Here is a 72,089-nt window from a genome sequence, read left to right as displayed (position 1 = left end):
CCGCCATGTTTTGTGGTCAACAGAAGTCAGAAATAGCATTATAAATATTAACTTGCCTTTGATGATCATCAGAATGCACTTCCACGAATCCCAGTTCCACAATAAATGTTTGTTTTGTTCGATAATGCCCATCATTTATGTCCAAATACCTCCTTTTGTTAGCGCGTTTGGTAAACAAATCCAAACGCGTGTGCAAGTCCAGCCGAAAGGTCGGACGAAAAGTCCAAAAAGTTATTTGACATGTTTCTACGACCTGTAATTAAGTATAGAATCAATCTTTAGGATGTTTTTATCATAAATGTTCAATAATGTTCCAACCAGAGAATTCCTTTGTCTGTAGAAAAGCAATGGCACGCGAGCTAACTTTCACATGAACGCGCGTCACGAGCTCTTGGCACTCTGCCAGACACCTGGCTCATTCCCCTCTCATTCCCCCCTCATTCACAGTAGAAGCCTCAAGGTTCTAAAGACAGTTGACATCTAGTGGAAGCCGTAGGAAGTGCAATAAGACCCCACAGACACTGTATATTAGAATGGCAATGAGTTGAAAAACTACAAACCTCAGATTTCCCACTTCCTGGTTGGATTTTCCTCAGGTTTTTGCCTGAAATATGTGTTTTGTTATACTCACAGACATCAATCAAACAGTTTTAGAAACTTCAGAGTGTTTTCTATCCAATACTACTAACAATATGCATATATTAGCATCTGCGACAGAGTAGCAGGCCGTTTACTCTGGGCACGCTTTTCATCCAAAAGTGAAAATGCTGCCCCAAAGGGTTAACACTTGAGCCCTCATAAAGAATAACCACAAGGGACCCACAAAGTTTTGTCCTAAATAACCACGTTGGACCCACATGTGTTTGCCATGTTGGGCTTCATAAGTTGTCCTAGCGGGCGAATTGAGGACTTACTTGCATGGGTCCCAGGTGTTTACCCAAATGGGTTACCCAGGTGTAACCCATTTGGTTAAACACCTGGGACCCAAGTCCCCAATTTTCCCACTAGGGCAATAAGTAGGCTGTAAATGTTGGTTTCAAATGGGCTGTCCACCTGGGACCAAACTGGTTTTATTCTCAGTCTCCCCAGATGTTGCTGCCCAAGCTGCTTTCCTAAGAGATGACAAAATCATAGTTTTCTTTAAAATAAAAAGTGTATTTATATCACATCAAATGCATTGTAGGAACTTCAATTAGAGGGATAGTTCAACATAATTACACATTTACAAATTTGTTTCCTTACCCTGTAAGCATCCTTTTGACAAGGTATGACAACAATCCAGGCTTTGCTTTATTTACCTGGTTACTATTTCCAAATGCTAACTTTTTACAATTTGTAGTACAAATCCAATGCAAATAAATGATACAAACTTTAGCATTTTTCGCACTTCATGTCTAAATCATCTTAAATCAATAATACAGTATGTACAATGTGTATTTTCAAAAGGTCTAAAGTGTAACTGCCTGTTTCTTTTACCTAGTCTGATATATACCACATATACAGCTCAATCCCCGACACACCAGCAACCTCAGCCCAGCAGGACAGCCTACTGATGTAGTTTTGAAACCACAACTATGACTTTCTCTACAGTGCCGTGAAAAAGTATTTGACCCCTTTCTGATTTTCTCTATTTTTGTATATTGTCGATACTGAATGTTATCAGATCTTCAACCAAAACCTAATATTAGATGAAGGGAACCTGAGTTTACAAATAACAAAAAAAGAAATACTTATTTTATTTATTTAAGGAACAAAGATATGAAACACCCAATTCCCTGTGTGAAAAATGAATTTCCCCTTATACTCAATAACTGGTTGAGCCACCTTAAACTGCAATGCCTGCAACCAAACGCTTCCTTGGTTTTCGTCAGACATAATGGGACACATCTCGTCCAAAAAGTTGACTCAAGTTTGCCAAAAAAGCACCTGGAAGTACCTGGATGATCATCAAGCCTCTTGGAAGAATGTTCTACGGACAGATGAGTTTAAGTATAACTTTTTGGACGACATGGGTCCCGTTATGCCTGGCGAAATCCAAACACTGCATTCCACAGTAAGAACCTTATACCAACGGTCAAGCGTGATGGTGGAAGTGTGATGGCTTGGGAATGCTTTGCTGCCTCAGGACCTGGGTGACTTGCCTTAATAGAAGGAACCATGAATTGTGCTCTGTAGCAGAGAAATCTACAGGAAAATGTCAGGCCATCTGTCTGTGAGCTGAAGCTAAAGCACAGCTGGGTCATGCAGCAAGACAATGATCTAAAACACACAAACAAGTGAAAATGGCTAAAAAGCAACAAATGGGAAGTTTTGGAATGGCCTAGTCAAAGTCCAGACCTAATTCCAATTGAGATGTGTCAGGACTTGAAACGAGCAGTTCATGCTTGAAAACCTACAAATGTCACAGTGTTAAAGCAGTTCTGCAAAGAAGAGTGGGACAAAATTCCTCCACGGCGACGTGAGAGACTGATCTACAACTACAGGAAGCGTTTGGTTGGAGTCATTGCAGCTAAAGGTGACACAACCAGTTATTGAGTGATAGGGGGCAATTACTTTTTCCCCACAGAGGCATTGGGTGCTCCATAACTTTGTTTCTGAAATTAATTAAATAAGTATGTAAATGTTGTGTTATTTGTTCACTCAGGTCCCCTTTATCTACTATGAGGTTTTTGTTGAAGATCCGATAACATTCAGTATCAAAAATATGCAAAAGTAGAGAAAATTTGAAAGGGGAAAATACTTTTTCACAGCACTAGCAAAATGGCAAAATGTCCTATGTCTGCACCACACCCTTTGAGCCTCTTACAAGATGGTGTATGTAGAGAATGGCTACAGTATTATCACTGCTCTCTATTATCACCTTGCTCAATGATTGTATTTACACTTATTTCATGTTTTTGTGTAAGATCATTATGATAAACCGTAAGGGCTAAATACAGTAGCTTTTTTATTCATTTGTTTAGCTAATTCCATTAGGGTAACTGTAAATCAACACTCACATAAATGCAACTGTTGAAGTTAAGTAAAGAATTGGAGCTGAAAGACAGATGATAGAAAATATTGATTTGTGTTTATTTAGATAGTAGCAGCGTCCTCAAACGAGGGGGTTTGGGATCGGGGTAAGCATTATAGGTTACAATAAACATTTAAAACATGCAAATGTTCATATTTTCAGTTTACAGCCAGAGCTCTGAACTTTGTTCCTTTCACGTAACTTAAATGTATTTTTTTTATCCTTCACATGCATATTTTTAATCTGTTTAAGATGTTCTCCGCTGTAAAATTTAAAGCAGGCAGAATAAATTGACTTCAACCATCCGCTCGTCTCTAAAATCGTACAATCGCGTCTCTATACCATCTTTTTTTTACAGTTTATTTTCAATTGTATAGTACTCTTTTTTTTTTTAAAGGTGGAATTTGTTTTGTTCTTTTAATTCATATAACTACCTTGACGTAACTCTTGTTATTTTCTACAGTACATGTACAGTACACAGGGATATTGGTTTCTTTGCTCTGGCTTCCACAGAGGGGTCTGTAATGTGCTCAGGATCTCATCATTGCTGTCACAGTGCTTTCTCATCCTTTTTGTGATCCAGAGCCAAGCTGTGAAACCTTTTGTTATTCTTCATTTTTTCCCCCTTGACATGGTCAAATAACTCAAGCATAGATTGATAATTTATTTCTAAATTTTTCACATGGAAACTAGAGTAACTTTGTCAAAAAGAATGGCACTGATTGGCCTATAGGTGGCACTGTTACAAGCAGTCTAACTTAAACCTTCATGTCTGCTGCCCCGTTTCACCTAGTGACAAGAAACATTGTATGTAGGTGTATTTCCTCATGGTGCACACATTTTCCTCAAGGACTCATAAGGGCTGTTTGGATAGATTTTCCTCCATCTTGGACAATCTTTGAAAAAGGTATTCTCATGAACCATAGGTCCAAATAAAACAAAATTCAGTGTGTAGGCCTATGGAACATCGTTAAATTTAGGGTTATTGATAAATCTTGAAATCAGATTGTACTTGTCCATTTAAATCCTTTGTAAATCCACTTCACAATGGCCTATCAACATCAAACATTTTAGGGTCATCAAAGACATTACGTGATGAGCCATGTTAAGTTCCTGTCGCACATTGTCAAGACAACCATGAGAGCAGACATAACCCTGGTGTCAGAGTCCACAAACACCATCATTATTGTTGAGCTGACAGTCCCTTGGAAAGATAGTCTTCAGGAGGCGTACGAGAGGAAGAGGGCAAAGTACGAGGGACTTGTCAACGACTGTCAGAACCAGGGTTGCAAGGCTAGGTCCATGCCTATCGAGGTAGGCTCCAAGGGTTTTGCTGGACAATCCCTCTACAGATCCTGCAGCGCACTTGGCATCAAGGGAGTGAAGAGAAGAGCCATCAGCAGCACAATGTCTCTGGATCAAGAGAGGAGATGCATTGGGAGCAGCGTAATGCTACCTGGAGACAAGTCAGGATCTGATCAACCTTGGTTGGGTCGCCTGCGCGAGGGTGTGTGATGTTGACCCGAAACACCCTATGACTCCAGGTTACATCACTGATTATGTGTCCAGGAGCATCAAAATATGTATTCATTTTATTTAAAAAAAACAAGGAAATTATTAACAATTCCCTGTTACTTATCTGTCGTGATTGGTTTTGAGGCTTCTTTGGTGCGTGACGTCACTCTGAGCCCTTACCAAAACACCAAAACATGGCGGAGAGTTTTACTCGTCATCTGAAACCAGTAGTGACCACCAACTTCAATGACAGTTAATAACATTGCTGCTGAGGAGGCCTAGCTAGCTAGCTACAGTGTTTGTGGAATCTCAGCCGTTTTCTTGTTAAACAGAATTAGCATTTCGCTAGCTAGCTAATGCGTTAGCTAAACTGCTTCTAGGTTTGGGATCTCATGGGGGTTTCAGGTGCCAGCGGGTTTGAATTTAAAACTAGATCCGTGTTTAGCTATTCCTTGCTAGTTAGTGAGTTATTTGCCCAGTTATAGCAGATTGTTGGTCAGCAAACAGGGTTCGTTTGGTCATGAAAGTCGAGGGGGCTGTTGCTCAAGGAGAGAGAGAGACAATGCAGCAGCAGGTAGGCTAGCCTATAGAATAAAATAAAAAAAATAGATAGCCAATTCAAAACATATCATGTAGCCTAGTCTGGCTACTTGCATCAGTGTTTAACTACACTGAACAAAAACATAAAGACAACATGTAAAGTGCTGGTCCCATGTTTCATGAGCTGAAAAAAAAGAAACTTTCCATACACACAAAAAGCTTATTTCTCTCAAATTTTGTGCACAAATTACATCCCTGTTAATGAGCATTTCTCATTTGCCAATATAATCCATCCACCTGACAGGTGAGGCGTATCAAGAAGTTGATTAAACAGTATGATCATTACACAGCTGCACCTTGTGCTGGGACAATAAAAGGCAACTCTAAAATGTGCAGTTGTCACAACACAATGACACAGATGTCTAATGTTGAGGAGTGTGCAATTGTTATGCTGACTTCAAGATGGTCTGTCCACACGAGCTGTTTACGGAGAATTTAACATTCAGGTCCAACTGACCTTTAACAACGCAGACCACATGTATTGCATTGTGTGGTTGAGCGGTCTGCTAATGTCAGAATTGTGAACAGAGTCCCCCATGGTGGCGCTGGGGTTACGGTATGGGTCGGCATAAGCTACGGACAACGAACACAATTGCATTTTTATCGATGGCAATTTGAATGCACAGAGATACCATGACGAGATCCTGAGGCCCATTGTTCGGCCATTCATCCACCTCCTTCCTGTTTCAGCATCAAAATGCACAGCCTCTTGTCGCAAGGATCTCTACGCAATTCCTGGAAGCTGAAAATGTCCCAATGGCATGCATGCTTACCAGACATGTCACCCACTGAGCACGTTTGGGATGCTCTGGATCAACTCGTACGACAGGGTGTTCCAGTTCCGGCCAATATCCAGCAACTTCGCACAGCCATTGAAGAGGAGTGGGTCAACATTCCACAGGCCACAATCAACAGCCTGATCAACTCTATGTGAAGGAGATGTGTCGCGCTGCACGAGGGAAATGGTGGTTGCACCACATAGTGACAGGTTTTCTGATCCATGCCCCTACCTTTTTTTAAGGTGTCTGTGACCAACATATGCATAGCTGTATTCCCAGTCATGTAAAATCCATTTCATGCACTCTGCCTTATGTGTTGTTAATAAAGATAATTGTTTTCAATATCTGTGTTGAGTTTGTGTCCTAACCTCGCTGGACCATACCAGTCAAACAAAGATGGTGGCTGCATCACACTACTTTGCTCAATCCAGTAAATGCCCCACCTATCGTGTGGTCTTGTGAGCATTATTACACTGGTGGAATATATATTTATATGTCAGACCATGAGGACAAACTTAGGCACAGGTGCGGCCCAGATGGTAGCCCCCATCCCACATAATGGTCAGCCACTTCCCCCCCCAACATGCAGCATAAAATATATCTTTGTTACTATCAGGGTGGGCTCGGGACATTAATAGCGGTCTCTCCATTGATGATAGTAGTGACTACACAGTTGAAAAATGGTATTGGGAAATGTTTAGACCCTTGTGACAGTCACAATGGGAACTGTGCTAACTTCCTGGCTAGGAGGAGGCTGCATAACGAAACAGCCCGTGAATTTGGCAATGCTCTACGTCGGTTAATGGAGAAAGCGTACCCAACTGCAGATGCCACTACTCTGGATATGTTTACACGTGATCATTTTATTGATTATGTATGTAGTGGGGACTGGCGAGTCAGTCTTCGTTCTGCTCGGCCCGCTACTTTGGAACAAAGCGGGTTTGCTTATGACCGAGGGAACAGAGGCTGAAGCAAATTCTGCTAGGAATGTGGATGTAACCGTCATACACAAATTGCTGCTACCTGCCGGAAAACTTGAGCGGGTGTGCACGGCAGGCCAAATGCTCACCCCCCCCCCCCTCCTCCTCCTTCTAGAATGGCCTCTCCATGTGACAAGAACACTTCTGGGGTGTACCTCAATGTTAAACTAAGTGGGTGGGACTACCGTCTACCAGTTGATACCTGGGCTCAAGCTTCAATTGTTTCCATTGCTAAAAAATACTAATGGAGACACTGAGTTGATGGGTTACCAGAGCTAAGTTGCTGTAGCTAATGAGGGGGAAATTGAGATCCTGGGCTGTTGGCAGACCATTTGTCAATTTGAATCTTTAGCTGTAGTTACTGAATTCTTATGGTGGATATCCTTCCCTAAGACATTTTGCTTGGCACTGACTTTGTAGCTACATTTGGTGATGTGATTGATATGGGGGAAGATGAAACTGACTAATGGGAAAGAAGCTACCTCTTGTTGTATGATGCTAACCAACCCAAACTTGTTACTGTTCACTATGAGACAGTACTCTCACCCTGTTGCGAAGTAATTATCCCGTGGGCAGTTGAAGGTCTTCCCAAGAAGTACACCAAAGGAATGCTGGAACCCTCTTCGCTCAACCATTGTGATGTCAAGGTGGCTCACGTCGTGTACAGTTGACCAGGGGGTTATGCAAGTACGTGTAATTAATATGACTGATGAGAACCAGATTCTAAAACGCGGCATGGAAATTGCCACTCTGTTCACTGAGGTGGAGGTAGATAGTGAGACAGTGGACTTCGAAAAGCGGAGTAAGAGGACATCACCACTTCCTGGTCTGTAAACACCATTGTGGCGCAATTTGGTTTGGAAACGAGAGGTTTTGAACGCACTTCATTCCATTCGTGAACAGGAGATACGGATCTAGGGCAAACTCACCTTACGATGCATCAGATAGATACCGGTAACGCAAAACCCGTTAAAATGGCCCCGCGCAGGATCCCCCTCCAACTGCAACAGGAAGCCTTAGACCACGTTTAGCAGATGCTAAAGCATGGCATCATCCGCCCCTCATGTAGCCCCTGGACAGCTCCTCATGTAGCCCCTGGACAGCCCCTGTAGTTCTGGTAAAAGAAAGAGACTCAATGATGTCACTGAAAGATGCTTACCTGCTCCGGAGAATTGAAGATGCTCTTGACAGTTTAACAAGGCTCGCTGGTTCTCCACCCTCGAGACAGTCGGGTTGGATCCCAAAGACAGATCAAAAACGGTGTTTCCTACCAGACAGGGCTTGATTGAATTCAACATTTTACATTTTGGTTTATGCAATGCACCAAGTACCTTCCAGAGATTGATGGATGTAGTCCTAGCAGATTCACAGTAGACCACCCGTTTAGTTGATTTGGATGACATTATTGTGTCCGGTCGTACCGTTCAAGAACATCTCCTACATTTGGATGAAGTTCTTTCCAAGCTGCGCCAGTTCAATCTTGCCCCTCTCTGCATCAGCTTAGGAAGACAGTTTCAAATGGCGGGAAAACTGCCTGCGGGCATTCACGCAGTTGAAAGTTAGCCTCACTACTGCATCAGTCGTGTCCTACCCAGATCCTAACAAGACCTTTATCATAGGTACCGATTATAACAATGAAGGAATTGGAGCTGTACCATACCAAAGAAGGAAGGATTGGAGTGTATGGTAGCATATGCTAGTCGAGCTCTGACAAAGCAACAATACAAGTATGCTACAACGAAGGAGGAGCTGTTGGGCATGGTTACTTTCAGAAGATACTATAAACATTACCTCTTAGGAAAAGAGTCCATTCTGCGAACAGACCACATCCTCCTACGATGGTTGCACAACTTTAAAGGTTTAGAAGGGCAGCTAGCTCGGTGGGTGGAACAGTTGGCCCATTTTCAATATAAGATTGTGCACCGCCCCCGGAAAGCAGCATGCGAATGCAGACACCCTGTCGAGGCTACCAGCATTCTCTGCCGCGCCCTGTGTTGTGTCAAGCCCTCCCTCTGATCAGTGCCCTGTGGTTTGCGCATTGATGCATGTCAACCAGCTGGCATGGCTAGAACAGGAAGCAGGGGTGGGGGATGACTTTGCAGACGCCAGACAAGAAGACGCAGAAAAACGCCTTCTCTTCTAGCTTAAAAGAAGTAGAGTATAGGGAACAAGCGCAGGAAGGTAGCGTAATCAAGCCTTAATATGTGCCAGCATGGGATCAGCTTCAGGTGCAAGGGCTGAGTTTAGTGCATGTCCCCTTGCCTAATGCTGATGCTATTTGTAAGACACAAGTGGTCCTTCGCAAAGCTGTGGCGCCTACAGTTTTGGACATGCTACATAGCACAACAACAGGGGGTCATTTAGGAGTGCTACAGGGGAAAGCCAAAGATCGTTTCGACTGGCCGGGGAGTTTGACAATGTCGCAAAATTGTGTAAGAGTGTGTGGACTGCACGTCTCGTAAAGCCCAAGGGCGGCCGCCCTGTGCACCCCTAAACCGGTCTGTCACCTCTTGGCCGTGTGAACGTATAGCTGTGGATATCTTGGCTCCCCTCACTAAAACCGCCAATGGGAAAAGTACATCCTGGTAGAGTGAGATTATATCTCAAAATGGACAGAGGAGTTTGTGGATGTGTTGAACATCCACAAATCTCGAACCTCTGCTTATCATCCCCGGTCAGATGGGTTGCTCGCCCACATCTAGCACACAAGAGAGGTCATCTGACCTCCAGCATCCACGAGAGGGGTCTTCTTCAGCAATGGGAGCACCAGCAGCGTCTCCTTCAATGGGAGGGAGGTCAACGGGAGACCAACTTTCTCTGGGAGCACGAGCTGTGCGAGACAGGAAGCCACTAGCCTGGTCCAAAGTTACCAAATGGCTTCGGAGTGACTCAGGGACGGTCTTTTCCATCCAGGATGGGGGACAGTGGGTTGAACTGGGATGTTCTTGTACCATATGTCATGATGGTCTATCGTAGTAGAGTTCATGCAAGTACCGGTTTCAACCCATTCAAAGTGCTGTTTGGTTAAAACATTGTGACTAGGGGGCAGTATTTTAATTTTTGCTAGAATATGCATATAATTGACAGCTTAGGATAGAAAACTCTAAAGTTTCCAAAACTGTAAAAAATAACAGAACTGATATTGCAGGCGAAAGCCTGAGAAAAATCCAATCCGGAAGTGCCTCATGTTTTGAAAGCGCTGCGTTCCAATGCATCCCTATTGAGCAGTGAATGGGCTATCAACCAGATTACTTTTTCTCCGTATTTCCCAAGGTGTCTACAGCATTGTGACATAGTTTTACGCATTTATGTTGAAGAATACCCGTAAGCAGCTACATTGCGCAACTGGTCACCTGATGGCTCACAGTGATTCTCGCGTAAAATACAGAGGTTGCCATTATTCCAATCGGTCCTACTGAAAAACCAATTGTCCCGGTGGATATATTATCGAATAGATATTTGAAAAACACCTTGAGGATTGATTGTAAACAACGTTTGCCATGTTTCTGTCGATATTATGGAGCTAATTTGGAATATTTTTCGGCGTTTTCGTGACTGCAATTTCCGGGCGATTTCTCAGCCAAACGTGAAGAACAAACGGAGCTAATCCGCCTACAAAAATAATATTTTTGGAAAAAAGGAACATTGGCTATCTAACTGGGAGTCTCGTGAGTGAAAACATCTGAAGCTCAAAGGTAAACGATTTAATTTGATTGCTTTTCTGATTTCCGTGACCAAGTTACCTGCTGCTAGCTGGACAAAATGCTATGCTAGGCTATCGATAAACTTACACAAATGCTTGTCTAGCTTGGCTGTAAAACATATTTTGAAAATCTGAGATGACAGGGTGATTAACAAAAGGCTAGCTTTGATTTTCGGGCCAATTATCTATATTAATCTGTGGGTGAATTGGTTTGGGTTCGAAATAAGGCTAAGAAGCGGGGGGGATGTCCTAAGTTTCAGAGGTGCTACTGTAGCCGATATGAAATGGCCAGCAAGTTAGCTGTGGTGCGTGCTAGTGGCGTTTCAATCGGTGACGTCACTTGCTGAGACCTTGAAGTAGTGGTTCCCCCTGTGCAAGGGCCGTGGCTTTTGTGGAGCGATGGGTAACGATGCTTCGAGCGTGACTGTTGATGTGTGCAGTGTCCCTGGTTCGCGCCCAGGTTAGGGCAGGGGGACGGATGTAAAGTCTATACTGTTACACTACAAACACCCTTTCCAAGTGGTAGAGCAGGTTTTAGATGTCCTGTGCCGTATAGAATTGGTGGAGAGAGGTCCTGAAACTATCGTGCATTTCAAACTCAAACCCTTTGTTCCTTGTTCATTTGCAGACACTCCGGTATGACCCGGCAGGCCATCCCGCCGACTGGAGGTCAACCCATGACCTAATTGGGTTATCACAGGCCGGGGTTCCATTCTGCTGTGTATTTTCCCGGAGAGAGGCTGTTCTGCATCCAGGACTGCTGTTGCAGCTGTATCTAGCACACGATAGGGGTCATCTGACCTCCAGCATCTACGCAACGGTACTTCCAGCATTCTTCAGCAACGGGAAGCACCAGCAGCATCTCTTTCAGTGGGAGGAAGGTCGACGGGAGCCCAACAATCTCAGGGAGCATGACCAGTGCAAGACTGGCAGCCACCAGCGTAGTCCAAAGTTACCACATGGCTTTGGAACAACTCAGGGATGGTCTTTTCCACCCAGGATGGGGATAGTGTGATGAAGCTGTAGGACAGCTTGTAAGGGAAGATATCACTAAATCATGAACTATTTGCTCACACCTGTGCCTGCTTACAAGACTCTGACCAGAACTCTGAGACACTGACATAATGCAGAGCCAAGAGTGCAGGCAGGTCTTGGCAGGGGAGCTGCGCTTTGATGAACGCTGGACTTGTAGCCTTTGCAAGTATCTGCATTGCACTCACCTTAACAGAGGGAGGTTTTGGCCAGTTCTCCTTAACCGTTCGGACAAGGAAAAAAAAGTATTTGTCTGAAGGACAAGTTTCAGAAAAAGTTCATGTCAAGCCCTGCAGATCAGTTACCCATGGTGGAATTGCTATAAGAACTGAGCAGATGGACAAGGGGCAATGAAATGTGGTATGTAAACCTTATGTCCTTAGTAGCTGTGTGAATATAAAGTCACTGCAACCTTAGACGGCTGCACCAGACCAAATGGTGGCACTATAGATCTCCTCGTCACCAGTGCCACAATATTACTGATCAAGTGGACTTTGTCTCATGCAATAAATAATGTCAAATATTGTGTTTAGTATATCTGTACAATCACATATCGTTTCCCGTGTTATGTTGTCTGAACGTAGGGAAAAGTGGATCTTTTATTCTGTAAAATCCTGTCTTGCCGCTTGCACAGTCAGCGTATTACAGCTGTGAGAGTGTAGAAGTATTTTGGAACGCTAATGTGGAGTGAACCAACTGAGATTTAAATCAACATGGTAATGCTTTCACTGACTGCACATAAAGGAAGATAGTTCCTACATCACAGAGGGCTGGCTTTGTTATCCAACTGATCTTGTGTCCTTTCTGTCATCCTGTGAAACCCGTTCATTGCTGCTTTCAGGTATATTTTTTTCTGTCTAATGTCCATATTGTTTCCCCCTTTGAATATTGTTCGGTTTCTCTTGAACAATGTCTAATTTGTTATTTCTCTGCTGGTCAGGGAGATTGATTTACAATTGGTCCATCTCTCTGTTGGTAATAAGTAACTCAGTTGTGAGCAAGTTCTTCTTGTTGGCGAGGCTCCCTGTGCGTTGTCAGCATTTAATGGTGCGCCAGTCTATCAATCTCTCCAGTGTTAGGTCCAGTGTTGGGTCCAGGAAGGTGGGCCTTGAGGGCGGTGTGGTCACCTGCTAATGAAAGTGGCCAGTAGGGGGAGCAGTGCTGCTGTAAGGGGGGCAGAGAGGCTTGCTGTTCCTCCACACTCCATGGCATTCTCCTGCATCAGACAGGGGGCATCACAGGAGTTTCAGACCATAGAAATGAATTAATACATACAATAATTGGTTCAGACAATATACAGATGGTCACATATGCTTAATTTCATGTTATTAAACACTCGTTCATGTACTTTCCGTGTAATCACAGAATTGTGACGCAGACACATATCTACACACTGCGTACCTCGGGGTGAAAAGGATGACACGTTTCTGGCCGCTTTCTGTCTTTCTGAAACTTCAGCCTATCACATTTCAGAGACTCATTGTGTGCAGAGTGGTTAAGGATAGAAATACTGATGATGAACCACACCTCAGATACCTCCGATACATTTAACTGATAGCGTGGTGACTGTTTCTGCAACATCTTTCTAGCATGATGAGAAAACCAAACCGTAATGCACGCTTTAAATAGCTACATGTATGAGAAATGTATTAATACCTCTGACAATGTAGCTATTCACATTTTCAGAAAACTAAAGTCTAAGTTCAGAGTTCACTTACAAAACATTTATATTAAAAAAACACTCAAAAGCTTTGTACTAACAATACACTCCAACACCTCAAACTTATTGAGGGTTAGTAAAGGATATACATAATCTCGATGGGATCCATGGAAACCAGGGGGGCAGAGCTGCAGTCACACTTGTTGTCCACGACGACCATGAAGAGATTACTGCTGGGAATCTGCTGAATTACAAAAGATCTGAGGAGTGAGATAGAGAAAGAGAGAGTTGAGTTGAGTGGATGCTTTTAACATAAGGCTAGGTCCCTATTTTCTCCACTTCCTGTCTGACTGACGTGCCCATGTTAAACTGCCTGTTGTTCAGGCCCTGAAACCAGAATACGCATATAATTGTACCATTGGTAAGAAGACACTTTGAAGTTTGTAGAAATGGGGGAGCCCATGCTCTTACAATGGAACGTATAGGGAAATAATTAAATCTAGCTCCCAGTATGCAACTCCTATGGCTTCCACTGGGTGTCAGTAGTCTTTGTTCAAGGTTTCAGGCTTGTTTCTTCTAAAACGAGTAAGAAAAAATAGTTTTACTACAGGGACACAGACTTGGAAATTTGTGTATGCGCACGATGACACGCACATGCTAATATCGTTTTCGTATTGTACATAATTATTTCCGTATGAAATATTAGAGCTTAATTACATTTTATGGTATCTTTGAATCGAAACATTTTGACTTGTTGAAACAAAGTTTAGGGGTAGATTTTCGGATTCCTATCTTGGCATGTTGAACGAGTGGATTACTCAAATCGATGGCGCCAACAAAATACTTTTTGGGATATAAAGAAGGATTTTAATCTAACAAAACAACACTACATTTTACAGCTGGGACCTTTTGGATGACAAATCAGAGTAAGATTTTCAAAAAGTATGTGAATATTTAATTTGTGAATTTATGAAACGTGCCGGTGGAGAAATATTTTGATGTGGGGCGCAGTCCTCAAACAATCATATGACATGCTTTTGCTGTAAAGCCTACTGTAAATCAGACACTGCAGTTAGATTAACAAGTATTTAAGCTTTCAACCGATATAAGACGCTTGTATGTACCTAAATGTTTAATATCCATAATTGTTATGATTATTTATTTGAATTGCGCGTCCTCCAGTTTCACCGGAAGTTGCGCTAGCGGGACACCTATCCCAGAACTAACGCATGAAATTACCCTGTATTGTGTATACATTTTCAACACACAGGCTATGTGAGTTTATCGGTGCCTAATACACAGGTAAGGTAACTGTTACAAGTACCTGGCACACCCCTCACAGTCGATGTTTCCCGTGGTCTCTTTGATGGTACGCTCAGAGACGAATGCAGGGTACTCCGTGTCACATGGCACCATCATGGTCTTCCCCCTCGACCTTTGGGCTGGAAATGGGACATGTAAATCTTAACATTATAAAAACACGAAAGACACACGTGTGCAAGCACCCACACACCTCAAGGTATATTCTTGCACACACTGACCTTTGACTGAGAGATCAACATGCCACCAGCTGTAAAGGTTGAACTCCAGCAGGAAACTGAGGAAAACAAACATACATTGATATAATAATACAATAATATGTATTGTGGTTGATAATCAGTGCATCTCATTATTTTATCGTATCAAGGTGATTATTTTATTGTTCTCACATGACAAGTTTGGTCAGGAGCCATTTCACGATGGAGAAGGGCTGGGAGAGAAGAAATTAAATAAATAGCATTGACTGGATGTATATGTAAGTCTGATGAGTAGTTTAGGGACAGTATGTACATGTGATATTTAGGGAGAGTCCTTACATGTGACAATATTTAGGGACAGTACTTACATGTGATAGAGAGCGTGCGCTGTCACTGCTGCCAGCATACACTCTACAGAGAGCCTGGTAGTCATACAGAGTGATCCTAGAGAGAGGAGAAAATAGACCATTCATTGTGTGTGTGTGTGTGTGTGTGTTCATGGTATGACTGTAACATGATTTATCCTCTAACCTTTTGAAGGAGCCCATGAGAAGCAGCTTGTTCATAACAGCACTCTCCACCTCTCCAAAGAACAGCCCCGTCTGAGGAAGATGTTTATTCAAAGGCAAATACTAAGAACCAGGGGAGCTACAGGACACACACGTCTAGTATATCATTTATGGTACCTGAGAGTAGTCCTCTGTGACCAGAATAAATCCGTTGTTGTCAATAAGGTAACACTTGATGTCCTGTTAGAAATAAAGAAAGGAACATTAATTCAGATCTTTAAGGCATGACGTCATTTAATAATTAACTACTGAGAGGAAACAGAAAGGTCAGAGTATAAACAGTAAGTAGAAAATCTGAGACATGGACCACAGGCTAAGAAACAGGAAGTAGCATGAGCCAGTGACAGACAGCTACTGTCTGGTCTTACCTCATTATCACAGCTAATGGTGCACTTCCCATCCAGAGCAGCACACTGGATCAAATCAATAAGATGAATAAATGATTAGAATAATCCATAAAGCATGTCTCACAGCACTGGATATTGTGTGTGTGTGTGTGTGTGTCTACCTGTCTACTAGCGGTCCAGAACTTCCTCTGAAAGAAATCCAGCTTCATCTGAATCCCAACGGCTATAGTGGGTTTTAACAAAAACAAACAGAACAGTCAGCACACTGTACATCTAGAAGAGGATTTAAAAATGTATTAAATCGTTTCTTCACATGTCTTCAAAGGGGTTTTTATATTGTTTAAAACATTACAGTTACAAGCCTATAACAGGTACAGTAGCCCTCTATGTCAGGGAGAAGTTAGGGTCTTTTTCAGGGAGCTTACAGGCAACAATAGGCGACTTCCTGTCATCCAGCAGTTGTATGGCAGTGCTGGCCAAAACCACACTCTTATTCTCATTTCCTGGAGTAAAACAGGAACACAGAAGCACAGATATTAGCCTCAATCAACAAATGTTGTGTAAATGGAAAATAACAATTCCTACTATTTCAAAAGATCTTATAAAATACACTATATATTCCATTCCACCCTCAGCACCTCAGCATAATCACAGCTGGAAAACCAAGTCAGAAACAAAAGGGAATACTCCTTTTCTAGCCAAAGGATGGCGCCATACTCACAGCTTTCAGCAGGCAATAGCAAACCACAGTACTCCACTCATTGATGGAATCCCATCAGTAGCCTACAACCAGGATGTTTGAAGTGATTCTGACAGAGAGATGTGTTCTTATGAAAAATAAACAGTTCTGGTACTAGCACTACAGAACCTCTGGGGACAGGGATTGTTGGATGAGGTTATAGTATTAAACAGGGAGGTGATAGTAAAGGAGGGATATTTTACAGACTAAGGGATGAGAGCAGTTAGAGGAAGGTAGAGGCTGGTAGATAACAGGGAACAGTGTGATCCTGATCCTCTCTTTCCCTCAGTAGGAAGAAAGTGGGGCACATTAATTACAGACAGCAGTGAGAGATGAGCTGTACAACACAACCCAGCTTCTCTAATATACAGTAGCTCACTCTCCCTAACTTGTAATCGAGTGTCATCTGTAGCCTTTTTCCCCACACCCCACTCAATAGATCTCTTTAGTTAACCATGTGTACTGCATCTCTGATAGGTTACCATGACGATTCGCTGTATCTGTGTCTCTGATAAAGGGTGTAGTTAGCCTCTTCGCTCAGTGAGACTTGTACACAATCTAGTCTCCTGTCACTGCAGGCCACATCCTGTACCCCGATAACATATTTATCAGCCCCTCTGATTGACCTATTTCCGTGAACCTTTTCCCATCACAAGGAAAAACTATAATACGGAATGCCTTACCGATCGGTACGGGCTATAAAGTGTGTGAACTATGGTAAAAAGACACGTTTAAATACACATTTTCCAAAAGTCACTCCCTAGTCCCATACTCCGTAGTTGTCGCCATGCAAGATTACCGCGTGATCTCAGCTGGCAACGACCCTTTGGCTTTAGGGTGTGTGAGGGCTCAGACGGGTCAAGTGGTCCGACTGCGCCCTCTGATGGAGGTGGGCTGCAGCACAGCCACTACTGATGTGCTCACCTGGGGACAATTGACTGAGTATTGTTTGTGCTCTCTAAAGACCAGACTGAAGGGGCAGAGGGGGGAGAGTGATGATGAGCCAGAGACTATGGTGAATTCCAGGACAGTAGGATGTCCTGTTAATGGTTTGGCTCAAGCTGTTGGATTGGCGTTTGGTACCAACTGTCAGTTTGTACGGCCCCGGGGAGAGTTGAAAGAACACCGAATACAGTTTCCTTTTTTTGTTGAAGTCACGTCTCTGCGTCTCATTTCGTGCTGTCCCGCCTAGGATTTGGTCAGTGAAAATGTACGGCCTTTCACAGGTGACATGGTGTGAATTCGGTAAACTCTGGAAAAGTTAGATTTAAACGTTTATTTTCACAGAGTGGATAGTCCGTAAAAACTGGTAGGGCATTCCAGGTTATAGATTTGCCTTCGGTGACAGGAAAAGTTGATCGGAAATAGATAATCAGAAGGCTGGTAAATGTTTTTCGGGGTTCACGATGTCGCCTTCAGCTACGGGAGACCAGATTAATGTGTGCATGTCTCCGAGTGACGAGGCTAACTACACCCTATATCAGTGACACAAATACACTAAATCTTTATGGTAAAACCTATCAGAGACACACCGAATCTCTACGGTAACCCACAGAGATACAGTAGACAGGGTTAACTAAAGAGATCTATTGAGTGGGGTGAGGAGGAAAATAGGCTACAGATGACACTCAATTACAAATAAGGGAGAGTGAGCTAATGTATATTAGAGAAACTGTTTAAAGTAAAATTAAGTTGTATTTCAAAGACAACATAATTGAAATACAGTGCAAGTAAATGATGGTGTACCGCCTTGTGTTAAGTGCGGGTGTGTTTAAGGTGAGGGGATTCTGGACATAGAGTAAAGGTACGTTTTGTGTAAGTGTCTCCATACCTCCAAAGGGGATCGAGTAGACGAAGGTGCCGGGAACCTGCTCTGCTGCTCTCTTGTACCACAGAGGGAAGTGGTCAGCGTTGAACACCCCCTCCTTATCCTCTGCCGTCAGGAAGTCTCTGATGAGACACAGGAGGACATGAAGGAGTCAGGAGAGACAACAAGTCACTGGTACATTGCTTTGTCTCAGTTGTTGCACTGATTGGCCAGATGCTCAGTATCGTACTCACTGATTGGATAGGTGCTCTGGGACAACAAACAGGCTGGTTCTAGAGAGGCCAGTGCGTGTGCCTAGGTAAGCAATCTCCACTCCTTTGTCTGAGTTCCTGTTGGGGTGATGCAAACAAACAATGAAAACAAAGAGCAATACATTCAGCACATTAATCCCGATACCACAGAGTAGAGAGGATTGTGGGAAGAGGCGGGAACCACAAGGGTGATCAAAGCAGAGAGCCCTAGTGACGCGCTGATGTCGTTGATGTTTTGAACTGTTTAACGACGACCACCAACCCTGCAAAGAGCTGTGAGAGCAACAGAGGGAGGCGTGTGGCATAAAGGAGTTGATGAGTTAGTTCATTTTCAGGAGTTAGTAGACTAGACTCACTCAGACTTGTTGAGGGCCAGGCCGGTCCAGTAGGCCTCCAGTGGGGCTGTGACCACAGCATCAAACAACACCTCCTGGATCAGCTCCCTGTCACCTACAGCAGAGAGGGAGTGGTTCAGTCCTGGAAACACACTACCAAGTCCTCTACAGACAGGACATAGGATATAGGGTTAGGGTTAAGGCTAGGGTTGGAGCGAGGGTTAGGGTTACAGCTAGGATATATGACTTCCCAGGATGTATAATGAAACCCCAGTAGCCTATAGATCCCAGTGTGGTGTAACTTACATTTGATGTGTGGCTTGCGTCCGGTCAGGTAGAGTTTAATGGCCTGGATCTGGGAGAGGGAGCGGTGCTCATCTGTGTTGCAATACGTCCTGACAAATGAATAGGTAGACACACCCAAAACACTTGAGGAGCTGACCAACAGAAACTAAACTAAATTATAGAAAGAAAAATATAGAAAGTGGCACACTCTTTCAGGCAAATAACCCATGTTGCTGTGTTTCAGCTGAACAGAACATAGACATGCTGTTATATCACATGGCACAACATAACATGCCTACTAAGACAAACAGGGTGCGCTCATGTAATTTCACTCCATCTACTCAGGTTTCAGAGCACTCTTGACTGCGTGTACCAGAGCGCAGAATAACTGATGAATTTACAAACACTCGTTGAATATGACAGGTCTCAGTAAGTGACGGCAAATAAACAATTAAATTATGGCCAGCAGCACAGCTACAGTCACCAACGCTCTAGATAACATGAAAGCAGCCTAACCAGCTCTGCTTGGGCGAGTAAAATGGTCAGAGTGATGTGTTCTCTCATTTGTGTCTGAAAGTAGCTAGCTAGCAAGATTTAGCCAGTTAGCGTGGGTGCTTGACAGCCTTTGAGGTCAGAACGCTGGGATCAACCCTACTCCTCGGCCAGAGCGTCCAATGTGCACTGAGCAAAACTCTGAATTTACCAAAAGACAATCTTACTATGCTCTTAATTTACAAAAGTCCAAAGCGCACACTGAGCGCACTCTGGCATTCCAGAGTGAATTTACAAACACACCCACAGAAAGCAATAACCTATATAATGCTTGACTGACCAATCCCAAGCTCATAACCCCCCACATTACCCAAAACCCCCTGCATTACCATTCATCTGCAAGCGCAACATCTGGCTGTTCCAGGTCAAGGAGCCCTGCAAAACACATGAACATCAGATAAGTGACGCTTCAACAGGGCCAGGCTGAGTACCCTGATATATGGCCTTAAGAACAGGCAGACCACAGGTACAGAATATCCATAAACGTCTATAAAACTGATGAAGCTCTCAGTTTGTTGAGTGAGTGAGTGACTCTTACCTGCTTCCACTGAGACGTTTCCTCTGAAGAAGAATTTGCCATGGCCTCTAGACAAAGCCACTCCGACACTGAACACAGAAACACACGGCAGGTTGAGCAGCAGAGAGAAGTCAACAGTTACACTCTTAGGGCTGGTTTCCCAAACACAGAATAAAGCCTAGTCCTGGACTAAAAATTATGTTCAGTGGGGATTCCCCACTGTGGCGCAGCGGTCTAAGGCACTGCATCTCTGTGCTAGAGGCATCACTACAGACCCTGGTTTGATTCCAGGCTGTATAACAACCAGTTGGGATTGGGAGTCCCATTGGGTGGCGCACAATTGGCCCAGCATCGTCCAGGTTAGGGTTTGGCAAATAAGAATTCTTTCTAGGCTGACTTTCCTAGGTAAATAAAAATAAAACTGCTTTTCAGTCTAGGACTAGGCCACATGAGGTTGGTGGGAGAATTGGCTTGTGGTAATGGCTAGAGCGGAATAGGTGGAATGGTATCAAATACATAAAACACAAGGTTTCCATGTGTTTGATGCCATTCGTGCCGTTCCAGCCATTATGAGCCTTCCTCCCCTCAGCAGCCTCCACTGGACTAGGCGTTATCTGTGTCTGGGAAATGGGCCCACAGAGACACATGGCACTTACACACTCACTGAATCAGCCATCGTGTCAACTCTCAGGACATCAGAGTATTAATCAAGATTTATGGATGAATCAATGAATGTGCTGAAAAACTAAAGACGCTCAAAGCATCTCCCCTTACCTGAAGGGAGTTCCCTTGACTTCAGTGTAGAAATAGTCATTGTGCATCTTCAGGAGTCTTTTCTGAAAGCACATAGAAAAGCATGGAGAATGAGGAGTCATCCAGTGGCTCTCATTAAAATATGAAGTCCGTGCCCCTGCGGAAATCGAATTAGCATAATCAAAGAATCTCCATTAAAAATATGTCTGTTTACGATAGAGACTTCTGTTTTGAATGGGCTACGCCGGTGTCGGCCTTCCGAATCTGCGGTGGAAGGTGGCAGAGCTACAGCGGTGGACCAGGAAACATCCCGCAAATCGGTCTTCTCATGAAAACGTCTGTAGCGTCCGAAGATGAGATTCTCACAAACACGATGACGTTCTCCGTTTTGCTCTACGACCCCCACAAGCGTCAGTCGGCACCACCGATCTGCCAACTTCTTGTCGGTAGCGTGTGAAAGGTTTAGCCTACACACTAATACAGGGTTTGCCAAACTCTGTCCTTGGGACCCAAAGGGGTGCACTTTTTTTTTTTTGCCCTAGAACTACACAGCTGATTCAAATAATTATCTAATCATCATAATTTGAATCAGCTGTGTAGTGTTAGGGGGGAAACGAGAACAGAGTTTGGGAAACTTTGCACTAATATGACCCCACCATCAACAGGTGAGACTGTCACGAACACGTACATTCTGGTTGTTTTGCTCAATGAAGCCCACCCCATAAGCCTCGTCTGAAGATAGCCCGGTACCCGTTTAAAAAAGAAATGGAAGCATATATGGAAGTAGTTTAGAACATAAAAAAGTGTTTAAATTTGGTTAAAACATTATTTTTTAAAGATATCCTGATCTTTCGTAGATCTCTCAGATATAGGACTTACACTGCAAAACATAGTTCCTTTTTATTTATTTTTGGGGATATCTGTTTTGCAATGTATTCAATGTTTTCCTATGGGCTAATACCATTAAGGCCACATTTGATGAAATAACTTTTATTGCAACTTTTTTTTTAGGGGTCCTAAAATTCTAAATCAAAAAGCTAAATGATCCTTGGTTTGACTTTCTTAAAACAATTAAATATGTTAACCCATTCCCGGGCCCATAGACCTTAAGGGGTTCAAAAAGGAGAGTGTAATCTTTTCTTTAATTGTCAGAGTCAGAATTTAATCTTCAGTCTCACCCCTTTGTCCACCGTCTTCTTCACCTCCATGGAGAATGTCCCAGTCTTCCTGTTGACCATGGCATTACGCAGCTGTAACATAAGAACAGGATATTTATCAAGATGCAAAGAGTCCATGCTGTCTTAGAGTATACAGCGGCAGGGTAGCCTAGTGGTTAGAGCGTTGGACTAGTTGCAAGTTCAAGTCCCCGAGCTGACAAGGTACAAATCTGTTGTTCTGCCCCTGAACAGGCAGTTAACCCACTGTTCCTAGGCCGTCATTGAAAATAAGAATTTGTTCTTAACTGACTTGCCTAGTTAAATAAAGATTTAAAAAAATAAAACAGTGGCAATTCTTACTGAGTGGACGTTCCAGGTTAAATAAATAGGGATACCTCAGGATTTGAATGAAGCCCTTTATCTACTTTCCTAAGAGTCAGATGAACTTGTGGATAACATTTCTATGTCTCTGCGTGCTGATTGAAGAATGTTGCTAACTAGCAATTGCTAACCAGAGTTAGCACAATGACTGGAAGTCTAAGGTGACTGATAGCATGCTAGTAGATGCCATAGACCTTCAGTCCTTGCACTAACGCTACAGTAGTTAGCATTGGCTCACGAAACTACCTTCATACTGGATGCAGAAACATAAAAATGGTATCCATGAGCTCATCTGACTCTGGGGAAGTTATCCCGAAGTATCCCTTTAAGTATAGTAAAGGCAGTAGTAGGAGTGTGTGTCAAATGTTTTGTTACGTCATGATTTAGACGTACAAAGTCATCCTTGTCCTCCCACTCCACTTCTGACAGGTCCACACTGCTGTAGTTGGGTTTCCTCCTCTTCTGGCCCTCCTGGTACTGAGGCACAGAGGAACACACATTTGATGGGAACAGTTGAGGAAGTCTAGATTTCGTTGTGGATGGTTTGGGTGCACAGCTAAGTTAAGAGTGAACCTATACAAGGCTTCGTTCACACAGTCTTGCTCAAAACCAGAACAATCCTAGCCAGGTTAAGCAGTCTGACCGCTGTGCTCAAACCAAATGTGAGCTATCGTGAGATCAGGCTGGTTCCACCAGGCTAGAACTCCCCAAAATTCAATCCCAAATTGATCAGTTCAATCAACAACCAATAACATAAACATGGCAGTCCCACACACAAAGTCCAGTAGGGTCTAGTACAGCCTCAAAAGAGACAACCACAGTCACAGCACAGAGAAACACACACTTACAGTACATAGAAAACCAACACATTCTAAAACACATATACACACACAAACACACACAGCGTCACAGAGAGGTACTAACATCACATAGACACTGTTACACACAGATCCACTAGCACCAGTTTCCAGTGGAACCCATGCAGGGTCCCAGAGAGAGAGTGAGTGTCTGTGGTCTAGTCTCTGTATGGTACAGTTACAGGACAGGAGGGTTACCTCTGGGTTAGTGTTAGCTCAGTTAGCCAGGGCCAGCCAGCCCTACAGTAGTAGCAATGGCCTGTATCCCTCCCTGCATGCATACATCAAAGGAAAAGGTGGGCATTACAGATTGAGTCTCCCAAACTTCCTCGGTAATACACACTCACACTGTTTACGTGTATGTGGTCAACATAGTCTGTCATGTAACAGAAAAGGACACTTTCTGTTTTTCAAAACACAGGCATTCAGTGTCTGTATTTAAACTATTTATTTAAAGAGATTCTCCGGTACTTTTTCTATACTTTACTTTTTAGCCAGTAGTTCTGAAAGTAAATGCTCACGAGCAAAATGTTGTCTGAGAAAATGGTGTACTATGTCACATACAGTGCATTCGGAAAGTATTCAGACCCTTTGACTTTTCCAAATTTTGTTAGGTTACAGCCTAATTCTAAAATAAGTAAATAAAAATCCTGATTAATTTACACGCAATACCTCATAATGACAAAGTGAAAACAGTTTTGGGGGAATTTTTTGCTAATTTATAAAAATGTAATAAACAGAAATATCTTATTTACATAAGTATTTAGTCCCTTTGCTATGAGACTTGAAATTGAGCTCAGGTGCATCCCGTTTCCATTGATCATGTCATGCCCTGGCCATGGAGAGGGTTTTATTCTCTATTTTGGTTTGGCCCGGGTGTGACTCGGCTGGGAATTCTAGTTTCTTTAGTTCTATGTTTTCTATTTCTTTGTGTTTGGCCGGGTGTGGTTCTCAATCAGAGGCAGCTGTCTATCATTGTCTCTGATTGGGAATCATACTTAGGCAGCTTTTTCCCATCTGTGTTTTGTGGGTAGTTGTTTTCTGTTTCTGCACCTGACAGAACTGTTCGTTTTTTCTCTTTGTTATTTTGTTCTAGTGTTCAGATTTTAATAAACATCATGAACACGTACCGTACCACGCTGCGCTTTGGTCCACTCCCTCTTCTTCAGACGAGCGTTACAGAACTACCCACCACCACGGACCAAGCAGCATGGTAAGGAGGAGCAGCGTGTAATGGACTCCTGGACACGGGAGGAAATCCTGGACGGGAAAGGACCCTGGAGGCAGGCTGGGGAGTATCGCCGAACTGGGAGCAGCTAAAGCTGAGAGGCAGCGTTATGAGGGAACATGGCTGGCAAGGAAGCCCGAGAGGCACCCCAAAAAATGTTTTGGTCAGGCACCGTGTTATGTGGTGGAGCGCACAGTGTCTCCAGTACGCGTTCTTAGCCTGGTGCGCTACATCCCAGCTCCCCGCATCTGCCCGGATAGGGTTAGCATCCAGCCAGGAAGGATTGTGCCAGCCCTGCTCTCCAGACCTCCAGTACGTCTCTACGGCCCAGGACATCCTGCGTCGGCTCTGCACACTGTGTCTCCAGTGCGTCTGCACAGCCCAGTGCGTCCTGTGCCTGCGCCCCGCACGTGCCGGGCCAAAGTCACCATCCAGCCAGGACGGGTTGTGCAGGGTCTTAGCTCAAGATCTCCAGTGCGCCTCCACGGCCCAGTGTATCCAGTGCCTCTGCATAGGACAGGGCCTCCTGTATGTCTCTCCAGCCTGGTGAGTCCTGTGCCTGCGCCCAGAACTAATCCTCTTGCATGTCTCCCCAGCCAGGTGAGCCCTGTGGCAGCTCCACATACCAGACTTCCCATACGTCTCCTCCATCCAGTGATGGTCCATGGCAAGAAGCCTCCAGTGATGATCCATGGCAAGAAGCCTCCAGTGATGATCCATGGCACGAAGCCTCCAGTGAATATCCATGGCACGAAGCCTCCAGTGATGATCCATGGCACGAAGCCTCCAGTGATGATCCATGGCACGAAGCCTCCAGTGATGATCCATGGCACGAAGCCTCCAGTGATGATCCATGGCATGAAGCCTCCAGTGATGATCCATGGCACGAAGCCTCCAGTGATGATCCATGGCACGAAGCCTCCAGTGATGATCCATGGCACGAAGACTCCAGTGATGATCCATGGCACGAAGCCTCCAGTGATGATCCATGGCAAGAAGCCTCCAGTGATGATCCATGGCAAGAAGCCTCCAGTGGTGAGACATGGCACGAAGCTTCCAACGAGGGCCTCCAGACCGGAGCCTCCAGCTCCGCCCTCCAGACTGGAGCCTCCAGCGCCGCCCTCCAGTCCGGAGCCTCCAGCACCGCCCTCCAGTCCGGAGCCTCCCGCGACGCCCTCCAGTCCAGAGCCACCAGCGACAGCCTCCAATCCGGAGCCCTGGCCATAGAGAGGTTTTTATTCTCTATTTTGGTTAGGCCAGGGTGTGACTAGGGTGGGCATTCTAGTTTCTTTAGTTCTATGTTTTCTATTTCTTTGTGTTTGGTTCTCAGAGGCAGCTGTCTATCGTTGTCTCTGATTGAGAATCATACTTAGGCAGCTTTTCCCCACCTGTGTTTTGTGAGTAGTTGTTTTCTGTTTTGTTTTTCTGCACCTGACAGAACTGTTCATGATCATTTTTGCTCTTTGTTATTTTGTTCTAGTGTTCAGATTTTAATGAACACGTACCACGCTGCGCTTTGGTCTACTCCCTCTTCTTCAGACGAGCGTTACAGATCATCCTTGAGATGTTTCTACAACTTGATAGGAGTCCACCTGAGGTAAATTAGATTAATTGGACATGATTTGGAAAGGCACACACCTGTCTATATAAGGTCCCACGGTTGACAGTGCATGTCAGAGCAAAAACCAAGCCATGAGGTCGAAATAATTGTCTGTAGAGCTCCGAGACAGGATTGTGTCGAGGCACAGATCTGGGGAAGGGTACCAAAAACTTTCTGCAGCATTGAAGGTCCCCAAGAACACAGCGGCCTCCATTGTTTTTAATTGGAAGAAGTTTGGAAACACCAATACTCTTCCTATAGCTGGCCGCCGGACAAACTGAGCAATCAGGGGAGAAGGGCCTTAGTCAGGGAGCTGACGAAGAACCCGATGGTCAGAGAGCTCAAGAGTTCCTCTGTGAAGATGGGAGAACCTTCCAGAAGGACAACCATCTCTGCAGCACTCCACCAATCAAGCTTTTATGGTAGAGTGGCCAGACGGAAGCCACACCTCAGTAAAAGGCACGACAGTCTGCTTGGAGTTTGCCAAAAAGGCCCCTAAAGGACTCTCAGACCATGATAAACATTCTCTGGTTGGATGAAAACAAGATTGAACTCTTTGGCCTGAATGCCAAGCGTTACGTCTGGAGGAAACCTGGCACCATCCTTATGGTGAAGCATGGTGGTGGCAGCATCATGCAGTGGGGATGTCTTTCAGCAGCAGGGCCTTGGAGACTTGCCAGGATCGAGGGAAAGATGAATGGAGCAAAGTACAGAGAGATCCTTGATGAAAACCTGCTCTGGAGCGCTCAGGACCTCAGACTGGGGCGAAGGTCTACCTTCCAACAGGACAACGACCCTAAGAACACAGCCAAGACAACGCAGGAGTGGATTCGGGACAAGTCTCTGAATGTCCTTGAGTTGCCTAGCCAGATCCTGGACTTGAACCTCATCTCTGGAGAGACCTGAAAATAGCTGTGCAGTGACACTCCCCATCCAAGCTGACAGAGCTTTGGAGGATCTGCAGAGAAGAATGGGAGAAACTCCACAAATACAGGTGTGCCAAGCTTGTAGCGTCATACCCAAGAAGACTAAAGGTGCTTCAACAAAGTATTGAGTAAAGGGTCTGAATACCTATGTAAATGTGATATTTCTGTTTAGTTTTTTTAGAGATGTGCAAAGATTTCTACAAATGTGTTTTTTGCTTTGTCGTTATGGGCTATTGTGGATAGATTGAGAACTTAAAAAAAAAAAAATTTTAGAATAAGGTTGTAACGTAACAAAATGTGGAAAAAGTCAAGGGGTCTGAATACTTTCCTAAAGCACCGTATGTACACATACTATACATGCAACATGTCATTGTGCTCTCTTGCTCTGCTGTGTGTGCATCTTGCTTGTGTTCCCTCAAATGGTGAGGGGCTGAAGCTCATTGGCAAGAACTCGAATTGCTAGGAGGCTGACCCACTTGGGGGATAATGTAGGGAAAATAGTGCAGCACAGCTTCCAGAAAAACAAACTCGGGATTTCGTGGTTAATTGAGGTAAGACATTAATTCTGCTCATAGATTATGCATGTATGAACTACACACTGACACATCCGGCCCAAAGCAGGAAATAGTCGTTCAGTAGTCGCCAAAGTTCCGGAGAATGTCTTTAAAGGTCCAATGCAGCCATTTGTATCTCAATATCAAATGTCTGGGTAACAATGAAGTACCTTATTGTGATCGTTTTCAATTAAAATGTTTTAAAAAATGTTTAAAAAATAATTTTGCTAGGACTCTCTGGGAGGAGTTTGAGTGGGGAGGGGAAAACTGCAATGTACTGTAGCTGTTTAACCACTCCAAAGATTAGTATGTGTAAAGGCTTTTTGGGTTAGGGTTAGTGCATTGTGGCAAGGCTTGGGTTAGGGACAGGGGTTAGGGACAGGGGTAGGGGTAGGGTCGCAAAATTCAGGCAACTTTCCCAGAATTCCCAGGTTTTCCAGAAATCCTGCTTCGACGAGGGGATAAGCAGGAAATCCTGAATCCTCTAACCATTATTTCTGAGGAAACCTTTGATTTTACAACCCTAGGCAGGGGACATAATGTATGAGTGTGTTTAAAAGACAGTGTGTTACCAGTGGCCTCAGGTCCGGATGGGTCAGGATGTAGCCGTTGTTTGTGATGGCAAAGGCGTAACCGTGGATACCCAGCTGAAGGCATAAAAACAATATATAGAGTAGAAGTCGACCGATAATTAGGGCCGATTTCAAGTTTTCATAATAATCGGTAATCTGCATTTTTGGCATTTTTATAAAAAACAATCAATCTTAACATAATCACGAGTTAACTACATATGGTTGATGATATTACTAGTTTAACTAGCTTGTCCAGTTTTGCAAATAATCAATGTGGTGCCTGTTAATTTATCATCGAATCACAGCCTACTTCGCTAAAAGTGTATTTACAAAAAAGCGCTGTCATTGCACCAATGTACCTAACCATAAACATCAATGCCTTTCTTAAAATCAATACACAAGTATATATTTTTAAACCTGCATATTTAGTTCAAAGAAATCATGTTAGCAGGCAATATTAACTAGGGAAATTGTGTGACTTCTCTTGCGTTCTGTGCAAGCAGAGTCCGGGTATATGCAGCAGTTTGGGCCGCCTGGCTCGTTGCGAACTGTGTGAAGACCATTTCTTCCTAACAAAGACCGTAATTAATTTGCCAGAATTGTACATAATTATGACATAACATTGGAGGTTGTGCAATGTAACAGAAATATTTAGACTTATGAATGCCACCCGTTCGATAAAATATGGAACGGTTCCGTATTTCACTGAAAGAATAAACGTTTTGTTTTTGAAAATGCTAGTTTCTGGATTTGACCATATTAATGACCTAAGGCTCATATTTCTGTGTGTTTATTATATTATAATTAAGTCTTTGATTTGATATTTGATAGAGCAGTCTGATTGAGCGGGGGTAGGCAGCAGCAAGCTCTTAAGCATTAATTCAAACAGCACTTTCCTGCGTTTGCCAGCAGCTCTTCACAATGCTTGAAGCACAGTGCTGTTTATGATTTCAAGCCTATCAACTTCCGAGATTAGGCAGGCAATACTATGGTGCCTATGGTGCCTATAAGAACATCCAACATCAAAGGTATATGAAATACAAATGGTATTGAGCGAAATTGTCCTATAATTTCTATAATAACAACCTAAAACTTCTTAACTGGGAATATTGAAGACTCCTGTTAAAAGGAACCACCAGCTTTTATATGTTCTCATGTTCTGAGCAAGGAACTTAAACGTTATATTTTTTACATGGCACATATTGCACTTTTACTTTCTTCTCCAACACTGTGTTTTTGCATTATTTAAACCGAATTGAACATGTTTCATAATTTTTTTTAGACTAAATTGATTTTTATTTATGTATTATATTAAGTTAAAATAAAAATGTTCACAATTATTGTTGTAATTGTCATTATTACAAATATTTTTATATATATATAAAAAAATTGGCTGATTAATCAGTATCGGCTTTTTTTGGTCCTCCAATAATCCGTATCGGCATTGATAAATCATAATCGGTCGACCTCTAATATAGAGATACTTGATTACATAAAGTAGAGTACAGTACAACAGTAAATGACAAGGCATCTAATGGGTCATAAACATGGGTTAGTAAACCCAGTACCAGGTGTTTAGGGATGATCTTCATGAGTTCCTGAAGAGGAATGTCTGTGCCCACTACCCCTAGGAGTATACCCTGGTTCTTCTGTAGAGGAGAGAGGAGAGAAAGAGTGAGTATAACACACACAGACAGACGCACACACACACACAGACACACACACTTACGGTCTCGTTCTTGGTGCTGAACACAGGCATGGCCACAGTGGTCATCAGGCTTGGGCCCTTCTTGTTTCTGGACTGAGATGGAACACAGTGACAGGAAGTGGCAAAGACCGATCTCGATTGCATTACTCCTCGCGCCCACTTTCATTGTCTCCTTCTCAAAACCCATTGGATAAGAAAGCCAGAGGTCCCTCCCCTCTGACCTTCTCCTCCAATGGGTTTTGAGAGGGAGACGAGGAGAGAGGACACGAGGAGGTTGCAATCGAGATTTTCCAATTACTTTAACCATCAGAGGCTATTGCTACAGTATTCCATGTCTGACTGATGCTAAATGCTATCCTATTCGGTGTCAATAGAGGAATACATGCACCAATGTCCATCCCTACCAAGTAGGCTTCATCACAACACATCTACAGTCCAGTAATTTCACCAAAATAAACTTCAAACACTGTGTCGCCAAATGCTTTAAAAAAAAATAGAAGTGAGTCTGCAGTGTAAATATATGGTAAATGTTGCTTGCGGTTTGTGGTTTTACAGTAAATGCACAGCGAAGCTCCAGTTTAGAGCAATCCCCAGTGTGTGTGTTTGTGTGTGTGTGTGTGTGTGTCTTCATTTTGAGAGCGGGGCTGTGTTCAGCAGGATGAGAACTGACATGATTAAACACATGAGCTCACTGAAACTAGGTCTGCTATTCCCTCACCTCAGAGGCTCACGGCCACAGCTGTGAGTGCACTGTGTGTGAGGGTCATAGCCGCTGGAAGTAGAGGTTCTAAGGGTGCTCCAGTACACACTTATAAATCACAATTAAACAATAATGAATATAACAATTATAAATAAATAGTTTTAAAAATGTCATCCACCAAATTAGTGCACTCCCACCCCTAAAGATCTTCCCGCAGCCATGGTGAGTGTGTGGCTATTTGTGTATGTGTGTGTGTGCTTGTGTGTGTGTGTGCTTACGTGTTTGGCTGTTGTGCGTGTTCATGTACGTGCGTACGAGAGAGGCAATGAACGGTTACTAGGGTGGGATCGTCTTGGCTGCTCGACAAAATGACTGATGGAGGGTCTCACCATCGACCAACCCGCTTCCCCCCAGAGCGACAGCCTCCAAAGCCTAGTCTCACCTGTACAGGTAGACCCTGGTAGAATCCCCCAGTCCATCAGAGGAGCTTAGTAAAGACTCACTGGGTATACGCAGCAGTAGATACGAGAACTTTCTGGGAAACGACCTTGTGCTAGCCCCGCCCCCGCCGCCCCCCCGTCCCCCCCCCCCGTCCCCTCTCCTTCTCTCTCTTCCTCTCTCCGCTCCAATGTCAGTTTTATTACGAGCTTGAGGAGATAAAAGGCAATGATCCACAGAATGATGAATGGCGATTCTCTGTGGCTGAGATACAAGAGCACACACGCCAGAGGACAATCCCCCCACCCCCAGCCCTTACCTCTGTGGCCGTGTGTGTGTGTGTGTGTGTGTGTGTGTGTGTGTGTGTGTGTGTGTGTGTGTGTGTGTGTGTGTGTGTGTGTGTGTGTGTGTGTGTGTGTGTGTGTGTACTGTGCACAATACACATACAGTAGTGGACAATCCACATACTGAGTAGAAGCAGAGCTTTACACATTACAGCAGTCTCAACTGCGCTGCATTGCCTTAACTTCACAGCAGGGGAGAAACTCACTACTCAAGGACCCTCAGCAACCAGATTACAGACAAAGATCCATGGCAACCATATAACACCTCAAATAAGCTATCCATGTTATACACCATAATGGAAAATAGTCCAAATGTGCACAGTAAATACTCTCTAAATGACAAGGAAATGAGAGAGAGTGAGGAAGAAAGAGCGATAGAGAGAGAGGCTTTACCTTGTGTGCCTGGGAGAGCTGCAGAAGGAGACAGCAAAAATGACAAATGAGGATTGGGCTCTCCTCCTGTACAACAGACATACAGACAGACTGCTCCTCCTGCATTTTAACATTCTAGACACAGAAGTGCAGAACATTCCAGTCAGAATTAATGAAGCTCATAATGAGGAATCAATCCTGTAGCATGAAGGGGACTGATCAGAGAGGACACGGACGCACACACACACACACACACACACACACACACACACACACACACACACACACACACACACACACACACACACACACACACACACACAGATGCAGGAACACACGCGCACATTCACATACACGCACGCACGCACCCTCGCACACACTCACCGATACGCAAGCATGTTCGGGCATGTATACATACAGTATGAACTCATATAGAGGGTGGAAACCAGTGTTGGGATTAGTTACTTGAAACAGCAATATATTACATATTACTTGTTACATCTTTTTTTTTTTTTTTTAAGTTCCGCGTTACATTGCATTGCGACTCAAAATCTTTCAGTTTGTTTGACTGTCGGAGGGAGCAAGGCGAGCGGCGCGCTCTACCAAGGATGTGCTACTTACTAACTCAGCTTTGATCGCTTGTTTCTCCTTTCATCTGTGGCGCTGCTTTCCTGTGCTCGTCTACAAGTGCTGCGCTCTATAGGGGCTGCTTAATTAGCCGTATATACTGTTAGCCAAACATCTGTACCGATTCCAGTTCTGGTTATAGACTGCACATACACAATGGACTCATAGAGATGTATAGAGGGCACACTTTCCACTAGACGCAAAAGCTCTCTATGGGCTTTGCTATCACAGAAGCGATCAATGGCAAAGATGAGGGGTGCGCCCTCTATACATTTCTCTGGACAGCAGCTGTCATGACATTTATCCAAACATCCTTTCTCCGCTCGCAGGTCGAGATTGGATCATGGAAATATAAGCCCGGCAGAGATATGATTCTGAAAGCTGTTTGACAAAGTAACTGTATTAATAATACCCAATTTGAAAAAGTACCGCAATCACTTGACTTCATTACTTATAAAAAGTAATCTGATTACGTACACTGGTGGACATACAGTACATACAGTACATTATGTACCTTACACACAGTCACTAACTTTTTCCACTCACTATGAAACTTACAGTGCTGTCCACGTAGGCCTCCGTCCAGACCGTGTCATGCTCATGGTCGATGACTTTAGGACGACTCATAACATGAAGATACCTCATCACATTTTCCTGTACGTCAGCCAGTGTGGAGATCTGACTGAAATACCCTGAGGCAACAAGCACACACACACACACACGCAGGCACGCGCACACACACACACACACACACACACACACACACACACACTGTATCACATTAAGGTATTTCACAGGCATTTCCCAGTAAGTGTCTGTTACTGTGAGTATCAGAATAAGGTTAGACTAGCTGGGCTGTGTAATCCCGCAAGTCATCAGTTTTCCTGACTGTGACTTTCCCAGTCCAGAGCGTTCTCCTCTCATCCAGAGCGTGGGCACACGGGAGCCATCAGCGGCAGGCGGTCAGGGGGAAAGGCTCTGACAGGAAGAGGGATGAGGCAGGGATGCCCCCTGACCCCTCTGTGTCACTCCACTGCTGCTCCGCTCTGCACTGCTCACATCAGCAGCACAGCCACCCCCAACACCTCCAAACACACACTAAAACCTGCATATCTTCACTCCCCACACCTCACACACTAACACCCACAATTCCCCCCTCCCCAAAACACACTCACAATCTAACACCTGCGTCTCTTCTCTTCCCTCCCCAAAACACACACAAACACCTCTTTGACAAACACACACCAATAACCACAATTCCTATCTACCCGACACACACTCACGCCCACCCACACATTTACACACAGCCAAGTGTATGTGTTTCTTATGGTATAGTACGAAGAGGAGACACACCTTTATTAGCACAGGCCATCCATTTCATGTTATCAGCAAAGGCAGACTCTCGGCCAATCAGGTAAGGGAATATGCGCACCTATACGGAGAGGAGACAGCATCGTCAGGCGTTTACAGGGTGGTAGCCAGCTCAGATTTAAATAGAGAGTGCATAAACATTCACCGTGACGGAACGACATGGGGCTCCATCTTCCTGCTCTCATTTTATCTGTCTGGAGAGAGGAGATGAGGGGTGGTTGTATGCACTACTACAGTGCTAGATGTGCCTCACGAGGAAAGACCAGTGCTCCGTAGCTATTTATCTTTATTTCCCCCTTCCTCTCTCCTCTCCTCTCCTCATCCCTTTCTCCTTTTCATTGTTTTTCCCTTCCTCTTGCTCCCTTTCTTGCTCATCCATCCATATATCTGCACGCATGTGCTTCATTAGATCTCTGTGTATGTATAAACCTAAGTCGACAGCACGGAGAGACAAGAGGCAGGTTACGTTCTCTCTGTGGCGTAAGCCAATCAGAGGGCTTCAAGCTGGACATGGGAACGGGTCCATGTGTGCACTTTCTGTGACTCTCTGCCAATACGGCACGGCTCATTGGCTCCAGATGCTATGCTAAGCATATAGGAGAACCGGAGTGAACGGCTGCCAAATACTGCCCCTCTGGGTATGTTTGGGGAAGGGGGGGTGGGGGAGTTACACTGCCAAATACTGCCCCTTTGTGCGACACGCATTTGCTTGATAGGACTGGACAAAAGGGCCGTAAGCTGCTGTTTTTATTGCACTGTGAATAGCACAGCAGCCCATTTAATTTCAATTGCATTTGCCTAATGCTTTCACCCAGCCGTTTGTCACAGAGTGGCCCAGAAAACACCCCCCCCAGAAAGACCCTCCAATATAGAGCCAGCCTGGGGCGACAATGACAGAGGCTGAGAGGCAGAAGCAGGGCGAAGCCTATGGTACTGGAGGAGGGGATTCAGAGATTCTATTGCCAGCCTGGGGCGCCAGAGGCGGAGGCAGGGGTAGAGGCAGGGGAATGACAGAGTAGATACAGGAGGAGAGGGGCTCCACAGCACAGAGCTATAGTCTGGGGCAGTATAGCGGTAGAGGCAGGGAGAAGGCTACTCTATGTGGATACGTACAGAAGAAGAAGAAGGGCTCCAGAGCACTGAGAGCCAGCCCGGGGTAGTAGAGGCAGAGAGAAGACAGGAGGAGAGAGGCCAGACACTGGAGTACATTCAGTCCTCTCCCTCCAGCCAAGCACACGCAAGAGCAGAGTTCGCTGTCTGCGTGAGTGGCTGATTGTGTCAGGCCAATCGGTCGTTGAGGTGGATGGAGGTCAAACAGAGATGCCACTGAACGCCAGGGACAAGCTCTCTGAGCCGTCTACGCAGCACCTCCATTGTGACTCTTTATGTCACGCTTATAAAGGCTTTATGAATGCTACGTAATGTGTTGTCCGTTTTGTCTTCAATTATTTTAATTTATTTTATCTAAGCCCCGTCCCCACAGGAGGCCTTTTTGCCTCTTGCCAGGCCGTCATTGTAAATAACAATTTGTTCTTAACGGACTTGCCTGGTTAAATAAAGGTCAAGTGAAAAATGGACATTAATCATCAGCTTAAGTGAAGTGTTACCGTATCTTCTGGTCATTGAACAGGGTTTGGACTGTTTGGATAAAACAGCTCAAAAAGAGAGGTGCTTAATAGGCAAAGGAAATCAGCTTGAGTGAAATGTTTTAGGTTTCGACTGGCTCTTTGTTCTGCGTGCCGCGTAAACCATTGCGCGAGTGCGGGCTCAGGGACTGAGGCTGAACCATGATTCTGCCCTTGAAAACGGTTTATCCCTCCTGTTTCTCTGGTTAAGGACACATGTCACGGTGTGTCAGGTCAGCTCTATGAGATACATGTATAGTTCAGGCAATTGTACATTTCCTGGGCTGTGAGCTGTACTTGGATAATAAGAACTACATTTCGCCAAACGTTCCAAGAAGGGAAATCAAACTGCCGTCTAATATCCGTCATTTTAAAACGACGGAAAAGGACAAGTCTCAAAGGAAGGAAAACACAGCACAAGCATGAAGGAAATCTCAAATGAAACAGATTCACAATGAGAGTTTGAAAGGAAAACCGAGGCAGTGAGAAAATGAGAAGGAGAGATGGATTGGAGTGTTGGTGTGTCGTTATCATAACAATACAAAATCAACCAAAGCAAAGTTGCCAAAATGTTTGAATTGCAAATGTTTGGTTGATAAGAGCAACAGTGTTGCCATGGTGATTATATTGATTAGAATACAATTACATTTGAAAATGATGATATAGCAATTGAAAATGGAATGTTGAAATATTTGGTTGATAGGCACAAATGTTGATTTGGAACTCTGTTTTGGTGGCAATAACCCAAGACTGGACGCTTCTTTCCGCTATCTAAGATTATACACCCAGTGATTTAACCAGTGCCTACCATGGATGGCACAGGGACATCAGTATCTTCTGCAATACCTTCAAATTCCATCAGCTATGGTAATACTGAGAAAAATACTGTATTATTTTTTTTTTACCAGGATTTGGTTCATTGCTTATTTTTGTGTATTTCTGAGTATTACAGGTTTCAAATGCATTTAGGTACATATCAGATCATCAAGTTCCTGCAGGAAACCAATGGACTCCATTTGAATTCAAATTCTATCACTTGAATCTGAAAGAATGACTCGACTGCCCCCCACATGAAGAAAACGCATTTCTGTGGGTTTCTGTTGCATTTATGTAAATCACAAAGTCCATTTGCACTCATTTGCATTTTCCTGTGGAGGAAAACTTTCTGCAACAAAAGGGTGATGAAAGGAAGTTTTACGAGGATGGAGTTTTACGAGGATGGAGTTTTACGAGGATGGAGTTTTACAAAGATGGAGTTTTACGAAGATGGAGTTTTATGAGACTTTTCTGATGAAGAGATTGAGCAACTTGAATCCATTTCAGGGGTGTTGGAAATGGCTGTAAATCTCTGAGTTATTTTGCAGAAGAAATAAGAAATATAAGATATGATTGGTAGGTATAGTAAGGGAGCATTTTATAGCAATACAAATACAAAATAGCAGCTGTGTGTGTGTGTGAGTTAGTGAATGGTTGTTTGTAAGAGAGAGAGAGAGAGAGAGAGAGAGAGAGAGAGAGAGAGAGAGAGAGAGAGAGAGAGAGAGAGAGAGAGAGAGAGAGAGAGAGAGAGAGAGAGAGAGAGAGAGAGAGAGAGAGAGAGAGAGAGAGAGAGAGAGAGAGAGAGAGAGAGAGAGAGAGAGAACCTATTGTAGCGCCTTCCCAGCCATGACCAGTATCTCACCTTTCTGTCTGGCCAATTGAACTTGGCGAAGACATCGTCGTACATCTGCGTTGCCCCGTCAGTCACCAGCATGATAGCCTGGCTACACACACTGCCATGCCCAGTCTGGTTAAACTACGCACACAGAGAGAACACACACGCTTACACAGGGATACACAATACATCGTTAGGAACTTGACTCTGTAGTTTTAGGCAGATTTTGGTTGATTAAAGTTCTGATGATTAATTGATATAGATGATCTACTATTTACTATTTTTCTAATAAGGAAACTCATTGAGTTGAACCAGATGGGAACATCAACGACAGGTTGTGCACCACGGTCTTCCCGACAGCCAGATGTCTATCTCCAAAAAGGAGCAACATTTATTCACGGGGCGTGTTCATCTCTCCTCTAATCCTATCCCATCTCTGTCTCTGACACCTGGGCTCCCTCCGAGACAGATCTGGGTTCAAACACTATTTGGGCTTGATTACCTGGGCTTGATTGAGCTAGTCTGACACAATTGAACCAATAGAATACTCACAAGGAGTGCAAACCCTGCCCATCTTGCACTCCAAACTAAAATGCTAAAAGTATTTGAAAGATTTCAAGTAGTGTTTGAGTATTTGAACCCAGGTCTGCTCTGAGACTCTGTGCCTGCCTGTCATCTCTGCCCGTGGCCGTGTAATAGCTGTTTTCACTGCTGATGTCTGATGATGTCTGATACTGGCGCCCGACGTGCCCGCGGGCCCCGTCAGGGACTAAAACACAGATAATCTCTTTGTAAATAAACCGGGAAGTGCAGCCCACATGAATCTGATGGAAGAAGATGCATGGCGGTAATTAACTGGTTTATTGACCTGTGTGACAGAGGGAATGTGGAGAAATAGAGGTTTGTGAAGGGAGCGCCTTTATCGCCGTCCGAAAGCTGCTGAGCTGAGCACGACTCTGCTCCCAATACACACCAGCATAGCAAGAATGTGTGTGGACACACACACAGGATTACAATACCACACGGACTGTCTCTTTTGACACACACACCTCTTACACATCCATGCACAGTGGTCTCCGTACCCACTGCGGATTACCACAAGTTTTTTTTGTGTGTGTATTTTTTCACCTTTATTTAACTAGGCAAGTCAGTTAAGGGCATTCTTATTTACAATGACGGCTTAGGAACAGTGGGTTAACTGCCTTGCTCAGGGGCAGAATGACAGATTTTTACCTTGTCAGCTCGGGGATTCGATCTAGCAACTTTTCAGTTACTGGCTCAATGCTCTAACCACTAGGCTACCTGCCGTCTTCCAAAAGTTGACCTTGCTCAGAGCATCCCTTCGAGCTAGGGAAAAGAGTTACTGTAGATATGTCAGAGAGACCTAGACAAACACAGCAAGTGATTTACATGTATTTTCTCAACAATATGGTCATCTCTAAACGCTTTGACACCGCAAGCCATTTTAAAGCTACGGCGGTTTGTCTGAGGCAAAGAATTGTATACCACCTAGACAGAACATAATGTTCATAAGGTTTTAAACAACAAATAATTGATTGTTCATCTCTCTGTGTGTCATAATTTTCCGTCAATTCGCAAGAGGCTGAATGTGTCTCACAGGAGTTAACATCCGAGTGTGCAAAACAACGCCCTTCAGTCTCTCAACGTGTAGAGCGTCAATCTGGCGCTGTCTGGTCCAAACGAGGATGGCATTTCTGCTGCCCTTTGCATTGAAGGCAAGGGAAGCCAGCGAGCATCTGGCCTTCCTTGACGACAAAATAAAGTATAAAACATTTGCCATTCACAGCTCAACTGGGAATGGTCCTGGCGCACCAAAAATGGATTTGGGTTTGGCATCACTCCTATCAAATCCCATTGAGACCATACGTCCTTGACAGAAAAAAAAATAGAATTGTTGCATCTCGCTGTGTTGTTGTCCTTCACTGGCTAGCTAGCTAGCTAAAATGGTCCCTTTTTCTAAATCAGCCATGGATGGAGCTAGGGATTTGGACTAATTCTCTGTTCTGGGCAATGATTATAATGGCGATTCTGATCCAACCATTCATTTATACATTGTTGTGCCCCTGGCCGGAGAGGACGGAAGTTCAATATGTAGCTAGATGTAGAAGGCTAATGTTAACTAGCTAACGTTGCCCATGAATGGAAGTTAGGCTAGCGAGCAAGCATTTTAACCAGGTAGCCTAGGACAACAAAACAATTAAAGCATGTACTGTATGACAGAGTGATAGACCGTTTCGTCAACATGAAAGAGAGGAGGATGGTATTGACGTTTCTCTACAAGTAGAGTGAGTCAACATGTTTTTCTACTTGCACTTGGCTTCCCAAGTGATTTTACCAGTGGTGGAAAAAGTACCTAATTGTCATACTTGAGTAAAAGTAAAGATACCTTAATTGAAAATGACTCAAGTAAAAGTCACCCAATAAAACACTACTAGAGCAAAAGCCTAAAAGTATTTAGTTTGAAGTATACAGACAATTCGGAAAGTGTTCCTCATTTTGTCACTTTACAGCCTTATTCTAAAATGGATTTAATCGTTTTTACCCCTCAATCTACACACAATACCCCATGACAAAGGAAAAACAGGTGTTCGATTTTTTTTGCAAATGTATAAATAACCTGAAATATCACATTTACATAAGTATTCAGACCCTTTACTCAATTCTTTGTTGAAGCACCTTTGGCAGAGATTACAGCCTTGAGTCTTCTTGGGTATGACGCTACACGCTTGGCACACCTGTATTTGGGGAGTTTCTCCCATTCTTCTCTGCAGATCCTCTCAAGCTCTGTTAAGTTGGATGGGGAGTGTCGCTTCACAGCTATTTTCAGGTCTCTCCAGAGATGTTTGATTGGGTTCAAGTCCGGGCTCTGGCTGGGCCACTTCAGGGCATTCAGAGACTTGTCCCGAAGCCACTCCTGCAATGTCTTTGCTGTGTGCTTAGGGTCATTGTCCTGTTGGAAGGTGAATCTTCACGCCAGTCTGAGGTCCTGAGCGCTCTGGAATAGGTTTTCATCAAGGATCTCTCTTTACTTTGTTCTGTTAATCTTTCCCTCGATCCTGACGACTCTCCCAGTCCCTGTCGCTGAAAAACATCCCCACAGCATGATGCTGCCACCACCAGGTTTCCTCCAGACGTGACGCTTGGCACTCAGGCCAAAGAGTTCAATCTAGGTTTCATTAGACCAGAGAATCTTGTTTCTCATGGTCTGAGAGTCCTTTAGGTGCTGTTTCACAAACTCTAAGTAGGCTGTCATGTGCCTTTTACTGAGGAGCGGCTTCCGTCTGGCACTCTACTATAAAGAACTGATTGGTGGAGTGCCGCAGAGGTAGTTGTCCTTTTGGAAGGTTCTCCCATCTCCACAGAGGAACTCTAGAGCTCTGTCAGAGTGACTATCACCTCCATGACCTCGGTCACCTCCATGATCAAGGCCCTTCTCCCCTGATTGCTCAATTTGGCTGGTCGGCCAGCTCAAGGAAGAGTCTTGGTGGTTCCAAACTTCTTCCAATGATGGAGGCCACTGTGTTCTTGGGGACCTTCAATGCTGTAGACATTTTTTAGTAACCTTCCCCCAGATTTGTGCCTCGACACAACCCTGTCTCGGAGCTCTATGGACAATTCCTTCGACCTCACGGCTTGGTTTTTACTCTGACATTAACTGTCAACTGAGGGACCTTATATAGACAGATGTGTGCCTTTCCAAATCATGTCCAATCAATTGAGTTTACCACAGGTGGACTCCAATCAAGTTGTAGAAACATCTCAAGGATGATCAATGAAAACAGGATGCACCTGAGCTCAATTTCGAGTCTCATAGCAAAAGGTCTGAATACTTATGTAAATTATGTACTTTTTAATTAATACATTTTCCCTGACAACCATTACTTATTACATTTTGAATGCTTAGCAGGACAGGAAAATGGTCTAATTCACACAATTATCAAGAGAACATCCCTGGTCATGCATACTGCCTCTGATCTGGTGGTGGCACTAAACACACATGCTTCATTTGTAAATGATGTCTGAGTGTTGGAGCATGCCCCTGGCTATATGTGCCGTCTGGTTTGATTAATATAAGGAATATTACATTATTTATACTTATACTTCTTATACTTTTAATTTATACCTTTTTTTTTACTTAAGCATATTTTAGCTATTAGATTTACTTTTGATATGTTTTCCTAATCAATCTCCACACAATACCCCATAATGATAAAGCGAAAACAGATTTCTACAACATTTTGGAATACCTTATTTTACTTAGGAATGTCGTGAAGTAAAAGTGAAAGTTGACAAAAATATGAATAGTAAAGTAGAGCACAGATAGTCCCCCAAAACTACTTAAGTAGTACTTTCAAGTATTTTTACCTAAGTACTTTACACCACTGGATTTTACCCACAAACCGCTACTGGGTAGGATACGAGGGTTGACAAATGTGGAGATTATGGGATGATGGTGATGATCAATATTATGGTCAAGGTGTGTTTATGCTCAGACCCACGGTCCTGCTTCTAACAGAGAAACACACAAGCACCTTCAGGAAACCATAGTCTTGAGAATGCTGCAGTGTACTCCACTCCAGAGCTAGTCAATCGCCTCCTACCTTCGATCTGCCCTGCGATAAACCAGAAAGAAAAATGGCTCTAGCCCAGTCAGTATCCATTCCATCCATTCACCAAGGTGGTAGCCTGGCCTACTGTAACAATGCATTTCACACTGGGCTTATTGGCCAACTGATTACCATATTCATTGGACTAGCTTCAATGAATCGTACCAATGCAGACATTGAAGCCGTGCTCCCGGGACTCTGCGCGTTGCGGCGGACCGCTAGCCTGAAAACAGAGAGATAAAAGGAGAGCAGAGAGGTCTTATCTCCACCGGCTTTGTGTTCCAATCATCCTCCTTATTAATCAGCACCGTTAATTACAGTCATTAATCACCTTCAGAATCGACGTGTCTGTGTTCGCTGGGGGTGGAACGGAGGATAGCGGGGATTGCAGTGAAGCGTTTCGAACGGGGAAAACGGGGAGGAGACGCGCTGTACTCAGAGCTTGAGAATAAGTAGGTACACCTTGCTGGAGTGTACTGATGTTGCTTGTTTTCATCATTCAATTAGGTTGGGACATGAAACTATTGTGCCTGAACTAATTGCCTTTCTACTCAAACTTCTCTGGCGTGTACCCAAGAGTGTTTACGTATTTGTTGTTCAATCAAGTAAAAAGTCATTCTGGAAAGTCCAAGACGCATTTGAGAACCAATTTGTGTTTAGGGTTTTGTGTTGTGTGTTTCATCCGCTCTACATAGTAGACATTTGCTGAGTTGAATATTACATTATGTGTGATGTTCATGATGTGGATACACAGATACGGCACATGTAAGACGCACAGTTGAAATCGGAAGTTCACATACATCTTAGCCCAATACATTCAAACTCAGTTTTTCAAAATTCATTACATTTAATCCTAGTAAAGATTCCCTGTCTTAGGTCAGTTAGGATCACCACTTTATTTTAAGAATGTGAAATGTCAGAATAATTATTTATTTAAGCTTTTATTTCTTTCATCACATTCCTAGTGGGTCAGAAGTTTACACACACTCAATTAGTATTTGGTAGCATTGCCTTTAAATTTCTTAACTTGGGTCAAACGTTTTGGGTAGCCTTTCACATGCTTCCCACAATAAGTTGGGTGAATTTTGGCCCATTCCTCCTGACAGAGCTGGTGTAACTGAATCAGGTTTGTAGGCTTCCTTGCTCGCACACGCTTTTTCAGTTCTGCCCACAAATTTTCAATAGGTTTGAGGGCAGGGCTTTGTGATGGCCACTCCAATACCTTGACTTTGTTGCCCTTAAGCCATTTTGCCACAACTTTGGAAGTATGCTTGGGGAAGGTAATTTGGTCCATTTGGAAGGTCATTGTCCATTTGCTTCAATATATCCACATCATTTACCTACCTCATGATGCCATCTGTTTTGTGAAGTGCACCAGTCCCTCCTGCAGCAAAGCACCCCCACAACATTATGCTGCCACCCCCGTGCTTCACGGTTGGGATGGTGTTCTTCAGCTTGCAAGCATCCCCCTTTTCCTCCAAACATAGCGATGGTCATTATGGCCAAACAGTTCTTTTTTTGTTTCATCAGACCAGAGGACATTTCTCCAAAGAGTACGATCTTTGTCCCCATGTGCAGTTGCAAAATGTAGTCTGGCTTTTTTATGGCGTTTTTGGAGCAATGGCTTCTTCCTTGCTTAGCGACCTTTCAGATTATGTCGATCTGGACTCGTTTTACTGTGGATATAGATACTTTTGTACCTGTTTCCTCCAGCATCTTCACAAGGTCCTTTGCTGTTGTTCTGGGATTGATTTGCGCTTTTCGCGCCAAAGTACGTTCATCTCTAGGAGACAGAACGCGTCTTCTTTCTGAGTGGCTGCGTGGTCCCATGGTGTTTATACTTGCATACTATTGTTTGTACAGATGAACGTGGTACCTTCAGGCATTTGGAAATCGCTCCCAAGAATGAACCAGACTTGAGGAGGTCTACAATTTTTTTTCTGAGGTCTTGGCGGATTTATTTTAATTTTCCCATGAGGTCAAGCAAAGAGGCACTGAGTTTGAAGATAGGCCTTGAAATACATCCACAGGTACACTTCCAATTGACTCAAATTATGTCAATTAGCCTATCAGAAGGTTCTAAAGCCATGACATCATTTTCTGGAATTTTCCAAGCTGTTTAAAGGCACAGTCAACTGAGTGTATGTAACTTCTGACCCACTGGAATTGGGATACAGTGAATTATAAGTGAAATATTCTGTCTGTAAACAATTGTTGGAAAAATTACTTGTGTCATGCACAAAGTAGATGTCCTAACTGACTGGCCGAAACTATAGTTTGTCAACAAGAAATGTATGGAGTGGTTGAAAAACGAGTTTAATGACTCCAACCTAAGTGTATGTAAACTTCCGACTTTAACTGTATATTTCTTTGTGCAATATCTGTGGTGAACAAATTAATTAATGAACTTTTACAGTGTTAAAGTCGGAGGCTGAACTTACATCATTTAAAATGGTGAACGCTTCGGTCAGAGCATCACCCAGCAGACCAATCCCTTTGGCGAACAGCTTGTCCAGATGTTCTCGGAAATGCTAACAGATAACATAGGAAGAGGCAAACATGATATGATCTACATACAATCGTGTGTGTGTGTGTGTGTGTGTGTGTGTGTGTGTGTGTGTGTGTGTGTGTGTGTGTGTGTGTAAGTGTGTGTGAGAGAGGGGAACTTACAGCTTTATTATTTCTGTCTGCTCGCACCAGTGTACCGTTCAGACAAGGCTCCACATAGTGCATCTCCTGATTGTACTGTGAACACATATGGAGAGGGTTAGATATGAGTGGAATGATACATGAAGTGCACACACATACACACACACACATTGTGCAGGAAATTCTAGACATACCTATTCATCCATTGTCATTGTTTTAGATAAGAGGTTGACTAATCATCATAAACACGGTATAGAAAAACGAGCTGTAGAAACACCTTATTTTACTCAAATAAACAGATAAGTTTAATACACCCCCCCCCCCCCACCACACACACACACACACACACACAAAATCCCACCCCCACAAACAGGTCATTAATGATACTGACAGCGATGATGTTGAAGAAGTCGTCGTCTCCCAGTGTGTCCAGTATAGAGGAGACCGTCTGTCTGGCAATAGTCAGTCTCAGGCCCTTCATACTGCCACTAACGTCCACCAGGATCACCATGTCTTTAGGAGACGTCGCTGCCTGGATGTACCTGAGCAAGGAGGGATGATAACCTAGTATCCACACAGTAGCCCAACATTTGATCTATCTATCCATCAAATACATGGGAGTATAGCAAGTGCGTGGATAACAACACACAACCCGTTGCCCAACCTAGGACTGCAATGCAGCAAACATTGACTGGAATCAATTTACTGTAGCGGAGCCAAAGCAACACACAACAAATGGACAATGTATGTGACAGGGTTCAAGACTTGCCATACTGTACTCTTCACAAACGTCTTGATATGGACATCATACTGTAGGCTACAGGGCAAGAGAGGAAGCCGTGTTCTAATTGGCTAATGTTGACCTATTGTGAAAAAGCATACCACTTCCTGTTCCTGCAGTCGAAGGCGATGACCCCGTGTTCGTCTGGATGCCATTTGACCCCTGCAACCATAAGGAGAAAGACACGTAGCTAGATACACAAAGCACCATGTTTAAGTCATACGGAGTGTAAGGATGTGCCAGAGTCAACTATGGGCTGCACATTGCCTGTAGAAATGGCGGTTAAACATGTCTCCGTTTCTTTCATTGCTACTCAATAAAAATTAGAAAGGAGAGTCGGGTCTAAGGATGCCAGATCCCTGAAGGGCACAGTGCTATGCTAGTATGTCCTACACTCTAAAGCAGGCCTGGGAAATTCCAGTCTTCGAGGGCCTGATTGGTGTCACAGTTTTGCCCCAGCCCCAGTTAACACACCTGACTCCAATAATCACCCAATCATGAGCTTCAGTTTAGAATGCAATTTGATTAATCAGCTGTGTTTGCTAGGGGTGGGGTAAAAGTGTGACCCTGCTCTAAAGCCTCATTCACATTACTGAGCAGTCTGGACGTCATTCATTTCAATGGGGATCGTCCACAACGGAGTGGTACCGCAGCTCCCCCTTGCGGTTGAAGGCTCCTTTGCAAAACGGATGTCGCATGCTTCAAATTTTTCCAAACTTTGAGTTGTCTTCACTGCAGCCAGAGAGGAAGAGGCGAAGTGAGAGGAATAACTGTGTCCATAATCTGTTTTAGTGAATAGTGAATACTATTTTAATAGTAATGTTAAATTGACTGTTGCCTCACATTTTATTTTATTGTGATGTTAATGACTTTTGTTTTTGATGAGAATTGTTAAGTGGAGGTCACTAGCGACACTATCTTCAACTTAGCCTAGCTTTTAGCTAGCTAGCTGCTCTGATAACTAGCTTGACTTGCTAGAAAGTTAGAGAAACAAGTTGAGGAAAAAGTAACTAAACAAAACATTTAATTATCACCTGAAACAATATATCCCCCCCCCCCCAAATGCTATCTCTGACGAGAGACTAGGCACTCCTCCATCTTGTCTTGCGTTGTGAAACCCTATGCTCTCGGTCCACCAGCGGAATGAGATTGTGTGAAGATGACATACAACGTCATGAAACACGTCATGATGTGTACGGGGCATAGCACTACACTAGCCTGACCTAATGTAGGACATCATCCACTGTCATCCATGACTTTAAATGATATGACTACAATGAGAAGGGGACGCATTTCTGTATCACCACTTATTGGCCATCTTTGTGGTGTTACAGTAGGATATAGTACTGCAGTCAGCCCTGTGGCTGTCTGATGGTGCTGTAATGATCCAATATCTCTGACTGCCATTGCTCTGGACTGCTTTGTGGTATGCCGCTGCTGGACTCACGCATTCGGATTAATTTGCTATATGCATCCTCTCTGACGGTCTGTAAAATTACAACATTAGCAAAATCACCCTTTTAGTGATTCCATTTCATTTCCCCGCAGTTCGTACAGTGACTGCTCCCAGCACCTCCCCCACACACGCACACACTTAGACGCACAGACACACACTTAGACGCACAGACACACACTTAGACACACGCACACACAACTCACCGGGATACTGCCTAAAGAAGCCCTTGGCACTGCCAAAGTACTGCCATATCAGGGATGGATCTTTTTCAAAGTTATCCACAAACACTTTATTCAAGGCCTCTGACCAGTACACCCCATTCACTATGGCTGGATCTGAGCGAGAGAGACAGAGAGACAGTGAGCAGGAGAGAGAGAGCGAGAGACAGACAGACAGACAGACAGAGACAGAAAGAGAAAGAGAAAGAGAAAGGAGAGGGGAGGGGAGAGGAGAGGGGAGGGAGACAGAGTGAGTGAGATAATAACCAGGTAATAATGATCATCATCACCATTAACACTGAACACAGGTGTGCTGGACCGTTAACCTTTGGCCCTTATTGACCCTGCTGGTGGAGGGACATTGAGGTTGACAAAATACTGTCCTCCCGTCCTTCTGCTGCATGGCCTCCACATACATACACACACACAGAGACACAAACGCACACACAAACACACACACACAGCCAAAGCAGAGACTGATCCTGTCAGGGAGCCTCTCATTGTGCCAAGAACAAAGGGGGAGTGTGAAGCGCTGATGAGGCCATTATATCCAAAGGAAAGAGGTCATTATATCCAGAGAAAAGTCAGCCAGGACTACACAGAGAGGCCACACACTGGGCTAGAAAACAAATAACAGTCAGTCACTACAAGAGAAAAAAAATGAACATCCCTTCCTCACTCCTCTCGTCACTCACTCATGCTGTGACTGCTCTCTCTATCGTCGGGCCATTATGGACCACACACCCTCCAGTGATACCGACACGGCTAGAGCACTGCACTTCATTCTCACCATGCAGGGTCAGGGTCCATTCCATTCCATTGAAAATATATGGCACGTTTCAGTTGTTTTAATTCAAATTTTTGAATTTGACATGAAATTGACCACAAATCAGCTTCTCATTCAATTGAAAATATTTGTATTTTCACTGAAGGGCAAATCTGTTCCCGCCATGCACCCCCTCCTATCTCATCTCTTGTGGGCATGCCCCTACTTTTGCTGTATCCATTTTTGCACACAGTGGTGTCTGAGTGTCCCTACCTTTGTTGTAAATGTTGACTGGCACCCGGACCACAATGAGGCTTAGATCTACCCATACACTTTATTTCCAGTAGGCTCTGTTGGGTGTTTGTGATGGTGTGTGCTGTTGAACGTACCTTTGCTGTACACGTCGGTGTGCGATGTTGAACGTACCTTTGCTGTAAACGTTGGTGTGTGCTGTTGAACGTAGCTTTGCTGTACACGTCGGTGTGCGATGTTGAACGTACCTTTGCTGTAAACGTTGGTGTGTGCTGTTGAACGTAGCTTTGCTGTACACGTCGGTGTGTGCTGTTGAACGTACCTTTGTTGTACATGTTGGTGGGCACCTGCACCACACTGAGGCTGAGGTTGACTGACAGGTTGTTGAAGTGGTCGTTGGGTTCCAGAACGAACTCGCCTCCCAGCTCCACGTTGTTGCCCTCCTCATCCACCTCATTGATCAGCACCGCGTTAAAGTACTCATACTGAGGAGAGGGAAATAATCCAGACCGTAATGATAGAAGTAACATTGAGTTAGCATCAGCACCGCGTTGAAACACTCATACTTGGGAGGAATAGACAGTACACAAGTGGAGGCTGCTGAGGGGAGGACAGCTCATAGTGATGGCTGGAATGGAGTCAATGGAACGGTTTCAGCCACGTGGACGGCAGGTAGCCTAGTGGTTAGAGTGTTGGACTAGTAACCAAAAGGTTGCAAGATCAAATCCCTGAGCTGACAAGGTAAAAATCTGTTATTCTGTATAGGGCAGTTAAACCACTGTTCCTAGGCTGTCATTGAAAATAAGAATTTGTTCTTAACTGACTTGCCTAAGTGAAATAAAGGTCAAATATGCTTGATACCATTCCAATGACTCCTTTCCTGACAATGTTATGAGCCAGCCTCCACTGCAGTACTCATGGGGTTAACATCCACATCGTCAATCAGCACCGTGTTGAAGTACTCATACTGGGGAGGAACAGATACAATGCCTTTGGAGAGTATTCAGGCCCCTTTGATGAATTTCCACATTATGTTGCCTTATTCTAAAATGGGTTAAATATTTATTTTTCCTCTGTACTCTGCACACAATACCCCATAATGGCGAAGCGAAAACAGGTTTGACAGAGCTCTTGATCTGATAGAGCTCTAGAGTTCCTCTGTGGAGATGGGAGAAACTTCTAGAAGGACAACCATCTCTGCAGCACTCCACCAATCAGGCCTTTATGGTGGCCAGACGGAAGCCACTCCTCAGTAAAAGGCACATGACAGCGCACTCAGAGTTTGCCAAACGGCACCTAAAGACTCTCAGACCAAGGGAAACAAGATTCTCTGGTCTGATGAAACCAAGATTGAACATCTCTGGAGAGATGAAAATAGCTGTGCAGCAACGCTACACATCCAACCTGACAGAGCTTGAGAGGATATGCAGAGAGGAATGGGAGAAACTGCCCAAATACAGGTGTGCCAAGCTTGTAGCGTCCTACCCAAGAAGACTCGAGGGGGGGGAAACGATTTGATCCATTTTAGAATAAGGCTGTAACGTAGTAACAAAATGTGGAAAAAGTCAAGGAGCCTGAATACTTTCCGAATGCACTGCATATAGAGTTACAAATCCAATAATCAGAACAGTGCTGCATTGAAGTACTCACACTGACTAGGGGAAACGGCAGAGTTAACATTCAACTCAACAACCAGTTTCAATAGCCTTGTAGCTATAAAGTCGTACTTTATTTATCTTGACAACCCAGACCCTGATGAGAAAAACACAGAAGTGTTGCATAAACGGAACATCCTTTGTGATGAGGTCAGAATACAATAGAGGTGCGTTCAGACTGTGCATTTACACAGTAACTAGAGTCAAGTTCAGCACTCTCTTGGAGATGTCTCAATTGGAGTGGATGGTACAGTGTAGCAGACTAGCAGTGGTGGTTAGCTCTGCTGCTCGGCACTCTGGACGATGGGGGTTAAGGGAACAATCAGACTTCTCTGTAGTGTAACTCTGCCGTGTGATTGGCCTGTCCTTCACAGGGAACCTGCTTAGAGGAGAGACTCTCTCATTCTTTCTAAGCAGCCCGGATTTGGCTCTGGCTGTGGACTGACGGGGCCCCCTGTTTGCCAGTGTGGTGCTGGGGGGAGGGATGGGGGGAGGGAGCTGGAGAGGGGATGTGTGATGGACTCTGTGGCGTACTCTGGGAAGGCCATGCCGGCATCACCATAAAGCAGGGCCTGACAGCTCATATCACGCCTGAGCGCCCCTCTGACTGGCCGAGGCGGGGGGAAGGGAGGAGGAGGGAGGAGGAGGGAGGAGGGGAGGAGAGAAATGTGCACGCTCAGCAGAAGTGATCGTGCTGTAGAGAAAGAGGGCCGTTAACCATCAGGGTTATTACTGTAGTACAGAGCAGGAGTAGAGCAGGGCCAGGCTGGGCAGGGGACACTGCGGCTCCACGCCCGAGACGCTCCACTGACTCTTCATGTAGGTTACTGTACACCACTGCAGTGAGATTGGGCCTACACTCTTAGAAAAAAGGCGCAATCTAGAACCTAAAAGTGTTATTTGGTTGTACCCGTAGGAGAACCCTTTGAAGAATTGTTTTTCCACAGAGGGTTCGACATGGAACCCAAAAGGGTTATACTTGGAACCACAAAAGGATTCTACCTGGAACCATAAAGGGTTCTCCTGATTTCTAAGAGCGTACTGTACCAGGGTTGGCAACATAGGCAGGCATAGGTGGGTCTAATCCCCTTTTCACCTTATTGCGCAACCCTGATTTTTCACAATGTCCTTTCCAGTACAGTTCCATGCAACAACTATGGATGGATACGTAACCGGGCCAGGCACAGTACAGCTTGGCTTGGCTTGCCTCGGCTTGGCTTGCCTCAGTAGTGTATAAAGGGTATAACTGGTCTAAAACCGGGCTGACTCGGCTCATGTGTTCCCTTTTCTTAGTCGACCCCATCTTGGAGGTCAGTGTATCGCCTATGAGAGTGTCTCAAGTCTCTTCAATGAGACCCCGTGCTTCGTCGTGGCCATTTGATCCTCAGACTGAAGGTAGGCAGCCAGAAATTACTGAGACTTCTCTGCAATAGTAACAGGCTTCCCACAAAGTTTTCAAAAATACTGTCTGTAGAAAAAGACTGTCGATTAATAAATGTAATGATATATACAGGCCCGTGTTCTAATATTATTTCCCAGCTATAAGCAATCCCTCTGGTTACACACTGGTTGAATCAACGTTGTTTGCACATCACTGCAATGAAATTACATTGAACCAATGTGGAATAGACTAGACGTCTGTGCCCAGTGGAATGTAACATTGTTTGATTTTTTTAAGTCTTATGTTGAAGCAAATACACTGTAGCCTATATGCAGCCTACTTTATCGAGTGGAAATTCAAACAGACGAAAACGAGGCTACATAAAAAACAGCGTTAAGGACATTAGATCATTTTAAAACATCAAACTCTGTGACGCGTCATTTCATCAACCTATTGCCGTTTTCTGACACCGTGCATTTTTCACGCACCATTTCCCGAATTCACTATTGTCTCGTTTTACATTGACCCGTGTTAGGTTTTACAGACAGGGTTTAAGGACGTGCAGGTGACAACATGGTATACCTGCTATGTGAACTCTCTCAACCACTGTATCCGCTCAGTAGCCCCTAGGTTATCGATAACAGATCCCACAAAATAATAATGTATTTTTACTGTTGTGTCATTTTATGTTAGATGTCTCTCTGCAATGTAGGTTTAATTGTTGAATAAGAGATACGTGTTTTGTAAGCCGTAGACGTTTATGGGGCTTTAAAATAGTCTGGCTACTTTGCTGATAATAAATACACATCAGACCTTGTTTTGCAGTTCAAAGCAGGCTATGCTATATCTTTTACGACAGTTTTCTAGAGAGACGTGGAGCTGCGGGGTAGCCTACACTAGATATTTACAATGAATAATAAGCGTTAGGATTTCTACAATGAACATGCGGGCATGAAGTTGCAGCAAGTTCACTGTAAAATAAGTAGCCTGAATAGAGCCTAAAGGAAATAACGAAAGTACATGTTTTGACGTAATAATAACCACGTGAGAGATCGATGCACGTTATTCGCCAATAGGTTGCATCTCATATAGCGTTAACAAAGGGATGAATTTGGTCACCATTTCAAATAACACCAAACAATGCTTATCTAAAATAGTGGCCCTGTTAAGTACGCACTAAAATGTCAGCTAAACAATCAGTAACAGCTTTCAAAAGCTGTGAAAATGTGTTACAAAGCTTGTGTAAGCATGTGTAGCTTATTGTAAACGTGTAGGCATACACATACAGCGTATGTGTAGCCTAAATATAACACCCATAAAAAAAAAAAACAGGAAACCATATTCCCAATGACAATATGCTATTAAATCATAAAACAATACAATAACGTTGTGTACATACATATATCACCAGAGCAAGGAACATACATAATCATCTGGACACATGTAATCAGAGTGTTAACCCCAAACTGGAATAAGTGCAGAGTAATGAAGAATAATAACATGGAAATATGGAGAAGGAAATGTGGTCCTATAATGGTAATAATGACCTGCTCGACCTTCTTCCAATGCGTTCATATAATCACCAGCGAAACAAACCCTGCAAACCATGGGGTGATCACAAAGTATTCATAACGCAAATGCGTCTATTAACTGGGAAGTGTGGCGCCAATATTTCAAAGTGTTTTTGTTGCCCGAGTGAGTTTCTAATCTTCAGGAGGAAATGTGGAACAATGCACTGTGCATAAGAGTTGCATTAATCTTTGTCTACTGGGAAGAGGGAGAGGGGGGGGGGGGATAGAGAGACAGAGGGAGGCAAGCAGGGTCCTTCCTGTACATTCTCAGTGTTACAGAATTACTGCAATCCCACCGCATAGGAAGAGGAGGCTCACTGCGCCAAGGAAAAGGGAAAAGAAGCCAGTGATAACAGCTGTACTGTCCTTTAAAGAGCACAATGGCCTATGACGAGCTGTACAATACACCTGCATGAGAAGTTGGAAACCACACCTGAACAGATGCCGCAGCACACACAATGGGAATATTCAATTCTCTCAAATTCCACAAATGTACGAGTATGTATGAATGTATGAACATTTCCTGTATGAAGTGAGCATATCCCGAAGACAGCTGGATTTTCGTAGCATGACAATCCAATAATTTGTTTGTGCAGCATTACGTCTCATATCAGTGTACAATTTATATCACTATGCTTCGTTAGAAGACAAAAAAAAAAAAAAATGTTCCTTGAGTGTGAAATTGCATTTCGGACTTGTCAAAAGAAGAAGTACCCCATTATTGCTAATGGTGCAGTTACAGAACATTATGATATAATATGAGTCCATTGTGGTTTGTCAGTGGGCGCTGAACTTGAATATTTGGCTTGTGTTTTTCCCAACAGCAGTTTACTGGAACTGTCGCCACTCCCTCTTCAACAGGCTACTTATAAATGATGATTACGCTTTCAAATAATCAGTGAGTTATGACAGCCGCAGTTTGGTATGGCGTTCGTCAATGTATGCAGTGTTTGCTTATTAAAATGCGTCATTTATCATCACTGTGACAGGGTATTCATGCGAATGACTGTCAATGCCAGCAGACACTATACTGTCCTTAACCCCTTCTCTCACCTTGCTATAACTTGCACCCCCCCCCCCCCCCCTCCCATCCGTCTTACCTGCAGCTCTGGGTCCTCCTCGTGCTGTAGATGGGCCTCCTCTGCTGCCTCCACCAGCCGCTGAAGAAGGGAGAGATAGGGGAGGAGTGGAGATAAGGGAAGGGGCACAGAGGGGAAGCATAAGCACACCAGCTCAACTCAAAGTCATCACCCATGTCCAAGAGTTATTTGACCCCCGACAATGTCAGACCGTCTCAGTAGCTTCTAGTTCCCACCAGCCTTCTGCAGGGAGACATTAAATCTGCTGTAACAGAGGGCCAGAGAGCTGAGGGATAAGGAATGGTCCTGGCTGCATGGCTGCCTGCCTGGCTGTTTGGAGCACAGAGACATAAGCCTGCTCTAGTCCAGTCTCCCTTCCATGTCTTGCACTATTCTATATATTTTTCCACATTTCGATATTTCTGAAAACTAATGGCTAGACAATTTGCTGTGTTGTATTACTTTTCACATCAGTGTCCTATTTACATTTATGCTTCGTGACACCTGAGAAGACAAACCAACGTTCCTTGAGTGTGAAAATGCATTCAGGACTTGTCATAAGGTGAAGTACCCCATTATTGCTAACGGTGCAGTTACAGTATATTGTGATATTGTATGAGGCCATTGTGGTGTGTCAGTGGACGCTGACCATGGTGCTGAATATACAGTTGTGTTTTTCTAATAGCAGTTTAACCCGAAACAGTCGCCACTCCCTCGTCAACAGGCTATTTGTGAATAATTATAGCGATATGTTGATGCTATTTAGTGATGCTCATGCTCTTCGGTCGATGGATATATTCTTAATCCACTTTAAATGATATTCCTGATGCTACCCTCCCAGGATAAGGTTTCTTCAACACAGTTATATCAATAACCTGCCTCAAACGAAAGACCCCCTTGCTGTTGGAAACAACATGAAACTTGTAGCAATAGGCCTATATTCTGTAATATTTTTCTGTGATAAGATTTTCCCATTCACGTAGGCTACTGTAGGCCGAGGTCTATATTTCTGCCTCGAAAGGCACCCACGGAAAGTCGTGCGTTCAGTGAGATGCTTGATTGCCATATGGCCCAGCGTAGAACCGGATCCCATAACACGCAAAACCTTATATAGCCTCCTTGAAATGTGCTTGCCTGCTTGAGGAAATGCCGGGTGAACACCACAGTCATCGTCGCGGTTCTGGAACAGGTCATTAATAACTGTCCAGCACATCAAAATAGCTGCAACGCAAACAGAAAATGGCGGCATGGCGTAAACACTTTTGTGACAGTTAAACTTAATTTATTTTCATACCGTTGCGTTTCAGTCTTAGATGGTGTCGTCAGCAATACAGGCATAATGAAATAAATAGGAAACCTCAAGCCGCTAAATGCAAACAAATGTTTCTCCAGGCCTAGGTTATATTTTTTGTGTGCAAATGACAAGATGCCAACATATGCTATTGGGTGGTCTTTCAAACCATATCAAATTAGTCTTACTGCCGAAAGGCAATTTCAAAACAGGTAGCCTACTTCTTAAATCAAACACGCACGGCTCGCAAGGACTAGGTCAATATCATAAAGACAAATTACATCGTAATTGTTTAATTTTCATTTCGAATAGGCTACGCCACGACGCTGGTAATGTGTCAGTTGGTGACCATTGGAATTTCTCTAACTGGATATAACATCTCGACTGCTGCCAACATTTTTTCATATTATAAAAAATATGTTTGTATAATTTTCATCCGATGAATATAGGCCTCCAATCATTTTAAATATGTCCAAGCAATTTAGTAGCCTGGGCTACATTCAAATAATGAATGTGTTTACACAGAAAGCATTAGTCCAATTTGCAGCACTGTAACACATAGATTGAAATTCTGCCTAATAAATAGGCCTAGAGAATGATAAAGGCAATGGGCACACTATGTAGAATTACAACCATGCAAGTAATACAGCCCGGCGCGGGGAAATCTGGCTGTGCGAGATAAACGCTATCATCTCACACCACTCAACTGGGGTTAACTATTAAAATAGGCTACTTGCACCTCTCCTCTCAAGCCCAATATACATTTCCAACGGCTATATATCTGTCTCAGGAGAATGTCTTGTAGTAAATAGCATACCGCCGCTGGATAAAATGCAACACTAGTGTAATTTAAACCCGTGTTATGAATAGAAATACCCACAAAGCAGAAAGTGTGAGGAGGAAAAACGAAAAATACATGTCTGACCACTGAAATATGCTTACAATTGGTTATAACAGCTTCATGATCATTGATAGGCCTGTAACAAAAAAATGCCAACGATACAAAACGTGATAATAATCATAATAATAATAACAATACATCTAGATAATCTGTTGATCATTTTATATAGCCTAAATCTAGATATTTTCTTAACCTGCTTGCGGTGCATGTCTGCAGCTGAGGCTGAGAAATAACAGAATGTCCGATATTTTTCTGAATTACTTTTAAGTCTCCTACTCTCAGTAGTCTACATTAGGTCTACTTCCAGAAAACATCGCAAAAAGCACGTGGATGATAGATAAAAGGACAGATATGCGACAGTACATACCCGCATGGCCTCCTTTTTCATCCGGAACATTTCCTCCATCTTCTTTGCGAGAGTTTTGACCACTTTCATGCCATCAATTTCTTCCACTCGGACGGACTTCTCAAATTCTTTATATTTCTGTAAATGACAGAGAGAAAAAAATACATGTTTTAACTCTCTAATATTTTGATACTGAACGAATAATCAATCATCTTATGTTTGTGCACAATTCACATACTACTATTACAAACGGAGGCTTCTAGGCTATGTCATTTATTTCACTGATAGATGTGAACAAAATGTGAACAAAATGTGAACATGTTACAATAACTCAAAGCAACTGATCTCAAAGTTTATTGGTCACGTGCACAGGATACGGGGCGGCAGGTAGCCTAGTGGTTAGAGCGTTGGGCCAGTAACCGAAAGGTTGCATCATCGAATCCCTGACCTGACAAGGAACAAATCTGTCGTTCTGCCCCTGAACAGGCAGTTAACCCACTCCTAGGCCGTCATTGAAAATAAGAATTTGTTCTTAACTGACTTGCCTAGTTAAATAAAGGTAAAATACAGGGTGTCAATGGTAAAATGTGTGTGTGAGAATCACAAGTACATACTGTACATCTCATGTCAATGAGGGGGGGTAAGCCAATGTGCCCTTTGTTTTAGTAACAGAGAAGGTTGCACACACACACACACACACACACACAAACACACACGTCACATCTGATGAAGAAAAAGCCTTCCCACTGTGCACAAACCGGTTTAAGGAACGTTGTTTCATTTCAATAAAATTACGTTAAACCAACGTTGAATTGACGTCTGTGTCCAGTGGGGTACTACATCTCAGAGAGTGGCTTGCAAGACCCAGTCTCAGATGATTGGCTGATAAGATGGATCCTGTTTCATTGAATTGATTGATAGGTTATCTTGTCTCAGTAATTGGTTGACAAGCTGTGGCTCTGTCTCTGATTGGCTGCTGGGTGGCCTGGGAGTGAAGGCCATGCACGGTTGGAGGGTAATTGAAATGAAGTCAAAGCACAGGAGAAAGATAATAACATGTCAGGCTTGGGAGGTTCTGGATAATGAACTAGACTTCACACAATGCTGAGTCTGCAGGATACACTGCACCTGCACTGGGACAGAACAAAGCCCAGCAGAACACACAAAGAGAATAGAACAGAACATTTAAAAAAGGTACACACACAAAATAATAATCACAGTATAACCTGCACGTCTCTCACCACACACACACACACACACACACACACACACACACACACACACACACACACACACACACACACACACACACACACACACACACACACACACACACACACACACACACACACACACACACACACACACACACACACACACACACACACACACACACACATATATACAGTATATATTCCAAAGATACACATTCAAAGAAAGAAACACATCACACACACACACAAATCCTAGTACATGAGGCAACAAATTACCTAGGGAAAGGAAGAGTGTGTGCAGGCAGTGGAGCAAAACAGTTCATTTCACGCCTGTCCTCCCTGCCTCAGCACCCCCCACCTCCAGTCATCAGGGCGAGGTTAAACCCCATCCATCAATAGAACTGAGTATGATTATTGATTAAGGTAATGACTTATGTGTAGATGAGGCCTGAATGAACCCAAGCCTGAGGAGTCAAAACACACACACACACACACACACACACACACACACACACACACACACACACACACACACACACACACACACACACACACACACACACACACACACACACACACACACACACACACACACACCACAGTGTCTCCATTCTGTGTCTATAGTCCTGTTCTGTTGCCCACACAGCAGCTCAGCCCTGTGTGAAAAAATGCTAATTCCCCATAAAGCACCCAATGATCATCCTTAATGATCAGCCCTTACCATTGAGACGTTTCTCTCTCCATCTCCCTCACTGGCTGCTAAGAGAGGAAGAGGCCTGCTGATTGGATGTAATGTGTTCTGAACCAGTCACGCTTCCTTGAACCAGAACATGAGGAAAGTGCTTACATAGGCAGAAAGGAAAACAACTGCCGGGGACATTTGACTTCAGTGTTCTGTTCTCACACAAGTCAACAGAGAATCAGCTGTGGATGTTACGCAGTTAAAATAGTAGGGAAATGTTGGGTGTATTTTTATTTTATTTTTAAATCTCGGAAGCACACGCTCATCCAACACACACACACACACACACACACACACACACACACACACACACACACACACACACACACACACACACACACACACACACACACACACACACACACACACACACACACACACACACCACCCATATCTTGCTACAGAAGTGTGTACATTGCTAGCGCTAGCAGTGTTAATGGTAATAGAATTGCAGCAGTAGCCTGGTGCTGAGCTGAGCTCCTCCTTATCACACACATGCAGTGAGGCTGATGAATGGAGTTGGATGGGGATATTTATCTCCTCGCATTTATCACCACTGAGTTCACACACAATCACACACAATCACACAACATATCTCACCAGCAGTATACAGTATGCAGTATGCACTGTATGAATGTAACAGATCAGGGTCGTATCAACTAGAAACCAAATGGAAGAAAACGGACTGAAACAGGAAGGGACTATCTGAACTTGTCCAATAAGATAACTGTTAATTTCATTGCAAGACGTTTTCCATTGCAAAACTGTTTGCTACGGTTTATTACGGTGTGCAATAATGAATACGACCCATGTTTTCATCTGTCTCCGGTAATCCACTATTTCTGGCTTCAATCCAACTCATTTTTAAACCCCTGCAGGTCTGGAATAATAGAATTACAATTCATTTCACTGTTTCATTAATAGCGCAATTGAAGGTAATTGAGCATAAAAATCTGTAGGAATAAAATGATTATCTACATCCAGGTGTATGCACATAGGGCAGAGTTCCAATTCAATCTGTCTGCGTACTTAACCCAGACTTTCTGATCAAGTGTACACATTAATGCCCAGTTCTAATCCTGTGTGTATACTACAGTATAAAGTGTCTTCAGAAAGTATTCACATCTCTTTACTTTTTACACATTTTGTTGTGTTACAGCCTGAATTTAAAATAGATTCAATTGAGATTTTGTGTCACACAATACCCTATAATGTCAAAGTGGAATTTTGTTTATAGAAAAAATGTAGAAATGAATAAAAAAATTGTAAAGCTGAAATGTCTTGAGTGAATAAGCATTCAACACCTTTGTTATGGCAAGTGTAAATAAGTACAGGAGTAAAAAAGGGGTTAACAAATCACATGGACTCCTTCCGTGTTCAATAATAGTAGTTAATATGATTTTTGAATAACTACCACGTCTCTGTACCACACACATACAATTATCTGTAAGGTCCCTCAATCGAGTAGTGAATTTCAAGCGCAGATTCAATCACAAAGACCAGGGAAGTTTTTCAAAGCCTCGCAAAGAAGGGCACCAATTGGAAGATGTGTAAAAAAAAAGCATGCAGATGCTGAATATCCCTTCGAACATGGTGAAGTTATTGATTAGGCTTTGGATGGTGTATCGATACACCCGGTCACTACAAAGATACAAGCGTCCTTCCGAACTCAGTTGCAGGAGAGGAATGAAACTGCTCAGGGATTTCACCAGTGGCGGCTCGCCCGTTAGAGTGTTAGGGGCGGGGCCCCACTTGTGATTGGTAAAAAAATAAAAAAGTTAAAAACTTTTGATTAGTCAAAATAAATACACAATATTTTCATACAAAAATCTAGATTATATAACTAATGCGAACATTGCTTGGATTGTGTTGCCAGCTATTTGCTATGAAGGGGAACTGCCCCAATGAAATCGCAGGATTTCATATCGCAGGATTTCAAATCGCAGGATTTCATAGTATGAATTATAGCAGCACCAAATAAATGGACCGTCCTGGGGCGCTCAAATGTGCATTCAGTCAGATCTTCTGGGTCTGCTCTAGTCTCCTCCCAATGAGTCTCTCGCGCCAGATGGCTTACTTCCGCACCTGACTAGATCTGCTCCATCAGGTACAAGTTGTAATTCACTTGTAAATAAATCATCCTAACAGTCATGGTAAACTGGACAACTACATCCAGCAAGAGTGGAAGGACAGAGGGATATACTAACTAGAACATTCTCATTGAAGATGTGGTGGGACAAAAAAGCACAACCAATTTTATTGTTTCCCCCGATGTTGTTTGTCAGGTTCTACTGTAGGTGACAGGGCGGCATGTGTGGACTAAAACAGCATAAAACCGGGTGTATTACAAAGCACGATCAAATTAATTAGCCAGCTACAGTAATTTTTGAGAAACATTGAGAAATAGTTTGGTCAATTTCTGGGGTTAAAATTAATCAGTTATGTACCTTTATTAAGCTTGCTTGTTAGCTCCCCTGCCAATTTCAAGTCTTTCTTAACTCATATCTGACTAACTTGGAAATATGAAGCTATTTCAGAATGAACGTAAACTGGCTAGCGCATCATGCGTTGTGACATTATGTTAGCTGTCTATCCCCTTTTAGATCATGTGTTTTCACTTATTGCATCTGCGTTCGTATTGCGTTTTCCCTGGTGCACTCGTTCATTCGTGAACTGGCTGCTCTAATCTGTTCAAAACAGTGGCAGCATGTGCAGCAGGGGTCATTCGGTTTTTGACATGCAAAAGTGAAACAGGTGTATTTGTGCTGTTGTTCAAATGCTCAGATGGCTTCATATATCTTCTCAAAGAAACTACCGCTAGTTCAAAAACTTGGCATCATATCACTGTCAAGCTGCTTGGTCGACAACTCCAACCACCTGGCGCCCTGGGTATTCAGCCAATCCATTTTAAAACCGTTAAGAGTTTAATAGTTGTGATTTGAGAAAACTGAGAAAACTGATCAACCACATTGTAGTTACTCCACAAGACTAACTTAAATTACAGAATGAAAAGAAGGAAGCCTGTACAGAGTACAAAATATTCCAAAACATGCATCCTTTTTGCCACAACTATTTTGCAAAAAATGTGGCAAAGAAATTAACTTTTTGTCCTGAACACAAAGCATTATATTTGAGGAAAATCCAACACATCACATCACTGAGTACCATTCTTCATATTTTCAAGCATGAGGGTGGCTGAATCATGTTATGTGTATGCTTGTTATCGACAAGGCCTAAGGAATCTTTCAGGATAAAAAGAAACGGTATACAACTATAAGCACAGGCAAAAATCCTAGAGGAAAACTTGATTTGTGCATGATTCGTACAGTCTGCTTTCCAACAGACACTGGGAGACGAATTCACCTTTCAGCAGGACACCAACTTAAAAAACAGTTGCTTACCAAGATGATATTGAATGTTCCTGAGTGGCATAGTTACAGTTTTGACTTAAAATCATCTTGAAAATATATTGCAAGACATGAAAATGCCTGTCTAGCGATGATCAACAATCAACTTGACAGAGCTTGAAAAATTTTGAATTAGAATATTGGGCAAATATTGTACAATTACAGGTCTCCAAAGCTCTTAGAGACTTACCCAGAAAGAATCACAGCTGTAATCGCAGCCAATGGTGCTTCTACAAAGCATTGACTCAAGGGTGTGAATACTTACGCAAATGAGATATTTCCGTATTTCATTTTCAATACATTTGCAACAATTTTAAAAAATCACGTTTTCTATTTTTCATTACGGGTTATTGTCTGTAGACGGGTGAGAAAAACAAGAGATTAAATCCATTTTGAATTCAGGCTGTAACACAACCACATGTGTAATAAGTCCAGGGGTGTGAAGACTTTCTGAAGGTGCTGTACATAGTGCTCAGACTCCATAATGCCAATAACACTGACCACATTGCCAAGAGAACACACATGCTTTTCTTTTAACGTAACCTATCAACATTACAAACACAGAAACAATAGATTGCCATTGGAAACTCCAAGGAACACATCTTATTGTTAAAAGAGTTTGCCCTCCCTGAAGTACTGTGAGACACACACAGGCCCAGCCAGAGCCCTGACTCCCGCATTATGGTTTCAAAATTCTGGTTCATTTTTGAAGATTCACAGATTTTCCAGAAATCCTGATTGGAAGATTCACAATTTCCTGCTTATTTCCTTTAATCTTCCAATTGAGATTCCTGAAAAACTGGGCATTTTGGGAAAGCTACTGGAAACTTTCAACACTGACCAGCATGCATTGCCTCCACTTGGATGACAGGTGCTGTAGTGTACACAACAGTACCTCTTTTCACACTGGAGAGCCCACATCTGCCCCCAAGTGGTCATTTACTTTCACTTAGGGGGTTTTCTGCAAACCCATCTCTCTTTATCTCTCTCTCTCTCTCTTGTTCCCTCTATCCCCCCCCCCCCCCCCTCACTCTCATAACCCCACCTATCGCCTCCAAACCCATCTCTCTTTATCTCTTTCTCTCTCTTGATCCCGCTATTGCCCCCCCCCCCTCTCTCTCTCTCTGAACCCCACCTATTGACTCCAACCCATCCCAGCCTATTCCACTCCACACACTTGTATTAAATGTGTCTCCTTGCCCCATTCATATCCTGGGGTTGAAACTCTTGACTCCAGAGAGTGAACTGGAAATGAGATTAGAGAAGAAACAGTGCTGTGGTTAATGGGCCATGTCCAGTACACACACACACACACACACACACACACACACACACACACACACACACACACACACACACACACACACACACACACACACACACACACACACACACACACACACACACACACACACACACACACACACACACACACACACACACACACACACACACACACACACACACACACACACACACGGGCCTCTGTACAACACACCTGAGTCCTTTCTGACCCAACATCCATATTTAACTGGGACACAGAATTGTATCAGCAGTCATTAAAGGAGTATGCAGCATTACAGCGTACAGTGTGTGGTGTGTGTGTGTGTGTGTGTGTGTGTGTGTGTGTGTGTGTGTGTGTGTGTGTGTGTGTGTGTGTGTGTGTGTGTGTGTGTGTGTGTGTGTGTGTGTGTGTGTGTGTGTGTGTGTGTGTGTGTGTGTGTGTGTGTGTGTGTGCGTGCGTGCGTGCGTGCGTGTGTGTGTGTGTGCGTGCGAGCTTGCGTGCGTGTGTGCATGAGCTCACCATAACGTGAAAATGTGTGTGTGTGTGTGGGCAGGAATGAGTATAAGGAAGATTGAGGGAAGAAAGAGATACCTTCTGCAGCAGCTGGGATCCAGAGTATTTTGCAGAAATTGATTTAATTTCTCCACCAAACGCTGAGGCCCATAACTTCACCCTGGAAGCGAACAGAACATTTCTACATTGTGATATTTTGGTATTTTAACAGGTGAAAATAGTTGACTTGGTGAGATCACACACATTATGTCAGTAAGACATTTCAAAACAAATCTCTACGCATGAAATCATACATCCATGGATATCTAGATAAAATCATAGATCCATGGATATCTAGATAAAATCATAGATCCATGGATATCTAGATAAAATCATAGATCCATGGATATCTATTGTCTGTGTGTCATATGGCTGAGGATAAACTATGTTCTTGAAGATACTCCTGTTCTCGAAAAACCACAAGACCCTCATATAAGAAATACATTGTTGGAGCGTGTGGAGTTTGAGCTGAGAGGACCGAGTCCACCAACAATAAGGCAAATGCTCTACATTGTAGACAAGTACTTCATTCAATGTAGCTGTTTGCTAATGTTTATTTGGTGCGTATTGACGTGCTATAAACTGATAATTTATGTGGAGAAAGTTGATGCAAAATGTTGCTCAAGTCTTCCCAAGTAGCCTTTAGACTGTTTCAGACTGTGGTGTCTCAATGCAGTCAGGCTTAACCTGGAACATGAAAATGGCAAGTGCAGTATTGTGTATAGCAGCGATTTTAGACATATGTGTATCAAAGACAACACTCTGTTTAAAATAAAGACATCTGTAGGCTACATTTAAATGGTGTGTACTTATTATCCATGTGTTGATTTGAGCTATTATTTTTATCATGCCAGATATTATAGGGTAAAGAGTACGCCCATTTTTTAAATGCATTTATTTGGACACCAACACTAATAAATAATTTACAAACATACATTATTATTATTATTATTATTATTATGCTTGTTGTTGTTACAATGTCATTACATGCTGCTTGTTTACATTTGTTTATATAACAAGTCCACTACTTACACACTTCAGGTAATCTAGAAGCTGAAAAACTCAACAATATGCAGAGGTGTGACTTACTGAGTACCTGAAAGGTTGTAAAATATGAATATGAAACCTTCCACTCACACTGAGAGAGGAATCCCTGGCTGGGACCCCATCACCTCTACCACCGTGCCCAGCATAATCCAGGACAGAAGGAAGCTGGCGCAGCACACGTGTGGAAAGAGGATCCTCCAATTCCACAGCATCTTCACGAGTCTTCCCGACAACCGAACCCGGTACAATGGCACGCGCAAGCTCTTCTTTTACTAGTCCCGAAAACGCACTCAGCGCGAAAAGCAGCACATACAGACCCCGCACATTCGTGCCGCCTCCCTCGCGCCAGTCCCGCGTCCAAGGTGCCAGTTGTCACTCCTGAAGGGACCCGCGTGCTGAAGGAGATGGTTGAACAATGAACGTCGGTACAGGAAGGGACAGCAAGAGACTCAAGTCAAGCCTCCATTTCTGGAAAACATTACAATTGCTGTTATCGTCTCTCAAGCAAATGACGATATTCTCTCGTGGGGATTTTCCCAGATTTGCGGAGCTCAATCTGAAAACCACCTCAACTGCTATCCCAGGGAACACTGGGGGAGTAAAACGAGGTGTTGCAGGTAGAGCAAAGAGCGCGAAGCAGGGCGCGAGAGAGCATGAGCGAAAAGGACGAATGTGTGTGTGGGGGGTAACCTAGCCGCATCACTTGCTGTAAGAACCCCGGAAAGAAGGTGAAAAGGTGAAGAGGTAAAACACGAAACTTTCACGCGGGAGCGCGCGCGTGCATCACAGGGGGATTCGACGGGTTCATTCAAGGCAGTGCAGCGTGACGGATCGACACTCGCGCTTCGAGGAGGGACCACAGTACCGAGAACATTACCGCAGAAACTAAATCTATTCCTATGGCGCATACATTCTGAATAAGCATGAGAGTTCTCGGCCTAGATAGCATTTTCTTCCTACAGTCTTCCAGATGTGAATTTGACTCAAAATAGCTTTGACCTGCTTTTTGCTTCCTGGAGTGTTTTAGACGTTACTTTGCTGTTTGAGGCAGATTGCACCGCCTGGGCTACCGCTCGTTGTCTTTCAAGTCGGTAGTGGATGAAACGATAGAACCATGCAATATGAACACCTTCCATTAAATCGACATGACTGATTAAGCGTTTATTAGGCTAATCAAAGATCGATGTGTATGTCAAGACATTGATAAAGTGGCCTAGTGGTATTCCGCTCTTACTTTGACCTAATGCGCAGGCTCCACATTTTAAGCGATTTTTCATGAAATTGTTTTCATGACAAGTTTTGATTACTTACAGATAACCTAAGAGACTCAGCATTAAGTGCATGTTTTAGGTGGGCTATAGCCACAATGCCATACACTGCAGTGCATAGGCCTATGTGAATTCCCATTACAAATTGTTTCAGTCAGCAAGACTAAATGCATATTAGAGTTAATGTTGGGAGTGGGCTAGCCCATAATATGGAAGATAGCCCATATTTTTCACTGGTCAATTACCAAACTGTCCTCTATGAGGATGTCCTCTTAGGTCACATTGTCCAACACTGCTTTTAAAACTAAATTTGCGCTCACAGTTATGTCATTGGCCACTTTGTGTATCAAACAGAACCCTCTCCTTTCTGAAGTACTCGAGAGGTCCTCTTTCTAAACGTGATAATGATGTCAAGGCGGATGGATTTCCCGCCACGCATGCAGCGTTTCGGCGCTAGGCCATTATTAGCTTGGTAATTACGTCGTACATCAAAGGCGCGAGGAGCCTCTGCCAGGCTGGGAACGTGCAGATAAGGCTCATGATGATGGACAATATCAACCGCTACGGCACGCGGTCACAGCCTCTCCTCTGTCGGGGCCGCAATCACATCTAGTGCGAGGAGAGTCTCTGCTTTTAATTAACTATCGACTTCAAATAAAAAGTTTGCCCCGCGTTCCGCGACACTTTATCCGAGTTGCACTCAAGACCGGCGCCACATAGGCCTATTCAGTGAGAGGGATTTTGTTCCAATAAAATCAACTATTGGCAACAGATAGGATAGATATAGCCGGTTAAACTCGTATAAGAGCACGGCATTGAATAGCTCTCTTTATTAATTCCCCCCTATATTATACTTCAATAATGTAGAGTACTGTAAACCCATGTAGAAACAGCCTCGCCATTAATGAGCTGCCGCCATCAACGGAACTGTCCATGGGTCTGATTTCAGTGTAGTTACTGGAGGCGCTGTCCCAGGTGCTGATTTTCGCGCAAGTCATTGCAAAGCGAGAAATTTTATATGGCTCAGGAAGTGTCTCTACCACACAGCCAGTCGTGTCCAATTCTGAATAGTCTTGTACCCTATATGGATGCTTCCTAAATGGCACCATATTCCCTATATAGTGCACTGCTTTTGACCACAGCCCTATGGGTCCTGGTCAAAACTAGTGCACGATAGGGAATAGGGACCCACCCTATATCCCTATGTTTGTTTCTTTCTTGCAAACCAACTCTAACCATCCAGTCACAGTCAAATACCCTTTATTGATGTGTAGTCTACTTTAAAGGTATCATATCTATCTTCTTACAATGAGGATTGTTCTGACAACCATAGCCACCGCAGATAAGGGTGCTAAGGGTGCTGAAGCACCCCCTGAAAAATGTGAATTAAAAAATAAATAATTCTTAATCTCAACAAGCTCTCACAGTCTCACTGCAGAATTAGACGTTGATCCAAGTTCTCCAAAATACACATTTCAAAGTGTTTTTGTTGCTCCTGCTGCTCTATATCATTCCATTTCTCCAAACGTCACATTTCGAAGTAAAGGGTTTAAGTTAAGGCATTGATTCCAAATGGTGAAGGTAAGAGTTAAGGTTGGGGTAGGGTTCAAACTAATTCTGATCCAGAGTCATGGGATTCTGACCATCCGCCACCCAGTCCACAACACCCTAGCAAAACCCAAGCCTACTTGATGGTAATAGTGCTCACTGTTGCCCCTAGTGGCCGATTTTGAAGTAGTTTCTCGACATGGATATACATCCAATTTCGACATCAATCTCGAACATTCTCCCTGCTTCATCTAAATTCAAATTAGAGTCCAAGGTTATCATAAGACAAAATAATAAAAAGCGTAATAGATAAAACACACATTATCTTATGAAAATTGTTACAGAAAGTAAATACACTGAATAGTAACACACACACAGCTCTGTTCTAGATAAGTAAGGAAGTCTGGACAGGTCAGATCAATCAGGAGAGAATAGTGACCTTTTGTTCCCCTTTCTCACTCACACACCTCTTAGTCTGAGGCTGACACTTTCAACTTTCACTGACCCCCGTGAGTGTGTGTGTCACGACTTCCGCCGAAGTCGGCCCTTCTCCTTGTTCGGGTGGTGTTCGGCGGTCGACGTCACCGGCTTTCTAGTCACTACCGATCCATTTTTCTGTTTTGTTTAGTTTTGTCTGATTACATACACACCTGTTTTACATTCCATTCCAGTCATTACATTCCCTATTTAACCATCTGACATACATTTCTGTTCTGTCCGTGATTGTTTATGTCGTTAGTGGTTGTGGTTGTGTTTGAGTTTTGTTGTATGTTCCATTTTTGGAATTTTGCTTTATTCTTTGAGTAAACTCAGTTGGATTACTCTATACCTGTCTCCTGCGCCTGACTCCGCTTTCACTCTGCACCCAATCGCTGACAGTGTGTGTGTGTGTGTGTGTGCGTGTGTGTTTCATTCATGAGTGCTTTGTCAATTAACACTGTTGTGACAGCAGGGCAGGGACAGCACAAAAGCGTAGGTGATCAGACATTTTCCAGATGGCCCCTATCTGGAGCAGCACAAACTTTTTAATCAAGGGTGTCAGAGAAAGAAAGGGGATCAGGGGAAGAATACAATTCCCATCACATTGACTGGAGTCATGTAATGCACGCATTCCTGTGAGGGTACTTGCAGTTCCTGAGAGCCAACTTGTTCTACAATCAGTAGCAGAGCGGGATAAAGGATCTCCGACTGAGGGAATTACTCTTTGCTAAATCCGGATCTGTGGGATATTACACCGCACGACTTAGAACACCTAATATCCGATAGAGACGCCTCTCTCCGTGTCTCAGTCTATAAATTTATGTAGTTCTGTCCTTGAGCTGTAAAATAAAATACAAAATACCCTTAGATTGAGTGGTGTGGGATTCTATAAACAATAAGAGAGTGTATGAGACCTGTGGAGAAGTGGGTCTGTTACATTATCACCACTAAGAGATTGTACCAGCCTGGAAAAGGTGTTGGAGAGTGTGTGTGTTCTTGGTCATTCCATAGCCTACCCATGATGCAGCTCCCAGCCTCTCTCCCCCCGAGGGCGAGGAGCTCCTGCATCGCGCTGGCTTCAACCTTCCCTCTGTCGTCATAGTGATGTTCACCATACTGCCCATCGTGTTGAACTCCACGGTGATTGTGTTGTTGCTGATTAACAAGCAGCTGAGGCAGTCTCTGAACTATGCCCTGGTCAACATGGCCGTCGCTGACCTGGGGACAGTGCTGACCGGCGGGATTCTGTCTGTGGTCAACAACGCTCTGGGGTACTTCTCCCTTGGACAGAACCGACTGCGTCATGGAGGGATTCTCTGTGGCTCTGTTTGGTAAGTGGCTCTCAGAACCGTCTGGGACATAGAAATAGAATAAGTAGAACAGACGTAGAAACATACACCATGGAAATTTGACTGGTATACTCATCGACATGGAAGACAATAATTCATTTTTTACAAACATGGCCTTTCTGTAAAGTAAAACCGTATATCACGAACGTCGTCTTGAAAATTACTGGACCAAGGTGCAGCGTGGTGAGCGTACATTTATTTTATTGGTAAATGTCGCCAACAAAACAAAGAACAAGGAAACGACCGTGAAGCTTACATAGGCTATAATGCCACTAACAAAGACAAATACACACAAATACAAAAATAAAAAAAGGCTGCCTAAGTATGATTCCCAATCAGAGACAATGATAGACAGCTGTCCCTGATTGAGAACCATACCCTGCCAAAACATATAAACAAAGAACATAGAGTTTCCCACCCGAGTCACACCCTGACCAAACAAACATAGAGAATAAAAGGATGTGACACGGTCAGGGTGTGACACCGTATGACTGTATTTAAAAATGTTCACCTTTTAAACATTCACATTTTATCATATGAGACCATGTTGATTTTGTTCATTTTAATTAGTTTCTTATAGCCATCTAGTTTAAACATTATTTTTAATCAATTAATAATTGAAATACTAAAAACAATTCTCAATGAATGAATTAAAACAAGTTCTCCCTTGATTCATGTTAATCAATCAATGCAATCATATCCAGGCAACAACATTTTGAAGTTACACTAATACACTGTTCCTTCTGATAATCTGATTTCCATAGAGAGGATGTTTGTGGTGTGCAAGCAACTGGGACCTACAATATCTCCTTTCAGACCAGGAAGAGGTGACACGAATTATGGACACCCCTACCCAAAAAATTATGATGTATGTTGCGCAGCTAGAGTTGAGTGGGGGACGGACGTATTCAGTTGAGTCAGTTCAGTCAGTCGTCTTAATGAGCCACTGCTTTTATACCTCAGTGAGCTAGTTTATGCTTGTGGCTTGAAACTTGGTGTCCACATCACCAACAAACTATCATGGTCCAAACACACCAAGAAAATTGTGAAGAGGGCACGACAACACCTTTTCCACTCAGGAGACTGATAGAATTTGGCATGGGTCCGCAGATCCTCAAAAAGTTCTACAGCTGCACCATCGAGAGCATGGTTGCATCACCTCCTGGTATGGCAACTGCTCGGCATCCGACCGTAAAGCACTACAGAGGATAGTGCGTACGGCCCAGTACATCACTTGTGCCAAGCTTCCTGCCATCCAGGAGCTACAGTATATACTACGCGGTGTCAGAGGAAGGCCAAAAAAATGGTCAAAGACTCCAGTCAACCAGTCATGGACTGTTCTCTCTGCTACAGCACGGGAAGCAGTACCAGAGCGCCAAGTTTAAAAGTGAATGTTCTGTATTATTGTCACGACTTCTGCCGAAGTCGGTTCCTCTACTTGTTCGGGCAGTGTTCGGCGGTCCATGTCACCGGTCTTCTAGCCATCACGGATCCACCTTTAATTTTCCATTTGTTTTGTCTTGTTTTCCCACATACCTGGTTTTCATTCCCTCATTACGTGTCTGGTATTTAACCCTCTGTTCCCCCATGTCTGTGTGTGAAATTGTTTGTTGTAAGTGCTTGTGTACTATTGACTGGTTCCCGACGGGTTCTGTTTGTACCCGTATTTTGTTATTTCTGGATGCAATTGGTTTTACTATTAAACTGTTCCGGTTAATACCCAGTTCTGCTCTCCTGCTTCTGACTTCCCTGCAGCCAGTCAAGCACCCCTTAATTATATATTATTAAGTGAACAATTAATGAAATGGCCATCCGGACTATTTGCATTGACACCCCTCCCCCCCTTTTTTTACACTGCTGCTACTCGCTGTTTATTGTCTATGCACTTGTATAAATTACCTAGACTAACCTGTACCCCAAACATTGACTCTGTACCGGTACTCCTTGTATATAGCCTCATTATTGTTATTTTATTGTGTTACTTTTTATTTATATATATTTTTTACTTTAGTTTATTTAGTAAATATTTTCTTAACTCTATTTTCTTAAAAGTGCATTGTTGGTTAAGGGCTTGTAAGCATTTCACGGTAAGGTTGTATTCGGTGCATATGACAAATACAATTGGATTTGATTTGAACATAAGGGAGGAAACAGCGCAATAGCTGCTCTAACTGCGACGTGAATAGGCTTTCATCAAATGCTCGCAGTCAAACAGCTAATAATACTGTGCGTTTCTGGTTATTTTCCAGTACGAATTGAATCGTACCGAGACCCCCCTTTTTTAGCAAACTATGATGCGTTGTTTAGTGCGCTCCCGAGTGTAGATACGGTATTCACAACAGTCCAAACGAATCAAACTAAGGGAGTAAACTCACCACAGTTTGGGAAAACCACTACCAAACTATTCGGTGTGAAAGCCCCATAAATGCACTCAAGGCTCATGTACACCTCGAGACAGGTAGGTCCACTCAATGTACCGTCTATATTTCCGGCCCTGGAGGTGTGTCTGCCCAGACAGCATCTGTACCAGTAGCCTATAGGAAGCTCTGGGGACAGGTCGTCTGGACATGGATGGCAATAAATTGGCAGAGGCAAAGAAATGAACATCTTTAGCGGACAACAGATATTGAAGGCTTGAACAGAAAAAGCTGTTTGCTTGCGATTTCGTTCATACTGGTGAACCGGCGTATGAGTTGTGTGGTTGTGAGGTCTCTCAAATTGAATTTCATTTACCTTGAATATTGCAGCCCATTTTGTAGGCTATTAGCCAGAAAAAAACCGCTGAGTTCAACAAGTGGCTGAATTGATCCTCAAGCCGACTACTTTTTCCCTCATTGTTAGGCTATTTGATGTGTAATTTGTATATACAGTTGATAAATATCAGCTAAATACAGTATAGATATTAGGCTACAATGCATAATAAAACATTGCCTAGTAGGCTATTTATTTTAAGGGGTAATGACTGCATTATTTGGCATTAATAATAGACTGGTTTAATGCACAACAACTTTCCATCCAAGCTGGGAGAGAGCGCGAGGACGCTCATGTAATTGAAAGGTTGCAAGATCGAATCCCTGGGCGGCAGGTAGCCTAGTGGTTAGAGCGTTAAACTAGTAAGGGAAAGGTTGCAAGATGGA

At 43.5% G+C, this 72,089-nt stretch overlaps 1 protein-coding gene across 1 annotated transcript; it reads right to left on the bottom strand.

Moving 5' to 3' along the window:
• Positions 1–12,260: 12,260 nt before the first annotated feature.
• Positions 12,261–64,519, bottom strand: LOC139370817 (voltage-dependent calcium channel subunit alpha-2/delta-3-like). Its single transcript, XM_071110600.1, has 38 exons — positions 64,398–64,519; positions 63,300–63,381; positions 56,082–56,198; positions 53,544–53,603; positions 48,159–48,321; positions 46,804–46,935; positions 45,246–45,306; positions 44,755–44,905; positions 44,385–44,459; positions 44,156–44,245; positions 37,114–37,227; positions 33,793–33,871; positions 32,998–33,131; positions 31,834–31,851; positions 29,980–30,051; positions 29,819–29,899; positions 28,251–28,325; positions 22,907–22,990; positions 22,154–22,225; positions 20,997–21,058; positions 20,244–20,311; positions 20,035–20,080; positions 19,175–19,263; positions 18,890–18,983; positions 18,516–18,611; positions 18,286–18,404; positions 16,141–16,218; positions 15,877–15,938; positions 15,737–15,781; positions 15,486–15,548; positions 15,331–15,401; positions 15,168–15,243; positions 14,992–15,032; positions 14,824–14,879; positions 14,607–14,724; positions 13,430–13,542; positions 13,024–13,106; positions 12,261–12,838 (listed from the first exon to the last, which is right to left on the bottom strand). The coding sequence occupies exons 1-38, from the start codon at positions 64,517–64,519 to the stop codon at positions 12,746–12,748; spliced, it is 3,255 nt and encodes a 1,084-aa protein (XP_070966701.1). The 3' UTR covers positions 12,261–12,745.
• Positions 64,520–72,089: the final 7,570 nt, after the last annotated feature.

This window comes from Oncorhynchus clarkii, chromosome 17, assembly GCF_045791955.1.
Source record: "Oncorhynchus clarkii lewisi isolate Uvic-CL-2024 chromosome 17, UVic_Ocla_1.0, whole genome shotgun sequence".
NCBI lineage: Eukaryota > Metazoa > Chordata > Actinopteri > Salmoniformes > Salmonidae > Oncorhynchus > Oncorhynchus clarkii.
The sequence above is the reverse complement of the archived record's forward strand: the minus strand, read 5'-3'. Positions and strand labels throughout refer to the sequence as shown.

Coding starts and splice junctions, on each gene's coding strand:
- LOC139370817 (XM_071110600.1), bottom strand. CDS start 64,519: ATGCTGTGGAATTGGAGGATCCTCTTTCCACACGTGTGCTGCGCCAGC. Junction 15,549..15,736: donor CCATTAGCTGTGATAATGAG/GTAAGACCAGAC, acceptor TATTTCTAACAG/GACATCAAGTGTTACCTTAT. Junction 15,244..15,330: donor CTCATGGGCTCCTTCAAAAG/GTTAGAGGATAA, acceptor TCCTCTCTCTAG/GATCACTCTGTATGACTACC.